Here is a 72,089-nt window from a genome sequence, read left to right as displayed (position 1 = left end):
ACTGGAGTTAAGATACTTCTCAGGAAATTGGGTTTGAGAAGAGGAGAAAGAGAAGAACCAAGTGTAGGGTGTTCACTTTCAATAATAGTGTAGTTGGAAAAATTTCATGCAGGAGAAGTCAAAGGTTTTGAAGAGCAGTAGATTGAAAGCATGATCCTGCTGGTCTTTCAGAAGGTAAGGATCTACAAAGGGAAATGGAACCAGAGCTCTGTAGGGTGGACTGCGTTTCTGGAAAACCATCTCTGTGGATCAGTCCTGAAGACCTCATCTAGGCCATTCTCGAAGGACTGAAAACATAAGCTCACCCTGGCCAGCTGGGGCTGTCCAGATAGAATCCAGGATGAATCTAGTCACATCCAGAGAAGTCTCTGCAGTTCTGTTCATTTTCTCTTCAACCAGCTTCTTCTTCAAAACTCATTATTTGGGGGTGCATGGATAAATCTAATACCGTCTCAGGTAATGGTGCACCTGAACTTCCCCACCACGAAGGCAATTTTCTATATTCTATTCTGATTTGATTCCTGTGGCATTTCTTTGCTAACAGTCCATTTCTCCAGTGAGGAAGATTCTACTCTGATACATAGTTGAGCCTGGAGTGCAATGAAATCACATTGCCTGTAACTCACACAGTCTCACTGACCTGGTTTCTATAAATAGATAAATTCATCAAGGCAAAACACAGGATCAAAATCTAAAAGCCATCTCAGGAAATTATTTGTTTCAGATGTTTGTCTCGGGTCAAATTAAAATTTCCACCATCCCTAAAACCCATGTCTGTCTGTATTTTTAAATAGAGATTCAGATTAAATAAGCTTCCTTGATAACTTCTAATATATGATCAATTGTTCTGTCTTTTTTATGAATGTAGTAGAATAGATGAGAACTAGATAAATCTTCTAGACTGTAGTGCATGTCATTTTATCAATGACAACACGGAGGACTGGAAAAAAATAGATGGCTTTCCTGAGGTAACATTTATTTATTCAACATTCACTCAAAAAATATTTATTGCGTGCCTACTCTATCTAGTCACAGTTGTAGATACAGGGATACAGCAAAACATTAGTTTTCTAGAGCTCTAATATTGTAACAAAATACCACACGCTGGATGGCTTAAGCAACAGAAATTTGTTCTCTCACAATTTTGGAGGCTGGAAGTCTAAGGTCAAGGTTTTGCAGAGTTTGTCCCTTCTGAGGGGTATGAAGGAGAATCTGTTCCACGCTCTCTCCTACTTGCTGGTGGTTTGCTGGCAATCTTCAGCATCCTTTGGCTTTTAGAAAGCATGGCTCCAATTGCTTCTTTCATCTTCTTATGATGTTTTCCCAGTGTGTGTGTTTTTGTGTCCAAATTTCCTTTTTTTATAAAGACACCAGTTATTTTAGACTAGGGGCTGACCCTACTGCATTCGGTATGACTACATCTTTATTAATTACCTCTACAACAACCCTGTTTCCCAATAACATCACATTTTAAGTAAGGTACTGAGGATTACAACTTCAACATAATGAATTTTTGGGAAACACAATTCAATCCAGAACAAGCAAGAACAAAACAAAATCCCTGCTGCCAAGGAACTTATATTCAAAGGCCAGGAGACGTGTGTGTGTGTGTGTGTGTGTGTGTACACGTGCGCACACACGTGCGTTCATCAGGAAGTAAAAAATGCTCTGAAGTCCTGGAGCAGTGACAGAATTTAAGGGGTAGCGACTGCAAATGAATGCCTCGCCGATGAAATGCCTTTTGAGGAGACCTGAATAAAGTCAGAGACTGAGTCCAGTGAGAATCCAAGGGGAAGCACATTCCAAGCAAAGGGCACAATGAGCGCAAATGCTCTAGACTTGAACCTCTCACTGACATCTCTTGCTGCAAAACGGCCTGGGGAGCGCTCACCATGGCAGGCATGATGAATCCTGATGGATACTTCACTGCCAGGCCCTAGCACTTTCCTCTCCCTTTTGAAGATTCATTTCAAGAAAGATTTTTGAGCACCTACTGTATACCAGGCATTGCTTGAAGCTAAGTAAAAATCAAAATGGGAATCATCTTTGCCCTCCTGAAGAAAGTTTTTAAACTATTGTATAATATTAGATTAGACGTGCCATGATAACTCATTATAAGTTCACTTTTCACCTGACTTCTTAAGAGAGAGAAAAACCATCGAGCATCTGCAGGGATTTTTCCCATGATGGAAAATTAAAACTTCACAAGGCTCATTCCACGGGCAACTGCTCAGTTGCTGGAGTTGTCCTTCAGGTTGGGCTAAAATGTGACTTTCTGATATTTACATGTGTTGGATCTAGATCAACACAGAACAAATATTTTTTTTCCCCTTCCATGGAATAATTCTTAAAATTTTAAAGAAAATTAGAATTTCTATTCATTTCCTCATTGCCTTCCACTATCATATGTAGCTCATGGTCTCTGCAATAGTTACTTGCCACTAGGCACTTACAATGCTGGTGCAGGGAACACAGGCTCCATGAATGTTTTGAACGATTCTGTGTTCAGTGGGAGTGTTGGCATCACGATGTAGATATTATGCTTCCATTAATCCAGTGCAAGACTAAATTAGCATTATTCATAATCATAATGCAATGTTGACTTAACGTTAAACACTCAGATAAACATTGTTTTTACTTCAATGTTAGCCTTTACATTCAGCACCTTCATATTCATCTTACGGGTTTTGATCTTGCATGCTTTGATATTGTTTCTAATCATGACTCCGTATCTGTTGCAGTGTGACAAAAAACAGAAGTCCTCAGATTATTCACTGTATGACTCTAATTGAGTCACTTGATTTTCCTGAACCTCAGTTCTGCTCACTGTAAAAACAAAAGGGGCTTGGGATCTTGTAATAAGTCTTCTTTGTAGAGTTGTGAGAATAAAATGTGACAAGCCAGGTGGAAGCATTTTGTAAAACGGGAAACACTGTGCAAATGTGAGTTAATAGCAGTGATAGGATAGGATTGGCTTTTCTTCATGATTTTGCCAACTGCAGAAGTGATAAGTATGCTTTCTATGTCTTTAGCCAACTCATTGCTTCAAATGCCAGGCAGATTAAGACCAAAATATTAATCAACGTACTTTAGGTTTGTTTACAACCTGTTGTGAATCTATATAAAGAAAGGTATTATGACCCAACCTGTATATCCACAGTTCACCTTGGCCTCAAAGAGAGCATGAGCCTGGCTGTGTGTCAACACAATACCGTGTAGTAGCTACCATCAACAGCTTTGAGTCAGACAAATCTGGCTTCAGTTCCAGCTCAGCCACTCACTGGCAATGTGACTTTGTGTAAATTGTTTGATCTCACTGATCTTCTGTTTCTTATCTTTAAAATGAGAGATTTAAAAAAGTACTTACCTACTAGGACTATTGTGGGGGTAAATGAAATAAGGCAAATAGAGCCCGGCATATAGTAAAGTGTTCAACAGTGGTTACTATTTTTATGATATTATTCTGAAAATGAAGTTTTCCTAATCAAGTCTCTGATCTTGTAAAGTAGCTCTATTTCCAATGCTAGAAAATAAAGCTAGCATAACATGACATTCATTGTAAACTTGGGTTCACTCCCAGTAACCGCCGCACCCCTTTGTTAATACTCACAAACCACTCTCTTAAAAATCCATTCTTGACTTTTTCTGGGCGCCCCATCTGAGAACAGCTGTCCTGTTTGTGGATCGTGGAACCTATTTCCCTATTTGAAAAATTGATTGACATTCCTTTATTCGTTCATCTTTTGGTCTCTGGAATATCTCAGCAATTACTTAGCTCAATCCTCAGTTCATATTTGCTCATTCAAAATGAATATTTTGAACATCTACTATTTGCCCAACATCCCATTTTCTCAGTAGCCTGGCATGACTCGCACCCAGTGCTGGCAACCAGAACTCATTTTAAGTGACCAGGCTTTGGCTTGCTGTCCACTTATCCATGCGGAACTGCAGTCAACTCCCTCTTCACATTGTTTGAGAATGTGGACAAGTCATTTAACGCCGAGTCACAATTTCCTCCCCAGTAAAGCAGGATAATAATAGCTACTGTGTCCACCTCACAGGGTGAAAATAAATGAGGCAAGGTGTTAAAAAAAAAAAAAAGCACCCTCCCCAAAATTAATTCAAGTTATTATTTGCTTCTATTCTTCCAGGCTGCAACCACTTTCCATGCTGCAGAACTTGAAAGCAAAATATGAATTTAATAGTTCTGTTATCATTACACGATCTGCCCCAGGCGGCTTGGTGACAACTTCCTTGTTCTTCTAGTTTCAAACACAGATGAAAATGTCTTTTTATGGTCTTTAATATTTTCAGCAGCCCAAATTTCATTATTTATTTGTTATTTATACCCTCATGGTATTCTATATTAAGATACAAGTACAATCAGATCAAACCAGCAAAATATGAAGAGCCAAAGAATGAAAAGGAAGTGATGTTTGGGTAAGAAAACCTAGGCCAAATATAATCTGTGCAACTGAACAGATACTTAGCTTCACTTTCTGGAAAAAGAGCTTAGAACAATGGGCTGGGGGGTAGCGTAGGAGGAGTTAGATCGTACTCTCTGGTTAATAACAAGAAGCACAAGAGATACACTTCTGATGACCCACGACACTCTAAGAGGGATCACACATAGAGATTTACTTAATAAAGAACATGAAACAATCTCATGAAAAGTGTGTTCAACAGCAACTTTTCAGAAGAGGAAGTATGTTCTCCAAGTGGTCACTTTTATATATAATCCTTAATAAAAGATGATGAAACGATGTCAAACTGTAATTCTGTGAGGATGCTTCTAGAGGAGGAAAGGTTATATTGCCCATGTATAAGTATTCTTAGTAACATGGCTTGATACAAGGCTGAAAATTTTTAAATCTAATGAACTATCATGTCCATTAAGTTATCTTTCTTATCTCTCTAGTTCAATCAGACCTTGATGACTATCCAGGCTGCTCATCCATAATGGCTGAGGCTGTATGGGGACCCAGGAATAGAGTCTTTCTGTATTGTGGATCAGATGGAGAGCCTCATGCGTTAGATAACTGGTATGTAGGTGGCAATGATCTATTTCAAAAATTATGATCTTGCCTCAGAGGGGAGTCTTCCCATCATCTTCAGGGAGGAAGGCTGTCAAAGCAAATTTCTCTTGGAAAACAGTTCTGGGTATAGTGAAAACTTTAAACAACTTAAAACCCCATAGTTCTACAACATAGAGCAGGGGCCAGCAACTATAACTCATGGGCCAAATTCCCTTGCCATCTGTTCTTGTAAATAAAGTTTTATAAGAATGCAGCTACACCCATTAGCTTAGGAATTGTCCATTCACAGGCACTGCATTACAGTAGCAGAGTTGCATAGTTATGACAGAGAACATATGTTCCACAAAACCTAACAAATTTACTATCTGGCCCTTTACAGAAAAAGTTTGCCAACCTCTGCCAGAGATCAGGAAGAGATCATCCAAGTCTAAAGGGGCTTGAGGGCCATAGTTACTTCACCATCATCAATTTTCACCAGAAACGATTTAATTTATTCCTTGTCAACTGTTTTATTTTAAGCATTGCAACATTGCTAAGGGCTCTCCACAATGAATTAGCTGCAAAATTCACACCCAAAAAAACTAAGCAAATTAGTCTTCAGACAGTGATTTCATTGGAGGAAAAGCAGAGACATGGGCTATGACCACACCTTTCCTTTTAAGTTAAATCTTAATGATTTAATGACACTTTTCTATAAACTGGATGCATTTCCTCTGCTCTAGAGAATAGAAAGATAGACATTCTCTTATAAGGAGAAACTGAGTTAATGACCATGAACGGAGGGTGGGTGCAGATCAGGCCTGGCCCTGACCAGTGCCAGCAAGGGCAACAGATGAGCAGTTCTGAAACCTAAGGCTTCTCTTCTGGTACACATCCCCTTTTGCTCACCTGATTTATAGTTCATTATCCTGTGCAGTTAGTTAGTCACCAGTGGTATAAATATAAATTTTATGACTAATATATTAGGAAGCACATCAGGAAGTTCTGTTTCTCAAAGACACAAATTTCATTGCTTTTTTACTGAATTTTTTAAAATCCAGGCTAAAATGAGTGTTGTCATGCTCAGCATCATGATTTTTGAGGCTTTGATCTCTCCATAGCTGGTGCTACGGACAGACAGAAATTACTCCCTAAAGAGGACATTGTTGGGGACCTTGAGTTAGAGCTGCGATCCCCAACCTCCCGGGCTGTGGCCTGGTACGGGTCTCCGCATGGCCTGTTAGGAAATGGGCCACGCATGGCTGCCTGGGCTCCACCTCTCCCCACACGCCCCATCTCCCATCCCCCAGCCATGGAAAAATTGTCTTCCATGAAACCCGTCCCTGGTGCCAAAAAGGTTGGGGACCGCTGACTTAGAGCCCCTTTTGCATCAACAGCAAGAAAACTAGAGACACACTCATGGCCAGCCCTGGTGAGCACACAAGACCTTACAAAACAAAATGAGTCTAACTCACTCCTGGTTTCATTTATTTTTCTGAGTCTCATTTTCCTGTTGTCCTACTTTCCTCACCCACTTATTTTTCACTTTATTTTATCTTGTGTGGTATTAATAGGTAATCCACCTTAAATCCTTTCTGGAACAGGGCAGGGTATAAGTAAACAAGTAAAAATGAACTGGCCTGTTGAATAGAGTTATTTAGTATTGTCCATCTGAATACTGAAAAAAAAAAAAATATCTGCCAAAAACAACTATTTTGTTTTGGCATGGTAGCTGCTGAGATTTTCTTTCAAACAAAAATTGCTCAACAGGTTCAGGGGCTTCTTGTTGCTCCTGCAGGCACGTGACAGTAGCACTGCACAGCCAGAGAGAGCACGGTGCTCATCTTGCTGTCTGCGACAGCTGGAAGGTGGGTGATCCAACGCCATTGCAGCTTCAGCAGGTAGGTACTGATGTCAAGTTTACTGCAATACCATCTCTTCTGTCTCTGTTCTGGGAGAAAAGGTCTTAATAATTAGCACTTGAATCTGGGTCTACAATTCCCAAAGAAGTTCACACATAGAGCATCCTACTCCATCCTTACAATAACCCTGTTTTTTAAAATAACTCTGTTAATTTGGTTGATGATGCTTAGTTTACATTTGCGGGGACTGAGACTAGAGAAGACAAGTAAAGTGAGGAGAGGAGCCAGGTTTCGAACCTAATCCATGAGACCCCACCACACATGATTTCTCTGTGCCCTCCCTAGCCGTTCCGCACGTTTCTAATCATCTGATCCGGTCACAGAAGCCTGCTGTGTGATGGGTCACGATAGAAGGCTTTGGAGTTACACCTGAGATTAAATATCTGATTTTTCATTTTCTAGAAGTTACTTAAAGTTACTGGGTTAGTTTCCTAAGGCTACTGTAATACATTATCACAAACTGAGTGGCTTAAAACAACAGAAATGTAGTCTCTCCACAGTTCCGGAGGCCAGAAGTCTGAAACCAAGGTGTTGGAAGGGCCACCCTCCCTCCGAAAGCTTTTGGGGGAGAATCTGTTCCTTGCCTCTCCCAGCTTCTGATGGCTACAGAGGTTCCTTGGCTTGTGGCTGCATCACTCCAGTCTCTGCTTCTTTGGTCGCATTGCCACCTTCTCTTCTCTGTGTCTTCTCATCTCACGTGTCTATCTTAAAAGGATATGTGTGATTGCATTTAGGGCCCATTATAATGAGCTCCTCTCCTCAAAATCTGTAACTTCATCCCATCTTATGGCATATAAGGTAATATTCGCAGGCTCTAGGAATTAAGGTGGGGACACATCTTTGGAGGGGCCACCATTCAACCCACTAAAGTCACTGAGCTTCAGTTATGCCCCAGCTTCCATAAAAATTATTATAATAATATCACTTATCTGAAGGGTGACTATAAAATAATATAATCTAAATAAAAGTGCCTTTATATGACAGGTGCTCAAGAAAAGGTCTGCACCTTCTTTCCTCATCAAGAGAGCTTCTAGAACAATCACACTACTTTCTAGATGATTTTCCTCCTTTGTTCCATTGGAGTAATTCTCACATATATCCTCAAATTCTCCCTCTCTTTCCTTCTCTCAAGCTGTATTCATTTTCAGGACAAAAGGCAATAAACTTTTTGAATTCTATTTGATTATGAACAAGGATAGTGCTTCCTGAAGTATCCGTGGTGAGCGATCAGTTTTGATTCTGATTTGTTAAATAAAATTAAAATATTGTGGTAATAAAAAATTGTTATAAAAGCTTCCAATACTTACTTTCATCTTGTTGCAGACCAATAACAATTTGTGGAACCACCCCGTCCAAGGACCTCATTGATCTAAAGGCCTGTATGATCTAAATTCCAAGATTCTGGTTACCCCCTCACTATTATTTCTTAGAATTCCCATATTGACATATAATTCTCTTGTACTCTCTCTCTTTTCTAGAGATTAAAAATGTCAACATTAAAAGTTAGGCATTTGCCAAGTACTTTAATTTTAGCAAAGTCAATTTTCCCAAAGATAGTCAAATTTTCCCAGTGCTGCAAAAGGTTACTTCATACCAAGATTTAACACCAAACACACAATATTCGTAGCCTTCCTCTTCCTGCATGGTCTAAAGTATATTCTCATAGCAGTATAATTAATTTCTCATTTACTTTACTTTTGTTTCTATCTAGATGTATATCTTAGTTATACGTAGCACTAATCTATTTTTCCTTCTATAGGATAAGGTTCTGAATAAAGTATGTCTTTCTCTTGACATATGTTTATAGGCTGAATTTTATCTCATTAAGTTTTAGTATTCTTGATAACATATTTACTTTTTGCTTTAAAACTTCAAGTTCATTTTGTCACCCACATTCTGTGTTGACATAAGATAGTTTCCTAGCGCCATACTTATTATTCTTAGTGAACTTCTTTGTCGTTTGTTGAATGAATGAAAGAATGATAATTGCTTGGGACCACTTCCATGATACAAATTATTCTTCTGTCATGCCCACTGTCCTTGTTACCTACACAGTAGTTGCTCTTGATTTTTCTCCCTCCCCTTCTTCCATTTACCCTTGTTAAATATGTTCTCCACTTTGATTTGGTGCCCTATTCCCTTTCAGTAGTACATCTTCCTGACATTGCTGTCATGATCCAAAAGACAAATTCTTTGCTTTAGATGTCTTCTATGTAACCAGCTATTATCCTCCTTTCTCCTTTCACTTCCACAGTCATGACTGCAGACTGGAAGCAGAGAAAAAAAATCCTACCCACCCCACCAATTTTTTTACTTTCCTACCTAGTCCCAGAGAGGCATTGCAGATTTCTTATGGCTGTGGCATTGTTCCCATGTGAACCACCAGAGTACCGGGAATTAGGGAATCTAGTGAGTCCTAGAAGGCTCTTAGTCATACCCACAGGCATATCATACTCATATCATATCATACCTCCAAGAAGGCAGCACACAGACAGCCCCCTATGCCCAGCCAGCAGAGAGTTACAAATCATTAGCAAGTGTATGTTTTTATTGGATTGAGACAATACAGTTCCATCATTTGAACACTTAGGAATCTCTTAGAGGCTGGGATAATGCCTCCTCTTGGGTATGTCTGGAATTGCCCTCCAAGAGAAGGGTCTCCACGCCCTAATTTCCTCTTGCTCATCCCCAGCTGTGTCACAGGCCTCTAAGCTAATCTCGGTGACAGCCCTGGAGTCACTTTGCAGTTCCAGGGCACCTTTTCTTCCTCCTTTTAGGCTCTAAGCATTTAACCTTAAAAAAAAAGAAAAGAAAAGAAAAGAAAAAGCTGTCCCCTCCTACCCTATAGCCTGTGATTTGTTTCTTTCCAAGGGAGGCTCTTTCCAGTATAGACTGCCGAGTACAATAGGATTTTCCCACCTCCTCCCTTTCTTGTTGTACCCCAGAATAGGCACACAAGCCCTTGCCTTTTAAGATAGTGTGGAGAATTAGCTGATGATAATGACAACAAACATCATTAAAAGTTACCCAAAACTCAAGCAATTTCAGAGTTGTCCTACTTAGTTTCCTTGGCATGTAATTACTAACTCCCTTTTTATCTAGTGTACTTAGGGTGAGGTCCTGTCTATCTTCAATGTCTTCTACCACCTACGTCATCATATTTGTCCCTGGTGTAGGGGGGCTTCCTAAATTGACCAGTGTGGCATTCCTTTAGGACTCCTATTTGAAAACAAAGATTAGAAAAACCTATAGATTCCTTTTCTGTACTTCAGATTGTCCTACTCTGAATTTGCCGTCTATCCTCACTCTTCCTGATACTACCATAGTCTTTTCTTTTTTTCTTTCCTGTCTCCCCTCCAAAAGGAGAAAGGGCCTTATATTTATTTGCCCGTTGAAGACTCTTCCCCAATATGCCTGACCTTCCCTGACCCATATTCCTGTCCTTCCCCCTTCTGGGAAATCTGCCCCATGCGGTGCCTGCAACACGCCAGCCAGGTAAGGGGAGTTCTACTAATGGCCAATGCTGGCTTTTTTATCCAATTTGTTCTTAGATCCTGTTTGAGTGCAGTTTTCCTGATCTTGAATCCTTGTGGCTCCCCTCATTTTACTAGGAGCCAAGACCACTGCTTAATTTGCAGGCCCAGTGCATAATGAAAACATAGGGTCTAATCATTCAAAAAGTATTAAGAATTTCCAGACAGCAACAGTACAGCATTAAACCAAGCACAGGACGCTCTGAGTGCAGGAATCCATGTGACTGCACAGGCCAGCATTTCCATGAAGCTGGCCCTGCCAGGAGCAGATCTGTCGTCCTAATAGTTTTCAACCTTGCATAATCTTCCCTGCCTTAGTTACCCTCTTTGGCTAATTTCAACACATTCGTGTTTCATATTGAGTGAGTTTGCAATAAGATAGGTGGGCATCTCGTCAACTAGTTAATAATCTAGCCCTACTCAGGTCACGTTGTTGGTTCCACTACTCCCTAAATTCTCTGAGATGACTCACACAGTGTGTCTCATTCATAGGAAAGTGATCCTGTTAGAATTAAAATTCTGTACTATGAAAATAATTTCAGTCACTCAACAATCAGGTGTCGACAACTTGTTCTGTGCCCAGCAATATGCTTGATGCAAAAGACACAAAAATAAAGATGCAGATCCTCACATGGTTCCTAGCCCAGTCAGGATAGATGGCCTTAAAGAAATGATTGTAAACAACTAGAGAGCAATGTGCAATAGAAATGTGCAAATTAAAAAAAAAAAAAAACTGTGAATATGCCTAATTTCTACCTAGGGAAAAAGATATTTAGCTCATCACACCTAGTTATGGACATAGATTTCCCTCCTCCTCCTTCTTGTCTTTTCGTCTGGCTTATTTTCTGTTAGTTCTCCAACACTTCCTTCTAACAATGTGGAATATGGACAGGTGCTCTTCAAGCCCTTTCACCTTCTCCTTTAGGAGAAAGACCAGTTATAATTACCACCACCATTGCTGGCTATCGCCTCAAGCACAAAAGAAACATATGATCTATCTACCCAGCCAAAGATTACGACTTTCAGCATGTCTTGACTCTCTAGATAAACTGATAGGGCTTCTGAGCTGGCTGTGGAAGAAACCTTCCTGGAAAATGTTTTTCTCCACCATGGACTATGTTATCAATTGGCAACATCCTTCTACCCTAGGTGAGTATGCACTCTAAGAAAGGGAGAGCTGAATTGCTGACACTGAGGGAAACTTCCTCAACTCCAAAATCAGCTGTGCAAACTTTGGCCTTCAAAAAAGCTCCCATAAAGAATAGACATAGAAGCAGTTTTAGGAAAACTTCAGAAGATTCTATTCACCCTATAGCCAATCAACAGGCTACATTTAAAAAAAAAAAAAAAGAGAGAGAGAGGGCTGCATTGTGAGGCTCCATTTCCTAGGCTATCAGTCTTTATAATCACTCTTTCTTTCCTAGGAAATATCTTTGGCCAAGAGACAATGGTTAAGAGAATCATTTGGCCTTCCCCAAAGAGGTTGAGAACCCAGCCACAGAAAAGAAAATATTCTCCATCTGCAGCTCCCCGGACAGCCTCAATCTAAATGTCAGAGTCATAGTAGAGTGACCAGGAAGATGACAAAGAGACAAAGTGGCACCAAAGGAATCCTTGGGTTTTTTTTCCACAGGCACACTCTGATCAAGCACTCTCCACATCCACACTCATCTTCCAACTCCGTTCGGAATCAGCCTTATCCATCAGTTCATGAATGGGTGGTCACCTGTGTCCCATACATTAAAGGGTGTTAAGAAACCTCTACCGCTCTGAGATGTCCTCATCCCTGCCCTACCTTGATTCCTGAAATTCCACCATTAGAGTCATTCCTGCAAGTGATGATGTACTTGATTAGATCCTGTCCAAGTGATAGCTCGCCAGAGCATATTGTGAAGAGGGGAAAGTGGAAGGTGTATGAAGGTCCAGAGTGCCTGAGAGAAGAGAACATTCCACAAGCTCTGAGAGGGAAGCATGTGTCCCAGAAAATGAGGCTGCCTATTTTACAGCTGCACATAGAGTCAGAACCACTCCCATTCCACTGCGAACTTGTTCTGATCTCGCCTAACTCTCGAGGCTCTACGGAAAGACCACAGGCCAAAGCTCACAGGAAAGCTCAGGCTGATTAGAGATTATTTTACTACACCCGATAGAGCGGTGCCAGTACATGCCTGATCTTCCCCTCCTCTCAAAAATGTCACTGGCTAAAATTCTGGAATGGCCACTCCAAACTGCCCATTTCTCTTGGACAATGCAGTGAGGAGAAGACACTCTGCTCAGCCTTGAAATTTCTGAAGAGACAGGTTAGCCAAAGGCAATGGCCTTCCCCACTTCTTATGGGCAGACCTCTGGAAGAGATACTAGTCCCTGTGAAATTTGCCTATCTAGGTGGGCAGTAAGCGTGGGTAATAAATTAGCCTTTTCACCCATCGTAGGAAATAGGTTATGACGGAAAAGAGCATAGATTTGGAATCATATAGACCTGCAGTCCCCAACCCCTGGGCCGCAGACTAGTACCAGTCCGGGGCCTGTTAGGAACCAGGCCACACTGCAGGAGGTGACCGATGGGTCAGGGAGTGAAGCTTCATCTGTATTTACAGCTGCTCCCCATCCATCACGTCACTGCATAAGCTCCGCCTCCTATCAGATCAGCCACGGTCTAAGATTCTCACAAGAGCGCAAACTCCACTGTAAACTGGGATGGCAAGGGATGTAGATTGTGTGCTCCTTATAAGAATCTAATGCCTGATGATCTGAGGTAGAGCTGAGGCAGTGATGCCAGCCCTGGGGAGCAGCTGCAAATACAGATTATCAATAGCAGAGAGGTTGGACTGTCCAATAAATGCAATGTGCTTGAATCATCCCAAAAGCATTCCCCAGCCCCTTCCCCTCCCCCAAGCCCAGTTCATGGAAAAATCGTCTTCCATGAAACCAGTCCCTGGTGGCAAAAAGGTTGGCGACCACTGATATAGACCTTCCCAGAGCTGCTACTTATTACATTGTTGACATTGGCTGGATCACCTGAGCACTCTGAGCCTTCGTTTCTTCATCTATGCAAGGGGGATAATGATGCCCATGCTACAGGACTGTGGAGAATGTATAGGGAGCCTAGCACACAGGTATCCTTCAACAAACGTAGTTCTCTTCACCATTAGTTCCCCATCTGAATGCAGCACATCAATGTACCGTTAAAGCTATTAATGCCAATACAGAAGAAGAAGAATTGTTTATAATCTTATTTACATCCTTAATATTCTGATTAAACTCCAGTGAAGCTAGCTCAAGAAGTCATGTCCCCCAAGACCAGACAGTGAGTTTGGGGCTCTTGTTGCTTAACACAAGCTTTTGAAGTGAATTCTGTACATGAAGGAAAATGGAACTCTCTTCCACAAGAAATGAAGAATGTGGGTTTGTTAAGTTTGTTATCATAAATATTTACTTGGGTCCTCCAAATCAATTATCCTATTTATTTCTAGAATTGCAAACAAATGAATTTATAATACTCTTTCAACCACTTATATACTGTATTAAGAACATCAGGGAAAAAAGAAAGAGAAAACATCCTATCAAGTTATTGTGTAAACACCCCAATTATACTAATGTGTTGCTGGCAACGTGACTGCAAAGGTCCTTCCCCAAATGGTTTAATTTATCCATGCAGCTCCAAGAATAGAAATAAGCTTTTAAGGATTCTCAAAACAAAAATCCATAGCCTACACCCAGCAAAATATTAATAAAAGGACTTCACACAGGCTTCAAACTCCTGAAGAAAGCATTTTCCATAGATCACAACAAACTGACCAGGCAGAGAAGAGCTGACACAGCAAAAGAGTTGCTAAGGAAAGGAAGAGAGACAAGAGGGAGGTATGAAAAGAAAAGAAAGGAAGAAAAAGTTTACTTTCTCCTTTTTGGCATATTTAATTTTATGAAAAAATTTTCAAAATGCCCAACCTAGGTGAAGATTCAACCAGATAATTACCTTCTAAAAGCTTGTCAAACTCTGGATAGTAAAGAAGTTGGGCAACATGATGTTTTGTTTGGGGCTCCCACTGGGAAACAATAAATTCTTGGTGATTAATGGCACTTTATGTGCTGTTGGCCATTAAAACATTTTCTGTTCTTGAGTCACAACGGAAGCTACAGCTTGAATTTTATTGTTCAGTGTGCTTTTTTCTTTCCTGGGTGAGCCAGCACTGGATTTAGGAGTTGAAAGTTTATGGAGTCAGCAGGACCCCAAGGGACTAAGAGCTGAGCAGAGCCGATGAGGATAATGCCAAAGATTATCTATCCTCAGTGAAAATTCAGGATTCAGAAAGAAAAAGAAAGAAGAGTGATTATAAAGAATGACAGTCTGTAACTTAGACAAAATTTCTTGGCTAGGTTAAGTCTTCTTCTTTTTTTTTTTTTTTTAAATAAACAAGCAAAAAGTTTCCTGGTTGACAGTTGCTTAAACTCTTCCTTTTTCCATTTTTGGCACACTATTGAAAGGACAAACTGGTGACTTCCCCCAGGACTCCAATAATGAGTCTTCAGAGAGGATGCAGAAAAGCCAGCTGTTGGAAGCAGAGAGTTGAGAGTTAAGGAGCTGCAGGGGGTAGAAAAGAGATTTTTGCTCAGCAAATGATAGGTTTTGTTGGTGTCAATGGGTTTTCTTTTCTCTGTGTGTTTTAAGAAGTCCTCTAACTTGGGCCTTGGGCCTTAGGCCTTACCTAAACAATATTTTTGTGATATTTTCCAAGCACATTTTAGTTACACTTTAAAAAAAAAAAATACTTGTTGTTTTTCCCAGTCTTGGCAGTCACTGAAAATAGAGCAAAATATAAAACTTTCACAGTAAGAGTTGATCATACTGAAATCTAAGATGGTTACTGCCCAACCTGTGCATGTTTTTTCTTCAGCCTTCGTTTTCCCAACTCTAAAAGGGAGAGCATATCTAGGTTCATAAAGACATTACATACAAAGTGTGAGATTTACACACACCAAGACCTGATATTTTTTAGGAATCTGAAAGAAACAAAAACAAAAGGGTAAACAAAATATAACTCAAGGGAATACTAGATTATAGTCCCAACTGTCTCACCTACTACAACCACCCCAGTCCAGGAGTCTCAGTTCATTCAGGTCCAGAAGTGGAGGTGCACCTTCACCCACTGGGTGGTTCGACCAAAAGTCTGGGTAGATTCTTCTTGATTTTTCTTTGTGTCCCAATTTCCTGTAAAAGATAAAACTGTAAAACAAAGAGTAATAAGCTCCCAATCTTCCTGCTGGGGACTTGATGAAGACGAATTAGACACTGACAGTCAGGAAAAGATGGAAGGGCCTGCATGACAGAGGCCAGACTAATTCAAAATGAAAACCATCAATTTGACTGTGTTCACCTGTTACTTAAAAATCAATGAAGAAACAAAGTGAGGGAACCCTGAAGCCATTTTAGCACCCCCGCTTTTGCACTCAACTCTAACTTAGCAGCCTTGAAATATCTTGGCTCTGAAAACCCAGTCAATCATCATTAATACTGATATTTTTATAGCACTTAAAAAATTGGAATTTCCAGAACCAGTTTGATAGATGCCTTGTCACTACCTTGCCATTTGCGTAATTTTTTTATGGGTTGTTTCTTTTTTTCCCCCTCTCCATTAAAAGAATTTTTTAACAGAAAAAAGAAAAAGAAATTTCTTTTGATTGAAAAATTCATAAGAGATGGCACAGCTTGCCCTGTGCTGTGAATCCCTCACCAGTGATGAAGGTATTTAGTGAATTGTACAGGGACTTTCAACTTGAATGACTCAAGAACTTGAGTTTACTTAAGGAGTTAAAACAAATGGCTGCCTACTGCCTTCAGATCTGGAATAAGAGTTCACTGAGTTGCACAAAAATGGAAAAGATTAGAAGCAAAGGCTGGGTTGTTGTTTTCTCTGATACACAAACATCTCAAGCAACTTACTTCTTTGTTTATCTTATGACAAACCTTGGAAATTACTTACTACCACTAGTATGACCTTCTCAGATAGTTCAGAAATAGTCCTTCCAAAAATTTCAATTCATTAAGTTATAAAGTAGTTGGATTTTCATCTGCTTATGGCTCTATTTATCTGTCAGTCTCCCTCCCTCCCCACTTCTTGCATACACAGACACAGATACACACACACACACACACACACACACTCCCCACTGAGTACTCCTGTCTTTGAAAACGCAGATGAAATTTCTTATTTCTCCTGTAACTTCTACAAAACTATCCAAGCTATGAGATACCTTGGCAAACTCCAACTTTGAAAGGGAACTCTAACAATTCATGCTTAACCTCAGAGCCAAAGAAAGCCTGAATTTTTTCAAAAGTTTATATTTGCTTGGTTTTGTTCTTTTGTTTTGTTTTGTTTTTTTTCTTGTAGCCTCTTTTATTCTTCTCCTCCAAAAGACTGCACAGGGATTTTTATCACCATTGGAGGCCTAATATTGGTGGTGAAAAAGCGAGTTCCTGTCTTGGTGCTGAACTAAAAAGGAATAAATGTCTTTGGATGTATCAAGTTTCTTTGTCAAACAAACAAAAATAAAGGGATCTAGTTTACTGGAATACTTGTGGTGCTCATTAAAATTGATGACTTCGAAGATTCTGTGCCTCTCTTCCTCTACCCAGGGCCATCAGCCAAGAATCTGCTGTGCTGTTAAAGGCATCATGTTATTGAGGTGTTGTAAAACAGACCACTGCTGTTGCCTTTGCTCACCCTTCGGGTTGCTGTGTGACAGTGAGAGAGGCTTAGGGTGACTAGAGGGCCTAGCCATTTGGCCAAGGGATGTCAATGGGATGAGACCTAAGATGCAGCCTGGTATTTTCTGCCCATAAACATCAAGTTCGAAAAAGAAAGAAAAGGAGCTGGATTAGCATGGGGCGGAGTTAGGTTTTTCTTAGAAATGTTCGACTCTGCAGAAGTGTGCCTTTATTTTTGGCACAAATTGCTATAGCAAATTACATAGCTTATCAGATGTGGTTTTTTGGGCTCAGTAGAGAAACCACTGAAGGGACTTGTTCTCTTTGTTCTTTGTTCCCAGTTGGGAATTTGGGATAAATCAGTGTCCTGTTATAATTCAGGAACAGGCTTGAATAATAAGTACAATATTAACAATATTTGTGAACCAATTAAACTCACATCACTCCACCTTAACAAAGTAGACCTTCATCCTAAAAGAGATTTCCATTCTACTCTAAAAGAGCTGAGATACAACATTTGAATATCCATGTCATAGACTAGCAAAGATAAACCTTGGGGGCATTAACTGGGGGGGCAGAACAGGGCAGGAGGTGAATCTCCATGAAGAAGGGGTCCCAGAGAGAACATTCTCATCACTCCTCGCCAAAACCTTCTTTTATTTTTCCGCCATCTATGTGGACTCACCCTCATATGGCAGAGAAACCCAAACAGAATGTTACTTTTGATACGTTGATTATTTATATGCATGTCATTGCTGAAAATGGAGAAGGATAGATTAAAAACATAATTTCAGAAACACAAATTTTTCAGTAGTTGAAAAAACCACAGAGTATTCATGTATTCATCAATTTGTTGATTCATTTATGTAACAGTAAAGCAAAAGAAGTAAAAAACAAGGCTCAAGGAGGCAAATATATTAAGAGTATAACACAAGGCAAAAGCTAAGCAAGAACATCTCACCTAGGAGTATAGTTATATATAGGGACAGAAGACAGAGGAGAAAAGTCTATGTGGAGGGAGAGAGTGACAAGGGAAGATGACTCTTAATCAGAAGCTTCAATGATACATAGATTTTCAAGTGTTTGCCTTGGATCCCTTTCCTCATACAACATCTTACATGGAAATCCACTGCAGGAACACCAAGAGCTGAGCCCACCTCTCATCCCTCACTACTTCCCTATTCTTCCCCTGTTGTCCCCACCTCTGCAAGTGTGTATGGTTTGAAAATCACTGAAATAGAGAAGGTGCGCTATACAGAAGAGACAGAGGGCAGTGCTCTGGGTTGGAGAACGGCATGCGCAGAGCTGAAAAGGAGGTGGTGATGTAGACTCCACTAGCACCATGAACACATTTAGGCAAAGTAATCTGGCTGAAGCTGAGTCAATGGACTATTGGGGGCCACTGAAGATTAAGTTGGGGAGTGATGTAATTAAGATGAACATTTAAGAATATTAACATGACAGCCATGTGCTGATGGTCTACAATGGACAGAGTCCAGCACAGATCCGATTAGAGTAATCCAAACATCAGAAATGAAGATCCCCCACCCTGTAAAAATGGGGTACAGCCAATAGATCTTAGGGTTGAGTGAGTAGTTAAAGGAAATGTAATCTAGAAAGTTGTTTTTGACTGATCAGGCTAAGTGAGGTCTTTAAGTTATACACTTACAGGAATCTGTGGTTTTTCCCATGGCCATTATCTTCATTAGTTGTTATATATTTGTGTGATTATTTATCTAATACTTTTCTACTCCTAGGCTATAAAGTTCCATGAGATCAGGGACTCTGCCTCTTTGGTCACAATGATATCACTAGAATTTAGCATAATAGGTATATAACAGGCACTCAAATATTTGTGAAAATAGAAAACTCAATAAATGATATTGCTAAAGAGAAATAGATGAGTTTGATTTTTACCATATTTCTCTTAGGTGAGGAAAATAGATCTAAATGCAGATTTCCCACCCCTGCATAAGACATCAGGCTGAAGAATAGTTGAAAAGTCAGTGATGGGTGTAAAAACTAGGGCATCCACCGCATCTGAAGCCATGAGAATTAATTAGTTCACCCAAGACAGTGAATCTAAAGACAGAAGGGCAGAGTGAGCAGAGGATTCTCATGCAAAAGTCAAATGGAAAACCGGAACAGTCAAAACTAAAGAATACTTCTCTGAGGGTAAATTTGGAATGGTTTGCCATACACCCACACTTGGAGACATTTATAAACCATAACAGGAAGAAATCCTCTTTCAAAAAAGTTTCAAACATTAGGAATTTTGGAAGTGGAAATAAAATGTACAATTAATCAACAGAGTCCAACCCACGTTTGGGTCCCTATCAGAATTCTTCCTTGTATTTATAAAACCTGGCTAACCACCTTACCCCAGATGCTAACAGTGTCTTGCTAAGAAACACAGAACATGAAGCAGAGCTTTTTCTTCCCTTTTCCTTTTTCTCTTTTCTTCTTGTTTTCTTCTATCTCCCACTTTCCTTTAGCAGCAATATATAAAACATCTCTTTCCTAGAATTATATAAGCCACATGAAATTCCAAAATCTCATTTGCTGATCTAATTTTTTACACCATTCCACCTAAGTCCTCTTGTTTATTGTTTTTGTTGCTGTTGCTGCTATTGCTGTAGTTGTTGCTTTCTTTTTTCAATTTTTGTTTTGTTTTGCTCTATTCTTTGGTTGGTAGAAAGAGAAGCAAGAAAAAAATGGTTGAATTACACAAACTATAATTCCCTTGTTGTCAGAGAAGGTGCCTGGATCCTCCACCTATTTTTACTTAGACCAGGAGACAAATAGATCTTTCTTTTTTTCTTCAAAATAATGATAGATCCAAGAACATTATTAAGACAAAGCTACAATGTGGATTTTCTTCTACATAATACTTTTTTCTATTTATTCTTATGAGAAAGATGCATATATTACTTAGAAAGTACATAGGTATGGATTTCGAATGCTCGAATGTTAAATTCTGTAATTTATATATAAAATTTAAATGTTGAAATTCTAAAATTAAGTCCAATGTTAATGGCAAGGACTTTGAGAAAAGAAAACTCTAGGAGCAAAAAGACAACACCACGACCAATAGTATTTCTTCAGGAAAAGCTGCAGCGAGACTTACTGATCTCCAGCCTCAAATAGCGGTTTTTGTTCCAAAGGAAACACCAAATTACCAAAACTTGTGATCAGTCCAGGGACAACAGAGAGCCCCAGTGATTCTCTGCTAAACATGGAAGTGAAGCCTCAGACCATGGCTCTGCTTGAAATGACTTCTTATCTATGAAACCTTTTTGGAGTTTGTTCATTTATTCATGCACACGAAGCTCTAAGTGAGCATTTCCAATGTGCCCGGCATTGCACTAGTTCAGAGGAATAAGAGACCTAGTTCCTGCTCCCAAAGAGTTCAAGCTGGTGGGAGCCCTCCTCCAGCCACCCTCATGGTCTTTTCCTCCTCACCTTCCTAAAGACTTGCCAGGTGTTCTGACTGGAAGCAGTTAGCTGTCTTCGTTTCTATCATTTATGTTTATGAGCACACAAAAACCTTAGATAGCTGTGAGTTAACCTCATTTTCCGAGATTGACACCATTTACCCACATTTATATTTTCACCCATTCTAATTTTTTTTTTTTTTTTTTTTTGAGACAGACTCCCACTCTGTCACCTGGGCTAGAGTGCCATGGCATCAGCTTAGCTCACACCAACCTCAAACTCCTGGGCTCAAGCCATCCTCCTGCCTCAGCCTCCCCCCTCAGCCTCCCGAGTAGCTAGGACTACAGGCACACCACCATACTCGGCTAGTTTTTTCTAATTTTTTTAGTTGCCCAGCTAATTTTTTTCTGTTTTTAGTAGAGATGGGGGTCTCGCTCTTGCTCAGGCTGGTCTTGAACTCCTGAGCTCAAGTGATCCTCCCACCGCAGCCTCCCAGACTGCTAGGATTACAGGCCTAAGCCACCGTGCCCAGTCAACTCCCATTCTAATTCTAACTCAGAGATGCAGTCAACTCAGCTGTCAGAATTTTGCTTGCCCCAATACTTAGCAAGAAGCAGGGCACATTCGGGGATCTTACTTCGGAACCTTCTAAAAGTTTTTCAGGATGAGAAAGAATTGTCAGCAACTGAAGGAGGAAATCGTTTAACTTATACCAAAAGTCAGGCTGAGGAGGAATAGAGACACATGATCCATGAATAAAAACGAAAATGAACAAGAGGATTTTAAAAAATCATTGTACACATCATCACTGCTTTGATGGAGCAAGATCACAATATTATACTATGGGCGACCTGATTGGCAAACAGGAAATACTGTGGCTGAGTGGGCCTCTGTTGCATTAGGTGAAGTACAGTCAAATCGTGATTTCAGGTTTTCCAAACGTTGCTCTTCACACACACAAGTCTCACAACAATCCCACCTTTGTCAACAACGGGGCATGTCACCCGTTTTCTATGTATATTATGCTGTTGTTTTTATGTTCTTTCTTAAAATATGTAGCTTTCTTCTTGCATAAAGATTCATTCTCTTGGCATGTGTGTTTTACCCTACATCCATAACTAGAATGATCTTCAGGTCAGGTATCTTGCATGATCTCCACTTTCTACATAACCTTTCTTGATGCCTTAGCACACCAAAACCACCCAGTACATATTGTTGATCAACAGGTGACTCTTTACAAAGAGAAAGAGCAGGCCACACTATGTATGATGAGTTAATGGGGTGTCCCCAGCCCTGCATTGCTCATTGCAGCTGCTCCCTGAAGAAGCAAGAATTCCTGAGCAGTGGCCGAGTAGCACCCATTGGTGCGAGAGCCAGTGGCAGTGTCCCTGAAAGGACACCTGATGCTACCTTGCTACGTTCCCAGTGGCTGGTCATTCCAGCCAGTCTTCCTCCTTCCTCAGCAAACCTTTGCTCTTGTTGATTCTACACCTGGAATTTCTTCCCCAATTTAAAACATAGTCATTCTCTATAGCACTGCCTATGAAGCACAACTTCTGAGAGTTTTTCAGGTCTTGAGGAGCTCATGCTTTTCTCAGCATATTGTGCCCTTGACGTCTCTATTTTGTGTCTAGATTCCAACCACCTTGAGAGCTCATTGCCTTGCAGCCTGGTATTATGCTTTATATGTGATCAATAGCAGTAAGTGATTGGTAGAATCTGTGGCTCCACAGTGAATCCATACCTGGGTAATAATACTGTGCACAAACACTTGTGCACACTTGCACACACACACAGTATTGTCATCATATGCTGGCTACTTTGTGTGTTCTCATTTAATGCTCACAGCAACACAATGAGGTAGGTACCATTCCCATTTGCTTTTAATTAATGAGGAAAATTTAGGGAAGCTACATGTTTTGCCCAGAGTCATCAAGTTAGTGACAGTGATGGCCTATATACTTTATTGCCTTCTGATTTGGGACAGTGTCTCCCCTCCCACAGTTGTAATGAGAACAATGTGCACTTCAAAGGCATCTTGATGAAAGTACAATCTGTCTCTCCCTCCTCCTGCGCCTTCTCCTTTCTCCCTTGAATAAGTGAATGTTCCCAACAGGTGGACATTACCCAGCGTGCCAGGTCTAAGCCAAAAAATGTTGCTGTGAAAACTACTAACAGGACCCACTGCTCAGTGTGTGTTAGTGTGAATACAACACTATATTTTCCAGCAAATGTGTCACAGGGGCCTTCCACCCACTGGCATGTGGACTTGCTCTTCCTGCCTACTAAGTCAGTGACAATTGGAACATTTGAATAACATGTTGTCAACCTCCTATGAAGAAAAAATATCAACATAAACAATATCGATAGTAAGAAGAGTAAGGCTCTCAGCTTATCCACGAGGATTACATCCCTTGATCCTGACCCCTCTGAGATGTAGATAACACAAATAGTGTGACTATCCCAGATTGACAGATGAAGACTGAGACTGAGGGAAGTTCAGTGATTTACCCAAGATTAATAAGTTAGTAAATGGAAGAGACTTTACTAGAATCCAGGGGGTTTTTTTAAGGTTTTTCAAATTGTGATCTTTCCCGTACATGCTGGGAGAGGAAGAGTCTCATGGAAAGAAACTATTCCCACAGCAGGCTGCGGATAAAGAAGTGTGCACAGGAAGCTAAGAGTCCCAGCAGCACAGGGAGAAGCCCCCCTCAGCAAGAGAGGGAGGCTCCTATGGCAATCTGGAGGGAGGAGGGGCAGGAAGTGGGCACCTGCAGCTTAGAAGTTGGCAGGAGAGACTGTTCTCCAATGTTCTCGTTCAGAAAGCAAATGTATTTGAAACGCTGAGGACTCCACATATATTCTGTTAATAATTTACCAACTGAAACCATTAAAGATGTTGACAAAAGCTTTTCCATTTACTATGGGTGTCTATGGGTGATCTGAAACCACTCGTTGCCTTTAGAAGCTCCCCGGTTATTTCTGGGTGTCCCAGTTCATCGGCAGCAGCAAAGGCAGCTTGGACCGGCCTCAAAGGGAGTTTTGGTTTGAACATACGACTGCTCTGATCCCACACACAGGCGTTTCACCACTAATTCACTGAGGGATTGTTGGCCCAGGCCTCTGTAGGCAAGTTATTTTGCCAATAGATAAAATTTATAGTGTAACTGGATATCCCGGGATGAGAAGCTTAATATGAAAAAGTAAGTATGTATTCCCAGGAGAAGCCCATCAACATGTCACCAGAGCTGAACACTTGATAGAAGCAGAGCATTCCTATAAAATCCAATAATTTTCCTCTTTCAGAACCTTCTAGCTATACAGGGACTAAAGGTCCCGAAGTGAAAGGAACCAATTGCCCTTACTGAGCAGGGTGAATGAATTCTTTTCAGCCATCATTTGTAAACAAAAAAACAAGCAGTACAGTACTTGCTATTTTAAAGTTCTGAATTCTTGTTCCATTTCTGTCACCCCCAGCCCCCTTGGATAAGTGGATCAGTTAAGATGTGTTTAGCTACAAATGACAGAAAATGCAACTAAATGTCGCTTGAACAATGAGCGCATCTATTAGTTTCCATAGCAGGAAGGCCAGAGTTATGGAAGTTCCAGGGTGATTAAGTTGGTGGCTCCAGGATTTTGTGACCATCTTTCTATCCTGCCATGCCTCAGGGCTGGGTTGTCCTTGTAGACCACCTTCCTCCGTGGCCCTCAGGTGGCTACAGAAGTGTCCATGTCACATGGCAATGGTGAGGTCCAGAGGTAGGAAGGGAATGTTCATGAGTTGTGTCCCTTTTTTAAAGTGAAAAAAAAAAAAGGAACTTTCTAAGAAACTTGGTCAGACCATGTCCCACACCTAAGCACAAACCCAATCACTTGGCAAGGCCCATGGATGGAATCTCTGTAATTGACTTGCCTAATCAAGACACTGTCCCTGATGCTGAAGAGGAAGCCCAGCCTGCCTTCAAGCCTGTGGACACTCAGAGGAGGGTAAACATAATTAGAGGAAAGGAGGGGAGGTCAATCTTGCAGACAACGGGGATTATCGGCCACATCAAGAAACCTGCTATCTTCTTTATGGCTAGTTTCCTCGTGTCATTGGGTAAAATCTAGACTAGAGTCCCCTCTGCAATCCTTCCTACCGCTAAAGTTCCACAATTCAAAGATGAAGACAGCAATATTATCCCCACTTAATAAAAGGATCAGTGTGATTTAGTGAAATAATAGAATTTTCCCAGAAAACAGAAAAGGTTAGAAGGAATTAATATACGATATGCCAAAGCAATGACCTCACTCTTAGATTCAGGTGTATCAGATTAATCTCTGCATTTCTGTGAGATAAACAAGGTTACATCATCAGAAAAGGCAAACTGAGACGAAGAGCAGCATAATGAGAGCCCACGGTCATGTCACTACCCCCCTCACCCCAGTACGAGTTCAAAGAGAAGAGATCTGATGTTGTCCAAATCATTCAGTCACAGGTGGGAGAAGTCATGCAGCAGCCTCCAAACCAGGGTGTGCCCTCCACACAGGGTGCAATAATGATCTGTTCAGGCTTGGGAAAAAAATACTGGAATTTTTATTTATATTTTTATATTATCATCCTTTAATTTCTATGTGTAACATTTTATAATGGACATGATACATTAGCACAGTAGTGCATGCACATAATTGATAGCTATGTAGAAAGAGAAGATGTGTGCTGATGCAATTTTTACTTTTAGGATGTGCAGTTAAAAACTCTCAAGATGACTGGGATAGATCATACTAGCATTTTCATGGCTTCCACTATACCACAGAACTGGAAGGGAAAAAAATTCATGCAGAAACTGACACAACTGGATTTTTGATTGCCCCACACCAATACAGCAAGGTAGGGCTGAATCTGCATTTAGAACAGCTGATCTGCAGCAAAACAGACATCCCCAGCTTGTTTTTATTTGTTGATCCTTTCAAAGGCTCTTACTTTTGTTGACCAGGAGACCACTTCTATCACTGATTTCCTCTCCCCGCCCCCTTCCTTTTTCAAAGTATCTCCTATTTTAAGAAGTGTTAGGCTCAGCCTATCTGGTGTAACATAAATGTAGCTTACTAGGGCAGTCAGGAAGTCAGAAGAGCTTTGTGGGTTCCCACAGTTTGTTTGCTCAGTCAATTAACAATCGTGCATCTACCAAGTACCAGACATGAGGCTACAAAGATATCCCAAGGCTCCTGGAGTTCTGTGTTTGGGAGGACTCCCCAGTCTGGAGAGAGACTGACGAGAAAGCGGTATTAATAGAGCATTAGCCTGCTACAGAGGAAGAGGTTAAAAAGCAGCCCATTGAGAAGGGAAGTCAGGAGGTCAGAGTTGGATAGGAGTGAGTGGGTGTCAGGAAGCCCCTCTAGGAAGAAATGGCTCTTAGTCTTTTACTGAGTCTTAAAGGACAGAGGAGCAGGTCAAGTCCACTTTCCACCTGAGGAAGGATTTGGGAGTCGGGAAGAGAAGAGGGGCGTCTTTCTTCCCTTCAGCGCACCTTATCTCTGTCTCCCTCCAGGCTGACATGACTCTGAAGGTGCGGCCTGGGTGTGGGCCCTACACTCAGTGGAATGAGGCTTTCCCTGAACACACCAGCTGCCTGGCCTAGCCCAGTGCACCTAAGGGCACCGAGCTGGCTCCCACTGCTGCCCAAGCACTTAAAGGCAAATGCGTCGCAGGGCCCTTTACCAAAAAAAAGAAAAGAAAAGAAATCAGAGAGCAATGATTTTGATGGATGTGGGGCTGGGGGAGTAGGTTGAGAAGCTGCAGAATTTCATCCTGTTTAATCCCATGTATATGTCACTGAACAGGTTAAAAGGGTTGATTCAATGAGTTTAATTGCAAAATCTGCTATGAGCAAATTGTAACCTAACCCTCAAATTCATTCCAGTGAGTCCACATTTTTAAACCATACACTGGAAGAAAGACTGAACGTTTTTTTTACTCAGAAAATGTTGTCTTCCTTCAACCCTCTTTCCTTCTTCCACACTTCTTTCTTTCCAAGGCTTAGTTCAATGGTGGCTTAGAATCAGGCTTCCTGCTTTTAATTCAAAACATTCTGGGCCGGCCGGGCGTGGTGGTTCATGCTTGTAATCCTAGCATTCTGGGAGGCCGAGGCGGGAGGATTGCTCAAGGTCAGGAGTTCGAGACCAGCCTGAGCAAGAGCGAGACCCCTGTCTCTACTAAAAATAGAAAGAAATTATATGGACAGCTAAAAATATATATAGAAAAATTAGCCGGGCGTGGTGGCACATGCCTGTAGTCGCAGCTACTTGGGAGGCTGAGGCAGGAGGATTGCTTGAGCCCAGGAGTTTGAGGTTGCTGTGAGCTAGACTGACGCCATGGCACTCTAGCCCAGGCCACAGAGTGAGACTCTGTCTCAAAAAAAAAAAAAAAAAAAAAAAACCAAAATAGTCTGGGCGATACAGAAAAAATATCTATGCCATGAGTCAGCATAAGGGCTCTTGAAGCCACTTTTTTTGCTACTTTCAGGAGAAACATGGCAGGGTTCCTCAACTGTTTCTTCCTGAAACAGGGAAGGAAGAGATTCAGGGAATCAAGAGTCAGAAAGGCAAGATTAGAGTTTCGTCAGAAGCAGAGAAAATCTTTTTTTGTAAGAAAAACAAGGATTTTACCATCAAAATTGGAAACCCATCAAAGCACTGTGGTGCTTAGTCCCTGGCAGTTTAAACAGGAGGGGAGAGGAGGGAGCAGGTGAGAAGTTAATCTATACCCAGAATTCTTTCATTAGGTGGTGAAAAACAAAGCAAAACAAAACAAAGAAGAAGAAAAAAATTAAAATAGCCTCTACAGCCAGCTTTCGTGTGTTGTCCAAGTTGAGCAAGGAGGCTGGAATTTGGACTCAGGTTGCAGGGATCAGCATAGCATCCCATAGTAGGTGCCCCCTGTGAGGGCAGCAGCCAGGGGCCATTCTGGAGCCTTCCTTCACAGCTGGAGAACACATTAACAACTTTATCTTCTTTAAAATCAAGGTTAATTTTTAAAAATAAATGTAAAAATTTTTAAGACCAATGCTCGGGCACTTTTGCCTCAATTTGCAAAGGTTTCACTCATAATGACCTCCGAACAAAAAGCCCTTATTTTTTTAATCCATGTTTCCCCTCTTTCTCATACTAAACATGCTTTGAAATCAGCCTTAAAAAGACCAATGAATGCAAAGAAAAGAATACAAAGAGGTGACATTTGCAATTTCATTGAGGATTGTGAAGAATAAGGGAGGAAACTGTATGTATTGGGTAACACAGAGGGGACAGTCACATGAAATTAGCTGTCTGAAGGTTCATGACTTTGATATAGATATTTCAGTTCCAATCATGTCAGTTCATTTTAATTTGTAGCTAAAATTCTCCATAATTTATTTACCTGGTGATCAAAATTATCTTTTTTTTTTTTTTTAATCTAAAGCAGACATGGGTGTTAATTGAATTTCTGACTAGATTCCACCTCAGGAAGCGTTGCTGAGAGTCTTGCAGAAGCAACAATTTGAAGGAGTCCATGTCCGAGGGGCCAAAGCTCCAGGTAGATGCCATCTAAAGTACCTAACAAAGTTTTAAAGATTAAACAAGACTATGTTGTTCTTCGTTGACCTTTTGTTCCTTTTTGTGACTGTAGCCAGAAAATTTAAAGCTGAGGTAAAAATAAAAGGAGGACAGGGTGAGCATGCTTTATTGTAAATGTGTTTCCAGTTTTATATATTTTTCCAAAGCTATGTCTTTAAGGTTGGATGTTCGTTTACAAAAATAACAAAGTAATAGTCATAATCTCAGATTCTGATCAAATATTTGCTTTCCATTATAAATTGGTTTTGGCTGGTGCTCCCTTTATAAAATTATTTCTCTATTTCTTTGAAACTATGAATATAATGGAAGTAGAAATACATAATTTCAAAGTTCTGGACAATTTCTTTCTTCCTGTTTCTTTCTTAGGTCAATCTTCCCCCTTTTCTCACTGTTGCCACCGAAAAAGAGTCACCTATTTATAAGGCAAATGAAAAAAAAAATTTTTTAAATGCCATTGCCCAGAAATGAGAAATATTCTTGAAATTTAGAAAATAATTACCTAAATTATAATATTCTAGGCAAGTGTCACAGCTGAATTCGCCAGGGTATGGCTCTCCAGCTCTGACTGCTGACCTTGTTTTAGCAAAACACACATGAGTGTCATACTTAGTCCTTGCGGCCAGATCACCTGACATGTCTGATTTAAACAAAATGGGCAGGGACTCTGAAGTTCTAGGCAACATGTGAGTCATAACAAACACATTCTACTTTGTGTTTATTCTGCTTGTCATTTCCATTGCAGAAGGTTTATCTGAGAATTGCTGTCATGTAGTTGTTGTTACTTACATTGTGTTTGGTACCTGGACTCAAGGGTTCTCAATCTAAGAGATAAGAAATGGCAAAAAGAAACCCCTTCTCCTTTCACATTATAGGTATGAAAGGGTCATCAAAAACAAACCAAGCAACAACAACAAAAAAAAAATCAAAAGAGAAGTACCATAGATAACTGCATCATTGTAAGCTATTAAGAAAAAATAATCAAGAAACAATATGTAAGCTGCCACAAAACTATGTATTTTGTGAAGAACAAGGGAGATCACGGCAATTTCTCACTGCGTATATGGGGATATGAACATAAATTCAGAGTTGAGGCTGAGAATTGCAGCTCAGAGTAAAATAAAATCGAAACCCTCAACATCCTTCAGCCTAACGGAAGAGAAAAGCTTTTTTGAGCATATCAGGTGACACACAGGGGGTCACCTTAATTATAATAACAGCCAACATTTTTTGGAATGTCAATTATGTGCACAGGGAAGCATGATTATCTCTAGTTAGCAGGTAATAAAACTGCAGCTCAGAGAGATTAAGTAACTACTCAGTAAACTATAGAGCTAGAATTTGAACGCAGGTCTGTCTGACTTCGAAGCCACATTGCACTGTTTCACTATGCTTTCTCTCTTTAAAAAAAACAACAAAACACTGGGCTGGCTAAGGCCTGTGACTACCCTTCCTGGCATCACTCTTGTACATTGGATCCATCTCTATCTTCAGCAATTGTTTATAATTATTTCCAATAATTTGTTAACCACAGCAAAAGGTATTATATACTCTGCCCATATTAACTCATGGGGTAATAATACCATGGATTTATTACTAAATGACTTCAGCACTATCTCCTTTTCATATCCTAAATTTACTTTGCCAGATATTTCACGAATAATTTTTGTATCTACTTTAGTCATGCCATTTATGATTTCATAGATATTAATCTCGGACTTTTCTCAACCTTTATTCTTAAAATAAGTCTTTCTCTCAAACTTCCATTTTCATCTGTTCTGCCATTTTCATTGCCAATCTCCTTCTACTGGTTCTTTCTAAAATTAAGTTGAACAGAACTGGCCACAAAAATGCAGGTGTAAATGCATCTTAATTATAAATCGACAGGGCAATGTTCTGTTTGTTTTTTTAACACCTATCTTGGTGCTCAGCTTTTTTTCTTGTTTTTCTTCCTGAAAGTTTCCTCATTGAGCAATGTTCCAGATCTTTAGTTGCTTTCTTAGTTTCTACTCCCTTTATCTTCTATGTATTTGAGAATTGCTGTCGTGTAGTTGTTGTTACTTACGTTACATTTGGTACCTGGACTCAAGGGTTCTTAATCTAAGAGATAAGAAATGGCAAAAAGAAACCCCTTCTCCTTTCATATTATAGGCATAAAAGTGATAAGGCATACAAGTTCCGGGTCAGGCTCCCTTGGTTTATTTGTTTACTAATTTTCTCTTTTATTAATATGTAATATTTTATACATTTATGGGGTACATGTGAATGTTTGTTACATGTATAGCATGTGTAATGATCGAATCAGGGGATTTGGGGTGTTATCATCTTGAGTGTTTATCATTCTTATGTGTTTGTATCATTTCAAGTTTTCTCTTCTCCTATTTTGAAATATACATAATATTGTTGCTAAGTATAGTCACCCTAGTCTGCTATCAAACATTAGAACTTATTTCTTCTATTTAACCGTATGTTTGTACCCATTTCCAATATCTCTTCATCCCTCCTTCCTCTCCACCCTGGTCAGTCTCTGGAATCTATCATTATATTCTCTATGTCCATGAGATAAAGTTTTTTAGCTCCTACATATGAGCGATAACATGTGGTATTTGTCTTTCTGTGCCTGGCTTATTTCATTTAACATGGTGACCTCCAGTTCCATCTGTGTTGCTGCAAATGACATTGATTTCATTATTTTTTATGGCGCAATAGTATCCCATTGTGTCTATATATCACATTTTCTTTATCAGTTCATCTGTTGATGGACACTTAGGTTGATTCCATATCTTTGCTATTGTGAGTAGTGCTACAAAAAGATGCAAGTGCATGTTTATTGCAGGTATCCCTTTGATATACTAATTTCTTTTCCTTTAAATAGATACCCAGTAGTGAGATTGCTGAATTATATGGTAGTTGAGTGTTGTGAAAAGTCTCTATAGTGTTTTCCATAGTGGTTGTACTAATTTACATTCCTGCCAACAATGTATAAGTGTTTTCTTTTCTCCACATCCTAGTGAGCATCTGTTATTTTTTGTCTTTTTAATAATAACCATTCTAACTGAAGTAAGATATCTCATTGTGGTTTTGATTTGCATTTCCCTCACGATTACTGATGTTGAACATTTTTTCATATACCTGTGGCCACTTGTATGTCTTCTTTTGAGAAATGTCTATTCATATCCTTTGCCCTTTTTTTAATTGGATCATCTGTTTTCTTACTATTGAGTTTTTTCAGTTCCTTGTGTGTTATGTATATTAATCCCCTGTCAGATGAGTAATTTGCAAATATTTTCTCCCATTCAACAGGTTGTCTCTTCACTCTGCTAATTGCTTCTTTTGCTATGCAGAAGCTTTTTATTAATAGTATTAAACTAAAAGTATTTTTTTTTTTTGCTGTCTGTGCTTTTCCGATGTTAGCTATAAAATCTTTACCTAGACCAATGTCCTAAAGAGTTTTCTCTATATTTCCTTCTCGTAGTTTTACAGTTCCAGATATTACATTTAAGTCTTTAATCCATCTTGAGTTGACTTTTGTATATAAGAGAGATAGGGGTCCAGTTTCATTCTTCTGCAAATGGTTATCCAGTTTTCTCAGCACCATTTATTCAAAACAATGTCCTTTTCCCAATGTATGTTCTTGGCAGCTTTGTCAAAGGTCAGTTGGCTGTAAGTATGTGTATTTATTTCTGGGTTCTCTATTGTGTTCCATTGGTCTACGTGTCTATCTTTATACCATACCATGCTGTTTTGGTTGCTATAGCCATATAATATGTTTTGAAGTCAGGTAATGTGAAGCCTCCAGCTTCGTTCTTTTTGCTCAGGATTGCTTTTGCTATTGGGGCTCTTTTTGGTTCCATATGAATCTTAGAATTGATTTTTCTATTTTTGCAAAAAATGACATTGGTATTTTGATAAGGATTGTATTGAATCCATAGATTGCTTTGGGCAGTATGGTCATTGTAACAATAGTAATTGTTCCAGTCCATAAGCATGGGATGTCTTTCCATTTGTTTGTGACCTCTTCGAGTTATTTCATCAATGTTTTGTAGTTTTCTTTGCAGAGATCTTTCACATCTTTGGTTAAATTCATTCCTAGGCATTTTATTTTTTGTAGCTATCATAAATGGGATTACCTTTTCAGCTTTTTTTTTTTTTTTGAGACAGAATCTTGCTCTGTTGCCTGGGCTGGAGTGCCATGGCATCAGCCCAGCTCACAGCCACCTCAAACTCCCGAGCTCAAGCAATCCTTCTGCCTCAGCCTCCAGAGTAGCTGGGACTACAGGCATGTGCCGCCATGCCCCGTCAATTTTTTCTATATACATTTTTAGTTGTCCATATAATTTCTTTCTATTTTTAGTAGAGACAGGGTCTTGCTCTTGCTCAGGCTAGTCTTGAACTCCTGACCTCGAGCGATCCTCCCGCCTCGGCCTCCCAGAGTGCTAGGATTACAGGCGTGAGCCACCGCACCTGGCCTGTTTTCAGCTATTTTGTTATTGATGTATAGACATGCTACTGATTTTTGTATGTCGGTTTTATATCCTGAAAATTTACTGAATTTATCATTTCTAAGAGATTTTTGGTGGAGTCTTTTGGTATTTCTAGATATAAGATCATGTCCACAAACAGGAACAATTTGATGTCCTCTTTTCCAATTTGCATGCCTTTTATTTCTTTTTCCTGCCCAATTGCTCTGGCTAGGACTTTCAGTACCTTATTGAATAGAAGTGGTGAAAGTGGGCATCTTTGTCTTATTCCAGTTCTTGAATGAAAGACTTTCAACTTTTCCTCATTTAGTATGATGTTAGCTGTTGGTTTGTCATATGTAGTGGGTTTGTCAAAATGTCATATTATTTTGAGATATGATCTTCTTATATCTAGTTTGTTGAGAGTTTTTATCAAAAAGGAGTGTTGAATTTTGTCAAATGTTTTTTCTGCATCTATTGAGATGATCATGTTAATAGGATTTTTCCCTTCATTTTCTTGATGTAATATATCACATTTACTCATTTGTGTATGTTTAACCATCCTTGGATATATATCCCGCTTGATCATGGTGTATTTTCTTTTTCTATGCTATTGGACTGGGTTTTCTAGCATTTTGTTGAGAATATTTGCATCTATGTTCATCAGGGATATTGGCCTGTAGTTTTCTTTTTTTGTTGGGTCTTTGTCTAGTTTTGGTATCAGGGTGATGCTGTCCTCATAGGATGAGTTAGGGAGAATTCCCTCCTCTTCAACTTTTTGCAATAGTTTGAGGAACATTGGTATTATTTCTTCTTTATACATTTGGTAGAATTTAGCAGTGAATCCATCCAGTCTTGGGCTTTTCTTTTTCAGGAGACTTTTTATTACTGATTCAATCTCACTACTCATTATTGGTCTGCTCAGAATTTATATTTCTTCCTGATTCAATCTGGTAGATTGTATGTTTGCAGGAATTTTTTATTTTTTCTAGGTTTTCCAGTTTGTTAGCATATAGTTGTTCATAATAGTCTCTAGTGATCTTTTGTATTATATTTCTGCAGTATCAGTTTACCATCTCCTTTCTCATTTCTGATTTTGTTTATTAAGTCTTCTCTCTCTCTCTTTTCTTGGTTAGTCTAGTTATTGGTTTACCAATTTTATTTATTTTCAAAGAACCAACTTTTTGTTTCATTGACCCCTTGCTTTTTTTTTTTTTGGTCTCTATTTCATTTAGTTCTAATCTTTATTATTTATTTTCTTCTACTAATTTTGGGCTTGGTTTGTTCTTGCTTTTCTAGTTACTTGTGGTGTTTCATTAGATTTGAAATCTTTCTGCTTTTTTGATGTAGGTGTTTATCACTATAAAATCCCTCTTTACACTGCTTTTACTGTGTCCCACAGGATTTTGCATGTTGTATTTCCATTTTCACTTATTTCAAGAAATATTTTTATTTCCATCTTAATTTCATTGGCCTAATGCTCATTCAAGAATATGTTGTTTAATTTCTGTGTATTTGTGTAATTTCGAAAGTTCCTCTTGGTATTGATTTCTAGATTTATCCATTGTGGTCTGAGAATACACTTGATATGATTTTGAATTTTTTTTAATTTTTTGACACTTATTTTGTGGCCAAACATATGGCCAATCCTGGAGAATGTTCCATGTGCTAATGAAATTAGTATATATGCGCCATTGTTGGATAAAATGTACTGTAAATGTCTGTTCAATCCATTTGGTCTAAAGTACAGTTTAAGGCCAATGTTTCTTTGTTGATTTTCTGTCTAGATAATCTGTCTAATGCTGAGAGTGGGATGTTGAAGTTCCTCAGTATTATTGTATTTGAATCTATCTATTTTTTTAGATCTAGTAATATTTATTTTATGAATCTAGATGCTCCAGTGTTGGGTGCATATATATTTAGAATTGTTATATCCTCTTGCTAGATTGATGCCTTTGTCTTTATATAATGACCTTCTTTGTCTCTTTTTACTGTGTTTGACTTAAACACAGTAAAGTTTTACTGTGTCTGTCTTATCTGATATAAGTATAGCTAATGCTGTTCACTTTTGGTTTCCATTTGCGTGGAAATATTTTTTTCCATCCCTTTTACTTTTAGTCTATATGTATCTTTACAGTAAAATGTGTTTCTTGCAGGCAGTATATAGTTGGATCCCGTTTTTTAATTCATTCAGCTAGTCTACATCTTTAAAATGGAAATTTTAGTTCATTTACATTCAAGGTTATTACTGGCATATGGGGTTTTGTTTCTATCATATTGTTAATAGTTTTCTGGTTGTTTTGTATATTCCTTGCTCCTTTCTTTCTCTTATCATTTGACTTTGTGGTTTGTTGATTTTCTGTGGTGGTACCATTTGAGTCTTTTCTCTTCCTCATTTGTGTGCTTGCTTTACCTGTGAGTTCTATATTTTTGTGTGTCTTCATGGTGGTAACTGTTGTCCTTTCACTTCCAAGTTTAAGACTCCCTTGGAGCATTTCTTGTAATCCTAGTCTGGTGGTGATAAATTCCCTCAGCATTTGCTTGTCTGGAAAAGACTTTATTTCTCCTTAATTTATGAAGGATAATTTTGCTGGATATGGTATCCTTGGGTGGCAATTTTTTTCTTTCAGCACTTTGAATTTAACATCCCATTCTCTCCTGGCCTGCAAGGTTTCTGCTGAGAAGTCTTCAGTTAGTCTGATGGGGACTACTTTATAAGTGACTGGATGATTTTCTCTTGCTGTTTTTAGAATTGTCTCTTTCTCATTGATGTTTGAGAATTAGACTATAACGTGCCTTGGAGACCTTTTTGTGTTATATCTTTTTGGGGATCACTGGGTCTCCTGTATCTGGATGGCTAAATCTTCTAGACTTGGGAAGTTTTCACCTATTATTTTATTAAATAGCTTTTCAAAACTTTTTGTTCTCTCTTCACCTTTGGGGATGCCAATAATTCCTATATTTGGTTGCTTTATTGTTTCCCATATATTACAAAAGCTTTGTTCATTCCATTTTATTCTTTTTTCTTTATTTTTATCAAAGTGGGTTATTTCAAAGGACCTATGTTCACGTTATGAGATTCTTTCTTCTGCTTCATCTAGTCTATTCATGAAGATTTTGAGTGTATTTTGTATTTCACTCAAGTTCTTCTGTTCTAGAATTTCTGTTTGGTTCTTTTTTATGACATCTATCTCTTTGGTAAATTTCTCATTCATATTCTGAATTGTTTTTCTGATTTGTTTGTATTATTTTTCAGAATTCTCATGTCTTACTGAGCTTCTTTAGTATTGTAATTTTGAATTCTTTTTTCTGGGATTTTGTGAATTTATTTTTGATTGGGATCTGTTGCTGGGGAATTACTGTGTTCCTTTGAAGGTGTCATATTTTTTTCCTTTTTCATGTTTCCTGTGTCCTTATGTTGATAACTACATTTCTGGTATAGCAGTGGCTTCTTCCAATTTTTAAAAAATGTATCTATGGTGTTGGTTGGGTAGGGCCCTTTAGCTTTGATTCTGGGTGCATATGGTAATGTAGTCTCTATATGCTTTCTTCAGCTGTAAACAGGGTCAGTGGTATCTGTGATTTCCTCAGTGGTTTGGGATGCAGTTATTAATGGTAGCTCTGATGAAATTTTGCTAGGGATAGGGATGCCAGATGGGCCAGTCTTTGGGCCCCAGTGTTGGCAGCAATGAGTTGAGTGTGCCCGTTTTTAGGCCCCAGGTCTGCAAATGCTGGCACTGGTCTTAGTGGGAGCAGCCAGGCCAATTCTTGGGCCTCCAGGTAGATAGCTCAGATATGGTTAGCTGGATCAGTGGCCTGGGCAGGTGAGTGGGTTGCCAGGTCCAGGCCACCAGTGTGGTGTGAGTGATGGCAGTAGCAGTGGTGGGAAAACTCTCTGGGTTCCAAGCAGTGCATGCTGGTTTTGGTGATGGCTGTAACATAGGGTTGCCATCCACAGGCCATCCTCAGCCCACTCTGCCATGTCACATAGAGGTGAGGAAAGATCCCACCCTTTGCACAGAAGCTCAAGGACAGAGGCCATGCCACCAGTGAGGGCATGGACAGCACTCACAGCCCTAGACAGGCTACCTTCCAACTTGCTTGCCTCAGCCTTCAGCAGCAGGAGGAGCAGCAGCAGCTGAAGCTGCAGCATTGTGGAGACGGGGAAAAGAGGTTCCACTCTCTACATGGAAGCCCAAGCACAGAGGCTCTGGAAAGCACATGCTTTGGTTTCCTTTATCCCAGGGGCTGCCTTTTTGGTATACTGCACAGTCCTTTCCCCAGCGAGTAGTATTCCCTGTACTCTAGAGTACTGGGGACCTTTGGGTTCAGCAAGTGCTGTGCTGCTGTAGCCCTCTGGGTAGGCACTGGGAAATCTCAGTGGGTGCTTCTGGGATATGGAGATATGATGGCTGTGGTTCCCAGGGCGGATGCAGTCCCACGACAGCTGTGCTCTCACAATGGTGCCCTGCCGCGTCTGCTTAAGTCTTGGGGGTGTGAGTGACCCAGCACAAAACCCCTGTCTGGTGTAATGTCCTCACAGGGTCTCCAAATCACCACTCACAGTAGTGTCAGGGTTCATGTGAGTAGAGGAGCTCTCCTGTGGTTCAGATTGCAGTAGTCCACAGTGGGGACATGGACCATTGAAGTTCTCTCTTACCTTTTCTTTGCAGTAGTGAGTTTCTTGGGGCTCCCAGCTGACTTCGGCAGAGCTAGCGCTCATTTCCTTCTCCTTCTATGCCTCAGGTGTTTTGTGTGTGTGTGTGTGTGTGTGACTTTTCTAGTGTTCTCTCCTAGATGCTCTATTCAAGATGTGATTATTCATAATTTTGGTTCTCCTTTCTGGAGAGGGCGAATGTCCAATGTCTCTAGTCAGCCATCTTGCGGCAGAATCTCCCCTGCCTTTCTAAGTTTAAACCCATCTTCACCATGTACTATTTGTGTGTGATCTTGGACAAGTTAACCTCTTACTGTCTCAGTTTCATCATTCATAAAATGAGGATAATCTACTAATCTCATATGGTGGTTATGAGGCTAGGTAAAATAATAAATGTTAAGTGATTCAAACAGCAGCTTATACCTGGTAAGTTTTTGGTCAATGTTAGTTTTTGCTGTTACTTCTCAATTATTCTAGTTGCCATTTTTATATCCACTCATACAGATTTATGAACTTCCTGCATTTATCTCTTTTTATGGCTTGCCTCTCAGCCCCAAAAAGTTTTGTGTCATTCCACAAATTTGGGGCGTTTGCTTCACATTTTATCCTAGACCAAAAATCATTTATAAAGAATTTAGTTAAAACAAGAGTTTAAACATTGTTCCCTTTATATTTCCCCATAGAGAAGTTGTTTATTTACCATACCCTTCATTTCCTGTTTTTAAGTTGGTTCCCCAGTGGTGACTAATCATCCTCCTTCCTCAATGAGAAAATTACTGTGATACTTCACTGAAAATTGAATTATCAAATACATTATGAAAATCTATATATACTCCACCCACAGTTTTCTCTTTATTTGCATGCAAATTTACATCATAATACAATGCAATTATTTAGGGCTTGTGATTGTCTATTGGAGAAATCTTTTCTCCCTTTTTTCTCTCTATATTTATTCACTGATCTTAGCTTTATACTCTTGCCTAAACAGAGGATAGTCGCGGATTATAATTTCCTGGATCTGTACTAGAATTCTTCTGAGTATAAATTATAATTTGTTTGAGATTACGGATCTGGCCAAGCAGTTCCCCAATTCCTTCCATAAACTCCTTCAAAGCTCTAGAGAGTCCCTTTTTCTAGCCCAGTCTTCTTGTTTCTGATCAGTTTAGAATGGTCAGTTTAAGGCAGAGCAAGGAAATGAGTTTCACACCATCTAGACAAGGAAAAGAGAAAGGGATGGAAAAGATGCCTGGGAAAAACTTAATCCAAAGAATAACTTGGCTCTTTTTTTAAGACTAGTTTTTAAGAGCAGTTTTAGGTTCACAGCAAAATTGAGTGAAAAACACAGAGATTTCCCATACACTCCCTGCCCCTACACATGCATAACCTCCCCTCCTCACCCATTATCAATGTCCCCGTCCAGAATAGTACATTTGTTCCAGTTGATGAACCTGTGTTGACACAACATTGTCACCTAGAGTCCATGGTTTACATTATGGTTCCCTTTTGGGGTTGTACATTCTGTGGGTTTAGGCAAATGTATGACATGTATTCACCATTATAGTATCATACAGAGTAGTTTCACTGCCCTAAATATCCTGTGAACTTCACTTCATCCCTCCCTCCCCTTTAACCCCTGGCAACCACTGATCTTTTTACTACCCCAGCAGCTTTGCCTTGTCCAGAATGGCACATAGTCAGAATCATACTTACAGTATGTAGCCTTTCAGATTTGCTTCTTTCACCTAGTAATATGCATTTAAATTTCCTCCATATCTTTTCATGGCTTAACATCTCATTTCTCCTTAGTGCAGAATAATATTCCATTGTCTGAATGTACCACAGTTTACTGACCTATTCATCTCCTGAAGGACATCTTGATTTTTTCCAAGATTTAGCAATTATGAATAAAGCTGCTATAAACATCCATGTACAGGTTTTTATGTGGACATCCCTTAGCTCTTTTCAGGGACCAAGTTAGCAATGAATTACAGGTGCTTTTACAAAGTGACCCTCATCACACTCCAGAATGTTCCTGACTTGATCATTCATTCAGCACCTGTTGGGGCTGGGCACTGTGCTAGGTGCAGAAGATTCGGAAAGGAAAAGAGAACAAGTCTCAACATTCACAAGGCTAAGAATCCAGTGGAGAAGAACAAAGAAGCAGAAATTAATTTTAGGACAGTGTCAGTGATTAAGTGTTATGAATAACTATCAGGGAAATGTAAGAAGCAAATTTAAATACCCCTGGTTAGGGAAATCTATGATCAATCAGTCTTTGAACTTCGTGTTGGAGGAGTAACTGCTTCCACTGAACAACAAAAGCACTGAGAGACTCTCTAAGTCGCAAACAAGAAATGGCCCAGAGACCGAGCGCAGTGGCTCATGCCTGTAATCCTAGCACTCTGGGAGGCTGAGGCAGGTGGATTGCTTGAGGTCAGGAGCTGGAGACCAGCCTGAGCAAGAGCAAGACCCCATCTCTACTAAAAATAGAAAAAAAAAATTAGCCAGGCAACTATAAAATAGAAAAAATGAGCCAGGTATGGTGGCTTATGCCTATAGTTCCAGCTACTCGGGAGGCTGAGGCAGGAGGACTGCTTGAACCCAGAAGTTTGAGGTTGCTGTGAGCTAAGCTGACACCACGGCACTCTACCCTGGGCAACAGAGTGAGACTCTGTCTCAAAAAAGAAAAAAAAAAAAAATAGAAATGTCCCAGATCAAAGCAAACAGCAACACTGAGTAAAAGGCTAAAATGATAAGTTAAAATTTCAGTAGCTGAGCAGCATTAGAGTATACACGTATCTTAGTCACTTGGGCTGCCATAGCAAAACACCACAAGCTGGTCCAGTGGTCCCAAATGTTTTCAGCACCAAGACTGGTTTCATGGAAGACAATTTTTCCACGGCGGGTAGGGGGTGGGCAGCGGGTGGGCAGCGGAGTTCAGGCAGTGATGCCAGTGATGGGGAGCGGCTGTAAATACAGACGAAGCTTCTTCACTGGCTCACAGCCACTCACTTCCTGCTGTACTCTGCCCCCCCATCCCCTGCCCCCATTTCCTAAGTTTCATAGAAGACAATTTTTCCACAGATAGGGAGGGAAGGGGACAAGCTCTGCAGCCCAGAGCCCAGTCCCTAACAGGCCACAGACAGGGGGGCTGGGGTCCGCAGGCTGAAACAACAGTAAAGTGCCTGCCAATTCAGTTATCCAGTGAGGGTCTTCTTTCTGGTTTGTAGGTGGCCACCTTCTCGCTGAGTCCTCACAAGGCAGAGAGAGAGAGAGAGAGAGAGCGCGCGCGCGCACTCTAGTCTCTCTCTTCCTCTTCTTATAAGGACACTAATCCCATCATGGGAGCCCCACCCTTATGCCCTCATCTGAGACTGCCTCCCAAAGGTCCTACCTCCACATACCTTTGCATTCCAGGTTAGGGCTTCAATACCCGAATGGGGAGGGGGGCACAACACAAACATTCAGTCCATACAGCAGATGTGAATATCCTACCAGAACACATTTGGAAATGCTTTGCCCTGTGTGCAGAGAGCTTGCATGCTGCAGTCAATGGTCTGGCTGCAGTGGTGAGGCGGTCTATGCCGCTCCCTTAAGTCTCCACTCCCACAGAAGCGCGCAACTGTCTCCAGTTGCCCAGCCTCAACTACCAGTGCATTTGTGGTCCCAAGTTTCTATGACAAATTCCTCATCATTTTCAGGCATGTTTCCTGGAGGGGTAGGAGTGGGAAGTAGGGCGAGGTGCTACACGTAATTTCTCTTTTAATATTGCAAACAAGGGATATTACTGTCAAGAACATTCTTTATTACAAGAGTGAGAAAAGAAAATAGTTAATAATGTATTTCAGTGAATTCTGATATAGTTGCAAAGCAATTTAAACTCTACTCATTCTAATCCTAAAAACTACTAATCTGGGTCAGGCATGTTGCTGTGCTTTTAATATAACAAGGGAAAAAAATGCATCCTACATGCACTGGTATTTATGGGCTTTGATTCTTAGGTGCCTACAAAGGTATGAGGAATGTTTCAGTGTTGCAGGATCCGGGATAAACAGCAGCACACTGCATTCTTTCTGAACACAGATGGATGATAAGTCCATGCTCAGAAAGAATGTCCTTTAAAAGAATACTCCTCCTCTCCTTGTTGTTGTCAGAACTATGTATATGGACTAAAAATAATGTCAAAATTATTAGCCTTGGAGAGTGGGGGAGAGAAAACCATGTATTAATGACAATCCAACATGACATGGTGATACAAATGGAGAGCAACATGTCCTCCTGTGTAATGCTTCAGAAACTATTCATGATCCCTATTTTATAAGTGATTCTAAAATAAATGCTGTAAGTCCATCATGGCCAAATTTGCAAACGGCCTGAGAGAGGTGGGGCCATGTATAACCAAATCAAGAATGCACAAATGAAGGCAAGGGCTCCATAGCTCAGGGGTTAGAGCACTGGTCTTGTAAGAATGCACAAATGAGAGTGCTCAACCAAGGGAAATCCAACTAGAAACTGAGAGAGCACCTGACAACCTCAGGTCCCCATGGTTGTTGCTGCCAGATGCGTCATCTCAAGAATGACATGGGGTACAGTTCGGGGTGGGGAGCATGGCAAAAAGTTTGCAAATATAAACTGCCAGTGGTGATAAAAAAAGACTCTTTCAGCAAGTCTGCCTTGAATCACCTCCTTTCTTGATATGTTTTACTGTAGCTGAATAGAAGAAATGAGCCCAGCCTCTCCTGAGAGTTTTTATGAATTGTGGTGACCATGAAACTGCCATGACGGTTGGGCAGGGAGACATGAGGAGGTCATGAGGGATTATGGGCCTGTGTGTATCTGTGTTCATGCACCCAAAGCTTTGTTGGAATTCTGGATAGTCCTAGTATAATATTGAAGTTTTTTGGCTCCTTATGAGCTATTTTAGAGCATGATTTCAAAACAGGAAAGCCAATGTGCACCCAGACTGGAGCCATCCAGCAGGTGCCAGAGAAGCCCTGGGGGTTGGTTGAGCACCTCTGCAACATGAAGAGAGTGGTGTTGGGGGCTCCAAGCACCTGGGTGGGAACCTGGGCTCCACCAGTAACAGCCTGCTGGACTGGGCAAATCACGCAACCTCCTGGAATCACGATTTTCCTCATCTAGAAGATGGAGTGGGCTCTGCCTAACTTTTAGAGTTGTCATGAGGCACAGTCACTTTCTAAAGAAAATCTGAGCTTATTCTCTTCCCTCTCTTCAAAAAGGAGCCAAACAATTTTCCCTGGTAGGAAAAGTTTGACCTGATGTTATCAGAAAGGTTAAAAGAATGTTTTAAAAAGAATCCTCTAAAAAACTATCTTTGGAACAACAAAATGAAATATAAAGATGATTGTCTCTGAGGAGAAAAGCTATGGGGTTGAAGATAGGGGGTTGAAGGGAAATAGACTTCCCACTGTGTACTTTTTAAAAGTTGGATATCATGTATATTTAACCTAGTAAAAAAATAAATAAAATGTAATTTTCTAAAGTAGCATTCAAAATTCATCCCACTTCGTGTGTTCATGTTTCTTCCAGAGGTAATAGTGACTTAGATCTTTACTCTCTGCTCCTTGGACATCATTCCACATGAAAGGCATCCCACACGAAGATTATAGGTTCCTACTGGAAAGCAAGAATCAAGCTCAACAATTTTTACAAGTTTTCTTAAAGAGAAACAGGGAATGTGTCAACATGTGAAAGCCTGATATTTTACAATTAGCCCATCAAATCCTAAAAGAAAAAGTATTTAACATATGAACTTTCTCGTCCCCCTTCTCCAATCAGCTTTGTTTTCTCTAGTGAGCTGCCCAGTATCCTCGACAACGAAAGGATAGCCACACACCTCCTCACCTTTGCTCACCACCAAATGCTAACTTGCAACAGAAAGAAAGACTCAGTGTCAGAGGACAGAGAATGAAAAGGTAAAGTCTTTTAACTTCATTTGTCAAAGAGAAATAAAAGTTACTTTTCAGGTTGCCAATCATGTTGTCTTTTAAACTTGAATTTCACTGAGGGGAAGGTGTTTTAATTTTCTTTAACATTTTTAAATATTGTCAAGTCCACCTCTGTTTAAAAATAAACATCATTTGACAATAACGTTAATATCATTTTTTCTTTCTGTGACTCAGCAGTACGATTGTGTAAGAATTGATTCCACAACCAAGCAAAGCTCCCACTGATATTGCCTTAAGCACACTATCCATGCATCTCTGGGCTCACCATCCCCGAACAGCCAAACACGCCCTATTGCGGCCTCTTTAAAACAGAAGTTTACAGCACATTCCCACTCTCCTCAACTGGTTACTGAAAAATCTCCCTCAGGGGAAATCGCATTCCTCAACTTCTCCTTTTTTTCACCTTTGGTATATTTACTTATGCACGTCTTCATCAGTCTGCTGAGACTCTGGAAACCTGAGAAGAGCTCTGCAGGGAGATAAGGAGAAGGAACACATATTTTTTCCTATGTTTTAGAGAAAAGAAACTGATTTGTTATGGTGATGTTTTGTGCTTCTGGTGCCTAGGCCTTCGTTAGTACTGGAAGTCTACGGCAGTCAGAGAGCTTTGTGGGGGAAATCTCTTAATTCTAACAATAAGGGCTGCTTTGAGTTAATTGTGTTAAGGAAACAGTGTTTTAGTGATTCATGTTTAAATGAAACCATTATTTTCTAGAGCCTGCCAAAAACTTACCACAACTCATTCATGTGATTTTATTACAAATTAAAATTTTTACAATTTTGGAAGAGAGTCTCTTGGGAAGGGAAGACCTGTGCTTCAGCGTAATGAATTTCCCCTGAAAAGTGGAGTAAAAGCAAATGGACTTGTGATAACCTTGGTGACCAGGGGACAAGGGCCACCCTTCCTTCAGTAGTTCTGTGGTGTTTCAGAAGAAGAGCACCACAAACCACAATGTGCCTGAGGAACACAACAAAAACCAGTGGGATTTACGCCAAGGGACGTACAAAGAGGGAGAGAGGGCTTACCAAAGATTTAGGGATTTTGTTTTTGCTTTTTGTTGTGGTTGTTTTTAATTTACAGGCTGGTCAACCATCTCCATAGCCTAATCCCTATAAAAAATAGGAAATAAAATACAAAGTCAAGAAAAGATTACTCACAATCTGGTTTTTTTCTTTTATATTTTCCTTTCAGGAAGAGAAATATTATCTCTTCCCCTAGACCAGAGACAGAAACTTCTGGAACTCTCTTGAGGGGTGGGGGATGGGAATAAGAGGATGAAGGAAAAGAGCAGGACAAGCTCTCTCTGACAGTAAGCCCAGACCACAGCTACTGGAATGACATGGACTGAAAAAGGCCCAGGCAGTTGACCATCTGGCCTTCCTCCACCTTTCTTCAATCTTTGACTCTTTTTCCCCACATCAGATATTTGCTGATGTCGAGTTTAATTTTCTTAACTTGCCGAGGGCTACAGGCCAGGTTAGTGATGGTTCAGCACTATTTGGAACAAAAGTTTTCATTACAATGTCTCGTTACTTCACGGACCATGCATGTGTTCCCCATTTACACAAGCACACATTGATTATGCCCTCAGGAACCCCTCTGCAAACCTGAAGGCATCAGGAAAGCACTGTGAAGATCTCTGCATAAATAGGCAAACCTTGGGAGCAATTTCTCAGCACCTTTCAGTCCTGCATTATTTTCAGTGCCAAGAGCTCATCGGGGCAGCACAGCTGCAAAGCCAGCGGCCTGGGTTCATAAGATGTTACCGTCTATTCTTAAATAAGTTATCTTTGGAAGGATCTGTTTTCTTCTTTAGAAAACAGAAGTGCTCTTGGGTGACTCCTAGCTCTTAATTTAAAATTCTCCATGCCCATATTCCTATTGATAAGTCTGAATAAAATATAATCCCCTAAATTGGCAATTATCATCAGGAATGACAGCAATAAGGTGACAAAAATACTACTGCAATCATCCTTCTTCCCTGTAAAATGAGTGATTATGGTAATATCTCCAAAATTTACTGTTAGATTTTCTCAGTGTTCTACATATCAGGAGAAAATATCTGATATACTCACTGTAAAAAGTATCGCTGTCTGTTACCTTATACATGGAGTAGTGATTTCCCTGAAGTTTGGATCAGACCTGGCAATTTAGAATGTTCTTGTCTTTATCCAAACTGCATAATTCATGATGAAAACTGTGGACTTATTTTTACCCCTGACCAATGATAGGTAGCTAGTTCAATGTATATGAAGAAATTATTTAAAACCCATATGCAAGTTTTCAGTTTGTTAACAACAAAGGTTTGACTCCAGATTTCATCAACTCTAACATCCCACTATTGTTTCCCCATGAAGGTACAGCCTGTGACTATGAAGGAACATTTCATTATCGTCAACCAAAAAAAGGTATTTATTAAGTCATAATTACACTTGGTGCTTCACTGATCATCTTAAAAAAAAGAAAGAAAGAAAAGAAACATGGTCTTTCCATTCTAACTGGGTACAGTCTATTACTGAAAATAACGTCCTGAACCAGCACGGTAAGGACATGCAGATGACAAAATGAAACAGCACAGCTGATGAGGAAGGCATAGATGTCCACATAAAGGCCAGCAGTAAGGAGGACGCCAGGGACTATGGGACACAGAACTGAGATGGGAACAGTCAACATAAAGGCCTAGAAAAGCTGAGATAAGATAAAACATTTATGTCCTTATTAATCAGGGAAGACTTCCTGGAATGAGTAGGTGTTTCTGGTAGGGAAATGTACGTTGGTTAGGAGGCTGGGGGAACAGAAAAGGTTCATCAGAAATAAGTGGGATGATCATTCAAGAGGGCCCGCGCCTTGTGATCTGCTTCTGGAGGTCTGTCTGCCCACCCTGCCAGATCACCTGGGACCCTCAACCAGCCACACAGTCTTCAAAGGGGAGGTTGCCGGCGGGAGGTAGCAAGTTTGATAAGGACACGGAGACAGGGGTCCTGATAAAAGAGGACAAAGTTCTGCACCCAGGCAGAGACGGTAGTGAGAGAAAGCAGTATATTCAGAAGACGCTGGAAAGGAAGATTCCCTCAAGCAGCAGGTGGCTGTGTGTGTCTCTCACCTGCACCCTACACTGTTGCTTCAACAAGCCGCTTTGCTCCTGGGTGCCTTAGAATCCAATATCTGAGAACAGGGACTCATTTACCTCGAATGTCTTCATACGCTGAAATTTACCACAAACTTGGTAAGTTGAAGTTTCTGTGGGATATTATTGTGAAATGCTTCACATCCCTAAATCATTCCTTCTCAACTGTTCCTCAAAAGCTTAAAAATAGCACTTAACTCTCAGAGTGAGTCAACTGGCTTAAAATAATTCACAAACATCTTCCTAAAAGGAAGTAGGGAAAAGATAGGAGGTGGAATGCAAATCAGCTAACAGGTTTTGTGAACACTGAAAGAGGTGAATAGATTAGAACTAACAGAGCCAATAAAGTCTGGGTTTAGCAGTGGAGTTGATTTCATCTTGGTCAGGTTGCTGCAGCCAGCTTTGCTTGGTGGATTGAAAGAAAGCACAGAGCTTAACAGAGCTAAGGAAGACTGGTCTCTGGACAATAAACCAGAAAGCTTAAGGAGATGAGGATCAAGGGAGAAAATTCCTCTTAACCCTATTAAGCCCTATATATGTGGAAGTAACAGTCAATAGACTTTGTATATCTGGATGGTAGCAGTTGCTTTTCCCAAGGAAAAATTGGGTCCAAGGATGGGCACCAGATAGGTTGTTTGGGGAAAGGGGTGAGAAGGAGAAGTGCAGGGTTTGTTGCCCACATCTCCTATAAACACTACAAAACAACATTTTTCTTTTGCTTTAAAGCCCTATTCTATAAGCTTATAAATTAATTCATTCATTCATCAGATATTTATTTTGCACCCATCACACATCAGACATTACATCAGGCCCTCAGGATAGAAAAGTGAATAAATAATATAATAAATTATAATAAGAGCTTCCATTATTGGGTGCCTAGTACGTGCCAGGAGCGCTACTTCCATTACGCCCACGACAAACTTACAAGTGAGGCATTATGTTCCCATATGCCAATGGAAAACTAAGAGGAGGGAACTAAGGCTCTGAGAGGTTAATAAAAGGGGAAGATCTCTCAAGGAACTCTAGTGTGGGAGTGAGATAAGCAAAGTCATGTTTGCTATATTCTATGGGAAATGCTAAAACACAGATTAGGGAAAAAAACAGGAGCTCCTAATAGCGCAAGGGAAGGGAGATAGGAGAGGATGAGGAAAATAGGAGTGTGTGTGCATGTGTGTGTGCCTGTGTGCATGTACTTGTGTCTGTGTGTATTTCTCTGTATGTGAGTGTGTGTTTCTGTGTATGTGTGTTTGTGTGTGTGTGTTTCTGTGTGTGTGTATGTATGTGTGTCTGTGCGTATTTCTCTGTATGTTAGTGTTTCTGTGTATGTGTTTGTGTGTGTCTGTGTGTATGTGTCTCTGTGTGTGTGAATGTGTGTATGTATGTGTGTCTGTGTGTATTTCTCTGTGTATGGTGTGTGTATGTCTCTGTGTGTGGCTGTGTATATGTTTCTGTGTCTGTGCATGTGTGTGTGTGTGTGTGTGTGTGTTTGTGTGTGTCCTGGCTGGGGGGACACGGGCACAGCACAGGGAGGAGAAATAGTGCAGGAAGGGAAGTAGGGGGACCACGAGCAGTCTTCCAACCATACCCACAAAAGCCCCCTCTACATTTCTGCAGGACAGAGAATGTTGCAAGAGAAAGCAGGAGGTCACATGCACAGTGTTTCGGGGATGACACAAGAAGCTCTGCCAAGATATTTTTTATCAGCCTGAAGAAGAGGGGGCATTTATCATGACAGATTAATTGCTCGCTTTGAGTTAGATTTTGTTCCATCTATCTATGTACCCAATGTGGCTATAGAGTAATGACAGATTTTTAAACAAACAAACCAAAGCTTATAGGTCCAAATAAATGCTCCAAAGTAGTCACCTGAAGTGTAAATGCTTATTGCATTGTCTTTCCCATTGCTCAAGGCATTTCAGGAACATCTCTTTTGAAATTGCTTTCATAGCTTACAGTGCATTCTTTTGAATATACGATTTGCCCTTAATGGTGACAAATCTTCACCCATTAAAGGGTAATATTTTGGGTTTTGTTTCAAGTCAAAGATCATTTTGAGCTAAATCCATGGCGAGTGATTAAACTGAATAAAAATAATTGAAAACAATGCCAGGTACTAAACTAAGTGTTTTTTATAAATCATCTCACCTAATGTAATTATTACCACAACTCTATAAGGTGAACATTAATGTTCCCATTTAATATTTCTTTAATAATTATAAAATTAGTATATGTCATTGAAGGAAGTTTGGAAAATCTAGAAGAAGAGAGAGACCAAACCTGCTTTTACCACCCAGATGGAATCACTGCTGATATTACCATGCTTATCTGTCTAGTCTTTCATCTATGAGTAAACATATAAATATAGTTTTCCCCCCCAAATTAGTCACCATGTGCATAACTTTATAATTTTTCACTTGATGTTATATTCTGAACAGTTTTTCATGTCACTAAATTTCTTCGACAAAATCTTTATGCACTATTTGGTATTCCTATATGTAGATATATCATAATCTGTCACACAATTCCAATATTTCAGTACTGCAAAGGAACATTCTTCATAGATAAATCTTTGTGGATTTTTATGATCGTTTCCTTCAGATAATTTCCTAGAAGTAGAATTACTGGATCCAGGACATGCATATTTCTAGAGGCTTTTGTAATTTTCCCATTTTTTAGATGAGTAAATGAAGCACTTTCCAAGATCATAAACCCAGAATATAACAGAGGTTGGATTTAACCCAGGTCTGTGATTCTCTGAAGCCTGAGAGTTTTTTTTTTTTTTTTCTTTTCCAACTATGACAGACTAATTTTGATGGGAAAATGAGTAATACCATTAAAATAAAGAAGAATTTTCACATGTGCAACCAAGGCTATTCCTGAAAGACTTTTTCTTAAGGAGTTAAAAAAAATGCTGTGAATTTGCATTGTTTCCCTAAATGACTCTTTAAATGATCAAGCTCATTTCTGAGTTTATATTTTGTTATATTCATTTTTAAAGCACTCACTTTACTTCATTGTTACATTCTTAGAAGATGTCAGTTCTGTCCTTTATGAATTTACAGTATTATTAATATTGTGGCCTAAGCACTGGGCTTTTGGTTGAAGTACCAGAAAGCAGAGTCTCTCCTGCATTTAGGCAACCAATCGAGACAACTCAGTTACAGTTCAGGCAAGCCACAGGTAGGTGGGGAGTCCACGCCCGCGAGTTTAGAATACCAAATGACTAATAGATAACCAGTCTTCTTTAAGTCTGGCTACATTCTGATAACAGGGGGGAAAACATTTTCCACCCAAAGTTCTACTGGTTGGTTATAAACATACGGCCTATTCTCCTGGAAGGATGAGTGGAATAAGCAATGCAAATACAACCAGCTCTCGTCCTTGTGTCATTGTCACTGGAATGTAGTTCAAAATGGATTGGAGAAAACCAGAGGTGTCCCAGCAGAGGTGGGTGGGGATATTGTGCTGAAATTGTACTTTTGTGGTCAAGTCTACAAACATTTCCAAATTGTACTTAATTCTCTAGCCCCAGGCACTTGTCTCTCTTGGGGGTGGGTGGGGGCCCATTTTAAAGATAAGGCAGAGCAGGAAGTTGATTTAGGAATCCTCACTCCAGGATTTCAAAGCTTTGGTAAGGACATTTTCCACCTCTCTGGGAGCTCCCCTGGCTTTCTCCAGTGCTCTGTTTATTAATCAGCTGATCAACACAAGGCCCTGTTTGTCCCCCTTGAATCACTAACCAACAAATGACCAGAGATGAGTGGGTGGAGTCCATTCCCCTATTACTGCCTTCAATTCCTCAAGAAAACAAATGTCTGACTCTGAGATTCAGGCAATGATATTATATTGAGTTAGGCTCAGCCACTACATAACTTACTCCAAGTTGTAAATTAATAGTCGCATCAATTCTTAGGCTATTAGTGCATTAATGTCTCCGTGGCACCTTAAAAATCATTGTCTTCCAAAGTATCTTTCTTATGACTAGCAAGTTGCTGATGATAGAATCTGACACATTGTATTTTATATAACTCCTGCTTTTCTCCTTGGATTTTAAACCTAATTCTCTTTCCCTAAGGAATTCTGGATTTGGAAAGTAGTTTTTAAAGTTATCTAACCATAATCTTATATCAAAATGTATCTAAGTGGATCTTAGATGAAGAATTACATTTCAATGGCATACAAAATAATGCTGCCATTATTTATGGTATACGACTCTTATTTCCAGGTTACTGAAAACCTGTAATTCAAATCATTTGCATCTTGAAATTATTGCTGCAATTAAAAAGTCAAATCAAACAAAAGTCCATCTATTCAGAAAGGTTTTTGACCACATCTCTCACCTGTTTGAAATTCTCCCAAGACATTTTATTATTGCTTTGATTTCTACTTCTGGGATTTATGTGTATTAGTCTCTTGGATTTTCTTCCAGAAGTCAGGAGGAGTTGGGGGAATGTAGGAGTGTATGATAGGTGATTAGGGGAGGAGAGAGAAGGAAAGTGAGATTACGTGACAGAGAGTAACAAGAGCCTTAAACATAATTCCAAGCTCTCCAACCCCCAGCCCTACCTCCTCTTTTCCCCAAGTTAGATTCTCTTGGTCAGAGCCATTCGCTGAGACTGTAACTCTCCCTGCTAGAATAACAGGCTAGCCAGCCTCTTCTCCCTGAATTGTACTACCTAGGGAGACTCTAGCAGAAGGAGGCAGAGACTGGAGACTGATGAAAAAGTGTTTGATTAGAAAGGAATGTAATCACAGCTCACTGTTCTATAAATGTATCACACGAACTACATACCAAAATTTCCATGTCTTTGTTTCATTCCAACATTATAATCACTGCAAGGGGATTATTAATATAAATACTATTGATAAATAACACCTTGTGCTCCATTGAATGTGTTTCGAGGGGGGATATGGGCAAAATTTGGAATATATATTGGGACATTTGGGACATACTTATACTCAAAACGTATTGGTTGTTTATCTGAAATTCAAATTTAATTGCAAATTCTGTATTTCTATTTGCTAAATCTGGCAACTCAAATAAGAGGCTCTTCAATTTGGAAATTACAAAGTCACTGCAACCTTTGAAAGATCAGTTTCCAAGTGAGTAGTGGGAGAAGCCAGATCACCTGAGGATAAGGAATGAGTGATTATCAGGAAGGGGAGACAAGTGTAGACTACTCTTCCAGAAATGGGATGCTGGGAGGAAAGAGAGAGGTGTGTTGCTATTTGATTTTTTACAGCCTTTTTGGATATGCCTGCAATGATGACAAGATTCAGTTAAATAAACAAAGGAATCCATTTGGTTAAGACTAGATATCATTATCTCAATAGATTGCCCTGGAGGATTTGTCAGGAAACACATCTTGGTCATTCTGCCTTTTAAAATAAATAACACAAATGTATTGTGCTATTTCAAATTCTTATGTTTGAATAAAAATTCTGAGTAGTATGATTAATCTCGTTTTGCCTCTTTAAATACTAAGCAGACAATATTTGTTTACCTTGATAAAAATTTTAAAGAAATAGACCATGTCAAAAGAAATGGAAAAGATAATCTGGGAACAAATGTTTGAAACATACATAATCAAAAAAGCATTTGCATCCAGAATATATAAAGAACCCCTAAAACGGACAAGAAAAAGTCAACAACTCAATAACAAAATGGGCATACAAAACGATCATTTAACCAAAGCAGAAACATGAATGACTGAGAAACATAATCAGAAGCTCAACTTTTTTTGGAACCAGGAAAAATAATGCTAAATCAACAACAAGACACCACTTCATATCCACTGAATTGGCAAGAATTTGAAAGTCTAACTATCCTAAAGGTTGGAGAGGATGTGGAGCAATGGAAACTCTAACCCACTATTCATGCAAGTGTGAATTGGTTCACTGATTTTGGAAAATAATATGGCATTATCTAATAAAGTTGCAGATGTGCATATTGTACTAACCAGCAAATTTCACTTTCTATATCCTAGAGAAGGTCTTGCTTGTGAACACCAGGAGACATTTACAATAATGTTTCTGATAGCTTGGAGACAACCTGGCTGTCAGTCAAAAGAGGAGTAATAGATAACTTGTGGTATATTTACATAATTGAATACTCTGCAACAGAGAAATTTAATCAGCTGCATGCTTGTGAATGAATCTCACGAATAAAATTCTGATCAAATATGCAAATCAAAGAAGGAAAAAATATTATAAACTTCAAAAACTTGTAAAACTAGTAATACTATTTTGTTAGGGATACGTATACATAAAGAGCCTATTCTACCAAGTCAGGTATCACATGAATGGAAAAACAAGCGCCACATGTACTCACCATCAAATTGGTATTAACTGACCAACACTTATGTGCACATATGGTAGTAACATTCATCAGGTGTCAGGCAGGTGGGAGGGGGAGGAGGGGATGGGTATATTCACACCTAATGGGTGCGGTGCTCACTGTCTGGGGGATGGACAAGCCTGTAGCTCTGGCTCAGGTGGGGCAAAGGCAATATATGTAACCTAAACATTTGTACCCCCATAATATTCTGAAATTTAAAACAAGAGTATCTCTATCTATCTATATCTACATATAGTAAAACTGTAAGGAAAAGGATGAGAATGATAAACACAAAACTCAAGATAGCTGTTACCTCTGCAGTGAGGGAGAGTGAGAAATAACTCACAGCGAGTGTCAACAGGATTAGAAAAGTTTTCTTTCTTAAACTAGGTGGTAAACACAGGGGTATAAGTTTTATTATCATTTATATTTGATATGTATTATTTTATAGGTATGAAATATTTCACAATTTTTTTAAAGCTACAAGAAAATATGTATAAATTCTCATTATCAAATAACTTTTGCAGAAACCAAGTTTATTTGAATAGGGAATTAAAAAAGCATAACACACACTATTTAGCCCTCTCCTGTCAACATATGGTGAAAGACGTGTCAACGCAGCATGGGTGTAGAGCATCACCGACACTGTGCACACTCAGCATAGCTGTGAAACTGTTGCATCAGCCCTAATCACTGGTCTTACAGCTCTGCTTTGTGTTTAAGATTGAGCCTTTTCGAAATCACCCCACCCAGAATGCTACACAGACTCTTCACAAGACGTGTTTTCCAAGTGCTCTGAGGGCCAAAATTTACTTGGCAAATGATCCAATTTACACTGAGTCCAAAATATTCAGTGCTTTTAAAGATTCAGGTGCAGGATTGCAGAAAGGGTATAATCAAATTTTCTCCTTGGAATATGTTTATGTATGGATCTGAAGAAGACGGTCAAACTGAACCCCTTTCATCCTTATTCCATGCCAAGTAGAGTCCACAAAATGTAGGTCCTGTACCTACTAAGGGCCAGGTAATAGGGCTCTGGCTGGCACCTGTCCCCTGTTCTCTGCCAGTCCTGCACTACTGTGGTGAGGTCTCCAGGCCTTCTTCTCTAGTAACACTCACCTTTGTTGCTATCACCAGGTGTTCCTGTCAACAGATCATTAGCAGCAAGACCTTCTGACAATTGTCAGAGAGCCTGCATATATCTCACTCATTGACTGGCCAAGTCTCCATACGGATATTGGACAAAAAACAATTTGTTCCCTTTCAGAGGGAATGAGGCGCTCTTCGTTTTCTGATATATATTGCTTCAAAGACTTCTTTTTTTTTTTTAACCATTTCTAATATTAGTCTTTAAAATAGTTACAAATGTCTTATAGATACACAAAATATAACAACTCAAATTTAATCTCACTAAGAACCTATCAGTACATCAAACTAACCTTGCATATTTATAATATCACTGTCATTTTATTTTTTTATCTCAGAACTACGTAAGGGAGAAAACACTCTCCAAAATACTGTAACAAAGAACTAGAAACAAGATTTAATAACTAGTTGGTTGTCATTTAAATGGTCTTTATTTTTTCTGAAAATACTCAAAATCCCTCATATAGTCCCACCACCCACAGCAGACTGCTTTTTAAAACTCTCCCTCCTTTGTCAGTTGTCATTCTTACTGATGTCAGAAGACCCGTGTCCTGTTATTACTTGCTTTAGTCTACATATTTTGCTTAAGTGATTGAACTAGTGCTGTCTTCTGCAAAGCAAGGTTCATGGGTTTTGTGACAGCTATTACTGACCTAGGGCTAGTATTAGTTCAAATCTGGGATTGTGGCTGTATTTCTAGTAGTTAAATAACTGAAATGCAACCTCTAAATAATAGGGTAAAGCAAAGCTCTGTTACAGAAGGATTACTTTGATGGTAGAAGTTTAGTGGAAGTTTAAAGAATGATACAGAGTATTATGAGTAACTCATAATACAGAATATTTATGGAGGTTTCTATGTGATTACTTTTTAACGGTCTAATGCAAAAGAAGAAAAATGGCGGTAGCATAAAATCAGAACAGGGATGTATCACTTATGCAGGCACAGCTACAGCATCAAGAACGAAAAGGCTAGGTAGGTCATATTCGTATGGTCACATAGACCATTGACTGATGGATATGAAGCTCAAGCTCTCTCTTTTTCAATTTTGCTGTTTGTTAAATGGGGACAATAACTCCATTCACCTCCTAAAGATGTTGGAAGGATTCATGAGGTAATGTTTATAAAGCACTCAAAGTTCTTCCAATGAAAGCTTCTGTGTAAACACAACCTTGTACTGTTCTATCCAACCATAACCACACTTGTCGAAAACTCCACCTCTATACCCCAAAAAGGAGATGTCACATTCCTAATACTACACTATTGGTAGTTAGCTTACTCTGAGAAATAAGATGATATGAATAGATTGGATAAAATGAAAACTATAACTCGAGGCATATGATATCCCATTCAATTTCTTTCTTTCTCCAAAGATTGCCTACATAAATATTTTTCTTAACACTCAAAGCTTATTTTTAATTAGTGCCCTATTTTCACTGTCTCTAATTGGAATGTTATGGGTAATATCAAACATCAATCAAGAGTGCTTTAGAAAATACCACTATTTTCAGTTGACTGAGAAGATGTTAGTCCATAAGATGAGGCTAAGGCATATGGAAATGAAAAGCTATATCTTGATGAGGGTGAAGCTGCCTGTATAGATAGAATAAGGAAGCTAAAACCCCATCACCTAGATTGTAGGATGGCAAAAGGAAAAAAAGAGACTTATGGTTACTTCCAGATTCCTGCCCCACAGCTGTGTTTTGAGTTACTCCATGGATTTGATGTCACATCATCTGATTACATGGTCCCTCGGGAATTCCTGGCAGTTCCTGACTATGTCTCACAGGACATGGCCATTACCTTATGGGGCACATTCCATCTTTACTTTTAGAACATTTTTTCAGGAATCTTCAAGGATCTTCTTCCAATGAAACTTTGCACCAGAAAAGAGTGCAAATATGATTTCATCAAAAAGTTGTAGTTAAATATTGTCCTACGTGTGAACCTTTCCTATCCCAAACTTAAGAAGCTGGAAAGGTAAAAAGTATTCAAGTAAGTATCAAACAAATTGGCAGCTCACTTTCAATTGAATTTATTAATAATTTATTGAACTCCAGTATTAAGTATGATGCTTATTGCTTCAAGTAATAGAAAGATGATTTAGGTAAAACCTTACCCTCAAGATTATATTCTATCAGTGCAGGTGATAGGATGGGGAAGAGAAGAAAATGGTGAAATAAGCTCCCAGTAAATATCATCAAGTAGATACCAAGGAGAAGTACAAAATTCAGTGGGATGATTAAGGAAGAAGAGGTGACATTGGGTTGAAGTATAAGGAAAATCTTCACGGAAAATGTATATTTGAAATGGGCCTTGAAATATGTTTAGAATTTTATAAAGAAAAAAATAAGAGAAGAGGGAAAGTTTGAGACACAGGTAGGAAGGAGAAACTTTTACAGTGAATTTAGAGGATATCTAGTAGTCAAGTTTAAATGGAGCATAGGATACTTATTAATATGGTGGAGTAGAAGTTGAGAGATGAAAATAGTAGAGGCTAATTTAGGAAGGGCCTTGAAGGTCACAATAAAGAGTAAGAACCATCTGGGTACAGTGCCTCATGTAATCCTATCAATTCTGAAGGCTGAGGCAGGAGAATCACTTGAGCCAAGATGTTCAGGACCAGCCTAAGCAACAGAGCAAGACCCCATCGCTACAAAAAAATACAAAAATTTGGCCGGGCACGGTGGCTCACGCCTGTAATCCTAGCACTCTGGGAGGCCAAGGCGGGTGAATCGCTCAAGGTCAGGAGTTCGAGACCAGCCTGAGCAAGAGCGAGACCCCGTCTCTACTAAAAATAGAAAGAAATTATATGGACAACTAAAATATATATATGGAAAAAATTAGCCGGGCATGGTGGCACATGCCTGTAGTCCCAGCTACTCGGGAGGCTGAGGCAGTAGGATCGCTTGAGCCCAGGAGTTTGAGGTTGCTGTGAGCTAGGCTGATGCCACGGCACTCACTCTAGCCCGGGCAACAGAGTGAGACTCTGTCTAAAAAAAAAAAAAAAAAAAATACAAAAATTAGCTGGGTGTGGTGGTATACACCTGTAGTCCCAGCTACTCAGGAGGCTGACGAAGGAGGACCACTTGAGCCCAGGAGTTTGAGGTTGCAGTGAGCTATAATGACGTCACTACACTCTAGCCTGGACAACATAGTGAGACCCTGTCTCAAAAAAAAAAAAAAAAGTAACTTGGCATGGCAAAAAAAGTCATAAGCAAAATTAAAAGACAAATGACAAATTAAAAGAAGATATTTTAAACATGTATCACAGATAAAGACCTAATCTACCCAATATATTAATATCTTTAGAAAGTATCAGGAAAGAAATAACCAAAAACCTAATGGAAAAACTAGCAAAAGACACGTATAGACAGTTTACACACACACACACACACACACACACACGATAAAAAAGGATACAAAAATATGTAAAGATGTTCAACTTCATTCATAATAAAAGAAGTGCAAGTCAAATCTACACTAACTCTACATTGAGATACTTTAACAGACTGGCACAAATTCAAAGCTTGACAATACATTCTCTTATATTCATTCATCCTTTATTTCAACAATCTCATTTCTAGGAGATTACCTGAAAGATGCACCTTCACAAATCCAAAACAACATATGTACAAAGTTGTTCATTATGAATTATTTGTCTTAGCAAAATACTGGAAACAACGTAACAGAGATTTGTTGCTATCCCAGCAAGAGGAGATAACCAAAAGAATAAAAGAGGGACATGATGAGGAGGCAGTCATCCACTTCTGGGAAGACAGTTCTTTCCCAGTTAATTCACTAGAGGGAAAACTGTGAAGAAGGGCAACTATAGTTTAAAAGACATAGCAACCTATTGCAATTTATGGACATTATATATAATCCTAATTCATGCAATCAAATGTGTGGGGAAAAGTGTAAGAGAAACAGTTAGGAAATGTATATATGGCTGGGATGATCAATGATGTTAAGAAATTATTGTTAGTCATTTTTAGGCATGATAATGGTATTTTATTATGTGTTCTTAAAAAGAGTCTTTGTATTTTAGAAATATACCCTCAAATATTTATGGATGAAATAATATGATGCTGGGGATTTACAACAAAATAATGAGAAAAGAGGTATAGATGGAACAAGAATGTTACAAGTTGAAAACTGTTGAAGCTGGTGAAGGGTAGATGGGGGTTATATTAATCTCTTTACTTTTGAAAATAGTTTGAATATATTTGAAAATATTTAGATGTTTGAATTTTTCTGAAATAAAAGATTCATTGAAAAAATAAAGTCAGCCTTGGAGGAAAAAAAGTAGGAGGCAGAGGCACTGTCTTTCTTCCCTGCATGTATTTGGACCCATTTAATGTATTTTCACACTTAATCCTCATGGTCATATCCCCACGCAGTGGCTATTGCAGAGATTAAGCACATATCCTCTGGGGTCCAACCTGTGTTCAAATCTCAGTTCTGCCACTGTCTGTGAAGCCAATTAGCCTCAATTTTCTCACCGCTGAAATGGGGCCGACAATAATATTCTCTACTTCATAGGTTTGTAGTGAGGGCCAAACAATAAATTATTTTAAGCTAACTGCTTAGGACACTCCCTGGTACCCAGTGACATGATGTAACTATTAGTGATTGTCATTAATAAGTGATAGAGCTTGTGTATGGTCTCAGGTTTGCCTGACCCAGAACCCATCATCCTGCACTATGCTGCCCTGAGGATGGTGGGTATATATGGATGTGTGCATCAGTTTTTTAGTACTTTCTGCCAAAGCCACTTCATCCACCCTGTTGGGCACATCCTGAATTTTGTTTTGTTTAAGTATCAGCAGCAAAGTTTAGGACGTGCCAAGAAAGAGGTTTGGGTATTAACAGAATCTTTTTTTTTTTTTTTTTTTTTTTTTTTTTTTTTTTTTGAGACAGTCTCACTCTGTTGCCCAGGCTAGAGTGAGTGCCATGGCATCAGCCTAGCTCACAGCAACCTCAAACTCCTGAGCTCAAGCGATCCTCCTGTCTCAGCCTCCCGAGTAGCTGGGACTACAGGCATGCGCCACCATGCCCGGCTAATTTTTTTTTTTTCTATATATATTTTTAGCTGTCCATATAATTTCTTTCTATTTTTAGTAGAGGTGGGGTCTCGCTCTTGCTCAGGCTGGTCTCGAACTCCTGAGCTCAAACGATCCGCCCACCTCGGCCTCCCAGAGTGCTAGGATTACAGGCGTGAGCCACCGCGCCCGGCCAACAGAATCTTATACAATAATTTAGGTGAATACTCTTCATTCATTCATTCAACACATTATTTACTAAGCTTGTATGATAGGAATTTAGTAGCTAAAGTAATACAGGTGCTGTTTTCACAAGTTTACTAGCCAGGGGCCATGCTTGGATTTCCATCACACAGCTAGCTGGGCGAGCATGCCAACTGGGGCAGATAGACTCATTCTCTGAGGCTGGCCCAGCCATGGCCACCAGGTAGTATGTCCAGGATCTGACCAACTCAGCCATGATTCTGGAAATCACCAGGCAGATCCCTGCCATGGTGACTGCAAGCAATAGTCAAATGTTTAGGCACCAGCCATGGAGCAGAAGTGTTTCCTAGAACTCTGTCCAGAACATTTTTAAGAAGTTGGAGAATGGAAAGGAAGATTCTAATCCCACGAAGGGGAATTGGCAAGAATTATAAGGAATACTTGGGCTCAACCATACCAGGGGCCTCTTTCTGAGGGATCTGTGGTCCCAGCCAGGGGAGGTGGGAGACCATGGGATTACCAAGCTGAGAACGAAGTTCTGAGGCCTAGACCATGAGGGACACGGACAGGAATCCTGCACCAAAGTGCTCACTGTGGCCCCTTATCTTACTCTGACTTCCCAGAACCAGACCCTGAGACAAGAATTCACAGGAAGATGACTTATTAAGAAGGTCTCACAGGAGAAGCCAGGAAGGGAATGGAGGAAACAGGAACAGGGAAGAAGGAGGAGGAGAAGAGGAAGAAAACATAGCCAAACAAGGGTACACTGTCAGGTGAACTCTCAGAGGGTAGCTCCAGCTGGATCCTGCAGAACTTCTGGAGTACACATTTTGCCTCAGAGTTAGTGCCAACTAGAGGCAATAAGATTGCCACTGGTTCAAGGCTGCCCCTGCAGGACCTAAGCTCCCAGGTACTTTGATATCTTTGCACTTATGGCCAAAGTGGCTCAGGTAACCCCAGGGATGGCTGCTGGAGAGAGTCTCAGGTGCAGGCTTGTCAAAGCAAATAACCTAGACCCCAGTTGAGAAGCTATGATCCCATAGACACAGGTCATTGAAAGGGCTCTGAAGAGCCCTGGGCAGTGCACCAGTCATGCCCAGCTCACACTTATACTCCAGATTCTGGGCTTACTTGTCAGTAAAGAACAATTTGGGGGATGCCCATGGCCTGGTCATTATGAGTATAGTATAACAGTCCTAAGCTGCTAGTGGCCTTAGGGACTCTGAGAAAATTGATTTAGAACTGGGTAACATGGAGCCAACAGGTACAGTGTGCAAGTCTCCCCCATGCCTGCTACCTGGAGAGGTCAGTCCTGGTCATCTAGAGTGCTCTGCTGGGCCCAGAGCCACGGGGAACCCAGGCTAGCAGGCTCTCAGCAACAGTGCCCTCTCCACCTCTGTCCAATACTCTCAAACAGCAAGATTCCAGACCTGTTCCCCAGACACTCAGATCTGTCCTCATCCCGTCCAGATCCATTCCTTGAAGGTGGACATCATTCTTGACCTTCATTGCCTTATATTAAGTCAGAGGACCCTCACATTAGACCCTATGGACTTTTACATTTAGAAGTTAGAGGAATACAGGACAACAAAAGAATGAGAATGTGCTGGTTCACATGTATTTGTTGAAGGGTGGGGGAGGGGTTGGTTCTACCCCTGGAAGGCAGAGGAGAAAAGGTTATCTAATTTAAGAGTTATCAACCAGACCAGAGCCACAGATGGACTGGGCAATAATACCTCAGGAGTGAAGAGGATGAAGAGGAGATGGAGACTCCCAGGAACTACAATGGCTGAGGCCCAAAATTATGCTCTTGAGACACCAAGGCAGAGCCAGAGAGGAGGTCCCATAGACACTCAAAAGTGTGAAAACACTCATCACAAACCATCCTTCATAACCTTAAAAGCTTTTCTTACCACACAGCACCAGAGAAATGCAGTGCTTTCTTTTACCTTAAAAATAAAAACATCTATAAGAAATAGCTTTAATCCTTCCACCTCAACATTGCTCAGCATAAAAGACTCCAAATTGTACCACTAGGACTCCAAATCACCAACGATTAGCAATAACATCATCAACTTACCTGTACTACCAAGAGTGCAGAGTCAGAATTCCTGTGGTCAATAATGCTACTTCTTGAAAAGATTATGGTCACAGTTTAAACATTTTTTTCCAAGGGTCATCTCCACAAATGCAAACCAGGTTTATCCCTTTTTATAGTCATCATTCCAGAAGGATTTTCAATAAATCATTTCCATCTGTCCTTTGACTTCAGGCTGATAAATAATTACATTATTTAAGGTAAGACTATTCTATCATGGATCTTCTGATGAATGTGTGCAATACTAAGACAAATTCTGGCTTAAAAAAAAATCAAACCTTAGGCTCCTCCAGCCTCCAGATCTAGCTACCAATTTACAGAAAATTCCAGGATCAAAGGAGCATGTTAAGTTACATCTGTCGTATCTGGATGGTGGAAATACTACATAATGATGCGCCACTGCTCATCTCTCCCCAATTTCCCTTTATGTGACCTCATGCTGGTAGCTTGAAATTGGCCATGGTGGGAATAGCTACACCATAGAAAATGACAAGTGCTACAACTAGGATTTTTATTTCCTGAGAGCCAGGTGTCAATTATCTACCAACACACTGCTTTAGCCAATTCCCAAAAATGCCCATGGCTGACACCACACAATACAAGAGAGAGATGCCAGAGGGGAAGTGGAAAAGGAAAGAGGAAAGATCAAATTGCAATTGGTCTTAACCAATTGCAGTTAAAATATCTTACTTCGCAATTTTACAAATCCCTCCTGGGGCAACAGGGCCAGAGTGAGGGGCCTTGAAACATAATCTTCATTAGCTTCTTGGTCTGCTTGGCTGATTCTTCTAGGTCATTCAAATCTTATGCAAATGTTGACTTATCAGAAAGGCCCTCCATAAGCACTTATCACTATGCAACATTATATTATCTATTAATGACACAGATTCTGTTCTGTTTTGTTCAATGCAAGGTCCCAGCACTAAGCACAATGCCTGGTAGGTGCTCAACAAACATGAGGTAAATAAACCGAAGACTATATGCAATGACATGGAAAGATGTCCATAAATTATTGTTGAGTGGGGAAAAAAACAAGTTGCAGAAAGATACAGAGTTGATCCTCATTATTCATGGATTCTTTAATTTGTGACTTCACCTACTCACTACTTATTTGTAACTTCTACTCAAGATACTTTCTCAGCTGTTCACAGATACGTGCATTTCTAGCTGAGGTTGAAGAATAAGGTTTACACTCTACCTTATTGTTTTAGTTCTCATACTATAAACAAGTGTTCTTTTTGTGGTCTATTTAGTACCGTGTTTTTGTATTGCTTTTGCTATTTAAAACGGCTCCAAACATAGTGCTAAAGTGCTGTCTGGTGCCCTTAAGCACAAGAAGTCTTTGAAGTACCTTATGGAGAAAATACATGTGTTAGGAAAGTTCCATTCAGGCATGATTTATATAGTGCTGTTGTCTGTAAGTTCGGTGTTATTGAATTAATGATATACGTTGAATATGGTGTCTTTAAATAGAAATGCACACAGAAAAAGGTTATATATTGATTGGCTGACAAAACTGTTGTGATCAGAGGCTCACAGGAACCTAACTCTGTATTTCCCCCAGGAAATACAATGGCTCAGTTTTCATTAATTCAGTGCTCATGGCAATTTTACCAACATAACTACCATGAATACTGAGAATAAACTGTATATAGTATGTTGTATTCATTAATATATACATGTATATATATAAAATGAACAGATAGATATAGCCACAGATACAGATGCAGCTAAATTTGTATAGACATAGAAAGTATATATACTAAACCGTTAACAGTGGTTACCTCTGAGGAATAGAATTAAGGGCATATAAGAAAACTTTCACTTTGTGCCCTTTTTTGCACTTTGGTACTTTTGACAATTTTTCCGTCAAGAAATTACTATTTTGCCAATTTTTCAAATCAACATTTTTAATGAACTAAAACAATAAATTCTTCTTTTAAAAATAAAAACACTCATAAACTGGAAGAAGACCTAGAAAAAAAGCTCATATAATTTTTGGACATTTTTATTTTAAAAGAAATATCAACAAGAAAGTGCAGGCCTATGAAGAAATAAAATAGACCAGGAAAGTAATTGAAGGAGCAAAATAGTATATGAAAATAACATTTCTTAACCAAATTGCCAAATAAATAATTACATAAATAAATAACAAATACCTGTGGGAATGAGCTGGCAACAATGCAAACAAAAGCGAGCATGTAAAAAGAGAGTCCTCAGGTTTAACATGATTATGGCCATCAAAGAGCGAAGTCAGGAAAACAAAACAAAACACAAAGCTTGAAGCAAACAAAACTGTCCAATTCACAATATAATGGAAAGAAATAGGTTCAGAACAATGGATTCAGGCAGGGGTGAGAATTGACTCTTTTCAGCATTCTACATCTAAGCAACAATTGTTTTAAAGTAGCATCCTGTTCAACATTGCAAAAATATTGGCCTTTTCATAAGAAATGTGCTTTTTATTTTCTCCAAAGAAGGAATATGGTGTCCACGTTAGCTTACTTATTCTCTATAAGAATAGGTGATTTTTTCAAACAGTGTTGGGTATGAGTAAAAATAAGGTTTGCTGCTAACTTATTCCAGGCATGAGAGACTCAGCGCATGCACAGGTAGATGGAGAAACAAGATTTAGTGCCCGTTCCTAGCATCATGCCTGACAGGCAAAGGCTGTTCTCAAAGTTGAAATCATTCTTGTTTCCTGAACAGAAACCTATGTGGTAAAGAAGAATTTGGGTGATGTTTTTCCTTTTTTTCAGATAGCAGCAATAAAGAACAGCACCAGTTGGACCTTAAAATCAGCAAAAGTTTAACTGTGTTCTCCCCCAACCTTCTCACCGCTCCATCCTCTCACCACTCCTACCCACCTAAGCTCCCTTTCCCATGAGGCTCCCTGGAAAATGTCATTTTAAAAAAGAATTCAGTGGATTAAACATTTGGACTGATAGCCTCTCAAGTAACCAAGTATAAGAAAATCTAGACAATCAAATGAGCCATCTTGGGGCTTTTCCCTTGGAAAAAAAGGAGAAGTTGGAGAGGTAAGTCTCCATGAAGAACCACTCTAGTATGTAGGTGTCACTCGGGAAGGTGGCCCTATAAAATATTGGATCAATGGCTTTCAACACCGTAGACTTGACTGGCATACACTGCAGTCATCAATGAAAAAAGCCATACATCTACATTTTGCCCTTCAGAATCAAGCATAGCATAATATATTACATAATAGAAATCCGGAATCTTCAAAAGGGAGTTTTTTTCCTAAAAGAGCCATAGGTAGCATGAGTATATGTCTGCTCAATGGGCATGAAATTATACTTTATTTCTTTCCCAAACACATTTTGTTTCCTTAAATAAGGCAAAATTTCATTTAAAAAAGAAGCTTCCAGGGCATTTATTGATCCTTCAGCATGAACATTTATATGAATGGCTGAGAATAAAATTTGGGCATTTAAGGAGAGGAAAAAATCACCATGCAAGCTAATCTTATGCCAAGCCTGCAGCCAATCTAATTGAATTTTAAGCACAATTGTGACTTCTTCCTTCTTCCCACTTCTAATATATTTTACTGAATGTAGAAATAATTTTTTCACGGTATACTTTAAAACATATTGACAGACGTTTTAACTCACAGATGGACTAAGGAAAGTCTTCTAGACTTTTTGTTCCTCATTTTACTATCTAAGTCTGCAAGAAAGGAAAAAGGTGGACCTTAATTAAAATCTACCCTTGACCATTTTTAAGACAGGTAAATTCTAGGAAGACCTTCTAAAACACATCACCAGTACTCAGTAAAACAAATACATTTCAGGAGCTCAGCGTTAACTTCATCTAATAAGCCGATAATGAAAATTTTTTCTAGGACTGTTTGCCTCAGGGATTTGGGCTTTGTTATTGGAACATAAGAAATTCTAGACTCTGAGAAAGGCCACTTGGCTCAGCATGGCTGATAATTTCAAATTCCCTGATTCCAGCTCCCTATAGTTTCTCAATTTACAAATTCATCTATTCATCTGTTTAAAACAATGAAATGGTGCTTCTAGCTTCTCTAGAGTTTTTTGGCAAGTGCTTATTTGAGACATTTATCTTCCAGGTGAGAGCATTTTGGCAATAGCATCTTTCTTTTTCTACTGTCCTATTTGTATGAGGTCAGGTTGGCCTCTATACTGTGAGCATGAAGAGCTTAATTGGAACAATATTATTATCCTTCACAATTTACAGAAATATATTTGGCCTCTGTGAACTGTCATTTTCCTCAGAGAGAAGAAGCTGCTTCCTTATTAAGCCCTTAGGAAAAACAGAAATAGTTCTTCTGAACCCCTTGGTGTTGGCAAGGCATTCCGCCGTGTTGCTTTTAAAGCAAAAGAACAGAAGAGACACAATGGCCTCGAAACTTCATTCTAAAACAACCTCCAAAAGTGAACATCTGAAAAAATCACCAACTCAGTCTTGGAATTGGTAGGTTTCCGAGGAAGAAGACCACCAAACCCACACAGGAAAGGACTTGGTTTGTAGGAAGACAGTATCGACCCCTTGTGTGATCTCCACGCATGGGTCTCTCTCAGCCATTCCTTTGTAAACCCAGAGTCCGATGTCCTCACCCATCTCAGGGACTTCAGCTCCCTTTCATGCAAGGATGGCACCTATTCTAAGGAGCCACATCTCTTGGCTCTCTTTCCCTCAGAATTTTAGCCAGAAAAGCTACAACCAGAAATCCCACCTTTTCAAGATCAAAATGAATGAAGCCACTGGCTTTTCAAAAAATTCCTTTTCTGTCATTCAGATTCTTCTCAATCTTTTTCACACACCTATTACTCACCTTCACCTCAACATCAGAATTTATCACACGACCCAGGTGCTGCACCTCCCACAGTTTCCTCATTGTTTCCTCAGGGGTCTTCCCTTTCTCAGCCTTTGAGTCTGCAGACCATCCGGCAGTCTTTCACTACCTTTTCTCTGGTGCTCTGTGCACAGAATCTTGCCAATTCTGACTCAGGCTTATTCCTTTCTCTGTGTCCTACAGCCACTGCCCAGCTCTCGGCCCTCTCTACCACGTATCTTTATATTACTAGAAAATCCTAATTATTGGTACTACATATACCTGCATCCAACTCTTCCATCCCATCCTTTTTTAATCCATCATATGCCATGCAGCCATCTCTCCCTTCCTAGAATGCCATTTTCAGTCTTTTGCCTTGTGTCCTCATCTTCTCCAGAAGCCTCCGCCCTCGCTTAAGAAGCTGCACTGAAACAACAGCATGACCATGCATGAGCTGAGTCCTGGCTACAATCATACTCTTCAAATGGTTCCTCATATATTATATATAAAATCCTCATACAACCTTAAATGTTCAGTTTTGTTATTCCCACTTTATAATAGAGAAAACTAAGCCTTAAAATGAATAAGCAATTTTTCCCATCATGACTAGAGCTAGAATTAGAATTCTCATCCATTTGACTTCCAAACCCATGCTTTTCTCTGATTATGAAGACCCCCGATTGCCTAATGGGTCTATCAGAACTCTTCCAACCTGCAATTTTAATACCCTCATCACCTGGCCCCCTGGTGCTCCAAAGGACAGTGGGTAGGTAAGGTCACACGCCCTGGGTTCAGGTCCCAGCTCCGTGGTTCACCAGTTCAGCAAACCACAGCAAGTTACTTTACCTCTCTGCCTGTCAACTTTCTCATAAATCCTGGTGATAGCACTCATCTCAGAGAAATGTTGAGATCTGTGTAGGATGTGCTCTCTGGAAAAACACCACCATGGCAGTGAGGGAAGCAAGAAGGAGGAGCGAGAGAAGTTGAATTACGAAGCAGTTGTAACAGAGGCCTCAGCTGGTCCAACTGATCCCAGCTCCGAGGCTGGAATGGCCCTGCAGAGATACTGACCGGTCATTGGATGTAGGCTATCCCTGGAAAGGCATGTAGCCTTCGACAGGCAGCTCCTTGGTGCTGAGGGCAATTGCTAGGGAGGGGTTTAGCTATGACCTGTCAGCAGACAACACTCCAGGAAATGAGGGAGTAATGCCTTTGTCCTATAGGGGAATATCTGTGTGACATACTACAGCATCCATTATATTATAGTTGGTATATGCGTTAAATGAATCAATATCTTAGGATGGATCTGGCATATTTTAGCCCAAGGTAAGTGTTAGCTCTCACATCAGTTTCATTGCCTAGAAAGTCTCTGCTTTGCCCGAAGGCTGCCTGACTAAAAGTTGAAAAGAAAGGTGACAGCATTTCTTTTTATTTTAATGTCCAATGCAACTAAACTCTGTGAATATTTATGTGTTCGTCTGATTATTTATGTTTGCTTCTCCCCATTACATAATGCCCTGGCTTGTCGTGCTTTCAAGTGTTTATTTCCATACTGTCTATCATAGCTTAAAGAAAACAGAGAACAGTGTCTTCTTAACTAAACATAGTCATCACTGGACACAAACCAGAGTGACTGCTGGTTATTTAAAGAATAAATTAATACACATAGTCTCGAAGAGGAAGATGAAATTTTTGAAGCAACACTAAACTTAGGACATCCTTATATGCCACCAAGACTAGAACTTGACAAGTCTTGAATGAATGTCCTTGCAACTATACTCTGAGGTGATTCTCTCCTTTTAGCAATATTTCTGAGGCACCGATTTCCCCATCCTGAGCCCTAGTTACCCAGCAACCAAAGCTTGGGGACCCTGGGGCTGTTATTGCAAAGGATCTGTTATGTGTAAGAAGCTACCAAACTTGCTGTGCACTTGTTGGTCAAAAGATAAGAATTTTCAACTACAGAGGAGGAATAAATTCAAGAGATTTATTGAACAACATAGTATCTATTGTTAATAATAATGTATTTTTTAAAATTGCTAAGAGTAGATTTCATGTGTTCTCATCACAAAAAAATTGTATGTGAGGTAATGCATATGTTAATCAGCTTGATTTCAGGCATTTCATAATGTGTACCTATTTCAAAACATGTTGTAAATGATAAATATGACTATTTTTGTCAATTAAAAAATAAATTTAGAAAAAAATTGATTATCTGTATCTCTCACCATATATACCATTGTCCCTCAAAATCATGTAATACTGTAATTAATAATGTGTAAACTCATTTAATAGGATTACTGAATAAATGTATAGTTTTTGGTCATAATTTGCTTAATCAATGTTTAATGAATGTGCAAATATTATCATATACATTATGGTAAGAAAACATTCCCAGCCTCAATCCCTAGACTTTTGCATTCCTCCTTATCCCTAACACAGCGTGTCCTTTTCATTCTGAAGGCATCAGAGACATCAAACTTCCCCAAACTTCCCCTTAAGGCTAGAGATAGATCTCTTATTTATCTATGTATTCCTCTAGTACCATTTGTACAGTAGAAAAAGCAACAAATGTCACAATTTTATAAATATTTATTGCCCACATGGTTTGTGCCAGATACTGTGCTAGGTACTAGAAATATAATAGTGTACTAAATATATAAATTTTCTGTTTATATGGAGCTTACAGTCTAGTAGAAAAGATAAACCATAAAAAAGAAATCTGTACTTTTGGTAAGTGACGGGAACGAAAAATAAACAATGTGATGAGCGATGAGTTTAGGAGAAGTTGCTTCAGATTTGAGTGGGCAGGAGAGACAGAGGGAGATGCTAGGAAAGGAAGGTTTGTTCAAGCTGAGCTCCAAAGGATGACTGGGAGTCAACAAGACTGATGGGTGGAGAATTCCAGGCAGAGGCACTATCATGTGAAAGCGGAGGACTCTTCAATGTTACCACATGCAGAGGGACAGGTCCATTTGCAATTGACAAAAATGCAATTCGGAGATAAATTTGATTGAAAGCTTAAAGTACCAGCTCCTTTTTACTTGCTTACTTCAAAAACAATTATAAGAAAACACACTTTTTGGTGTGACAGTGAATTCTTTATTCTACTAAAGATCAACCATCACGGTAGGTGTTAAGAATACAGGGTGAACAAGAAAGCATTAGTGCTCCAGGAGCTTACATTTCAGCCAGAGGGGAGGTTGACAGTTACAGGAGGGAGGGGCAAAGCTGGGGCAAGGGGCGGTACAAAGAGGTAAGACAACCTCACAAGGGGCCATCCACTTCAAAGAAGGCCTCCCGCGGAAGTAGCATATAATTGGAGATGTGCTCCTTGGTAAGTCCTACAATGGTAGCCTGAGCAAAAGCTACAGGACAGCAGATGGGTGAGGATTATTTTGCCTGCAAATGTTGAAAAGCCTGGAAAGAAGCCCTGACACAGAAAAAAGACAGAGTAGGAGGGAGATATTTGAAGGGGACAGAGAGGATGGGACCACACCTTAAAACATTTTTTAAAAGAAGTGAAATAAAATGACTTACATTTAAAATTAAATGAATGCATCAAAAAACAATTTCATACTACTTTAAATGCAAATCCCAATGATCTAGTATTATTTTATTTAATTTTTTACAACTCATTGTTTTTCCCAACTCAGTGAAAGTATGTACTCTTTCAGTTTCCTCTAGGTTTCCATTTCAGTCAAACTTCTTAAATTTAGCACATCTCCTCTGCCAGACCATAAGAGGGCCAGTTTTACATACCAACCTTATCGTAGATACCACATACATTTTCAAAAATAATACTAATAAAGGAAGCTGCACTATCTCAGCATTTCCTGAGTGTTGCAACTTTGATAGTAGGCTCTTTACATTGTCTTAGCATTCTTTTTCCTCCCCACCCTTTTATTTTATTTTTTTATTTTTTTATTTTTGTGTCTTGGCATTAGAGGAGAAGACATTTATGTTGGGATTTTTTTGTTATCTCTTCAGATGTGATCCTCAGAAATGGCTCTTCCTTAATCAGTTAAACTAGTGAATGGCAAAAGGCTCTTTTCCTTGGGGAACTAGAATATTGTAATATTAATGTAATACTTCTCAGGATCCCAACAAAAGACTGTCCCCTGACTCACACAGCCTCCTTAGACCTTCAGTGTTTGAGTTTAAATACTGATTCCTTCACACTTGTAAGAGAGGAACATGAGTAAAGAACAGAAGAAGCCATAAGTGGAAGCAGCAGAGAACCAGGGAGAGGAAACAAGAGGTCAGGAAAGAAAAAAAGCAGAACAGTTTACTGCAGAAAACAGTTAAGGAGAAGAGGATGCCAAAGAACTTGAAGGCCTTCTTTTTCAAGTAGGTTACCAGAGTTTCCAAAGTCAGAAAAGTCTTAGCAGTTATTTCATTACAATTTTGGCCACATTTTATAATGATCAGGTATTCTCAGGAGTCTAAATGCCTTGCATTTTTTAGTAACTCAATTCAGTTCTGATCACAGTTCTAAATATACTGGTACACTCCATAAATATTACCCAGTGGGCTTGTACTAAAAGCAAGCCTTTCTCTTGAAGAACTCCATTCACTTTACCACTTACCAATCAACATACAAGATAAGAAAAAGGAACAGAAATTGCTGCTGTCTGCACTTTGCATTCAAGGAAAGTGCTGGAGAAATTTATTCTAATGCCTAAGGTCACAGGACCACTCAAGGGCAAAACCTAGTTCAGGTGTCAGGTCCCACCCTGTGGATTCAACCTGCTCAGAATATCACACTTTATTGTTAATTTAAATAGAGCCATTCTTTAGCCACAAACAAAAGAGAGTTCTTTTATGATGAGTATAATTTTTTTCCTTAAAAACACACCCTTTGGAGAAGGAATATATTTACCCAATTTATAACAGAATGCGGTAAAACTCTTCCAGTAAGTTTTTTTGGGCCATTAATTGCATGTGCGATGTGCTTTCATTTAAAACCTCTCTCTAAGCTTCCTTCAGCTGATAGGGAAACACTGAATCACACGTGTGCATTGCACAGAAGAGAAACCATCAGCCTCTGCTGTGGTGTTACCTAATATTTATTTGAAAACCAATTTTTATTTGGATTCCTGCTTCATTTCATGCTTTCAATAAATCTGGATCTGAGAAAGCAGAGAGTGATAATGCAGAAATTCCTGCACGTTCAACAGATTCTCAGTGCTGTGTTTGTCTCTGGAAAAGTAACTCAACTGTCCTATTTCGAATGTGGTCTCCTGGTTTCTCAAGATGTTCTTGGGGACCCTGTACAATACATGAGCTCCTGCCACTGTTCACAACAACACAGCGGTGGCTTTCAAATGGAGTCATTCAGTTAAACCCGAGCATAACAATGGGAAGTGGTGGATCCACTCTCCAGCTGGTGTTAAATTGTGCAAGGTATTATCAAATCCTCTTCCCAAGGCTGGCATCTTCCCTTCTGTTCAGCAAATCCCTCTGCAGAATCCAAATACTTCAGGGTTCAACAAGTTGCATGGTAAGCACTGACAATCGCCCTTCTGCGGGGGATATGCATACACCGTGCTGGTGGCTCAAAGCTTTCAGCAACTTAGACAATCTCAAGTCTAATTTCTCTACAACAATCAAGTTCAATGATAACATTTGCCATCACCCTGTAGCACAATGTGAAAGTATTTTACTCTATAGAGTCATTGAATATAAGGGGCCAGAAAAGAACCTAGAAATCGAAACTCAATGTTTTGCAAATGAGAGAAGAGGTTCTAAGAGCTAAAGTGACTTGCCCTATGTTACATCAACAAATAACGACATAACCAGAACTTGACCCCTGGTGTCCTGGCTCCAGCCTGCCTCTCACTATATCATATTTCCTACACTGTAGGGTGCAGTGGTACAGGGACCGCACCTAGTTCATTTGTTACTACATATCCAGCTTCTAGTAGAGTGTCTAACACATAGCACAAAGGGAAAGAAAGAAATAATATTTAACAGTTGAGTTCTAAATTTAACTCATTTTTGTCTTAAATATTTTAGCTTATTTAGCTGGAT

This window comes from Eulemur rufifrons, chromosome 15 (genome assembly GCF_041146395.1).
Source record: "Eulemur rufifrons isolate Redbay chromosome 15, OSU_ERuf_1, whole genome shotgun sequence".
Lineage (NCBI taxonomy): Eukaryota > Metazoa > Chordata > Mammalia > Primates > Lemuridae > Eulemur > Eulemur rufifrons.
The sequence above is the reverse complement of the archived record's forward strand: the minus strand, read 5'-3'. Positions refer to the sequence as shown.